This window comes from Glycine soja, chromosome 19, assembly GCF_004193775.1.
Source record: "Glycine soja cultivar W05 chromosome 19, ASM419377v2, whole genome shotgun sequence".
Classification (NCBI taxonomy): domain Eukaryota; kingdom Viridiplantae; phylum Streptophyta; class Magnoliopsida; order Fabales; family Fabaceae; genus Glycine; species Glycine soja.
This window is the reverse complement of record NC_041020.1, coordinates 717,158-786,307: the sequence shown is the minus strand read 5'-3', so window position 1 is coordinate 786,307 and position 69,150 is coordinate 717,158. Positions and strand designations below refer to the sequence as shown.

Here is a 69,150-nt window from a genome sequence, read left to right as displayed (position 1 = left end):
TTTAATCAAATATTTTAGTCTTTTATAATTTAAATTTTAATTAACGCTTTAATATAAAATAAATTATGTTGGAAAAAAAATCCCACACTTATGTCACTTAACCCATGAATCATAGTTAATTTATTAGTTATTATTTCATTATGATCTGGATTCTTGATGTTCCTTTCTTGCCCTGGTTCACACCTCTCTTGACCAATGACCATATGGAACATGTTTACTCTTTGCACATATCACTTCATGCATTTGAATATTGCCAAAGTAAAATCATTTTTTTAGTTTTTTTTTTAAATTTATTTTATTGTGTTGTCAAACAATTGTCTTGCAAGTTTGTATTTTTATATGCGGAGAAATTAAACTACACTAATATGATTTTGATAATTATTATATCATTTTTATAACATGATATAAAATATAATTTTTATAACAGTTGAATTATATATATTATCAAAATTATTTATGTTAAATTTTATCAAAATTAAACAACAAGATAATAAAATGATTCATATTTAAATGTATTTTGAAATTTTTATATTAACTTAATTTTAATTTATATGTACAAGATAACAAGTGATTTTATATTAATGTGAAGTTTTATATATTTAATTTATGTAAAAGAAACTTTGAATCCAACAATGAGTTTTAAGTAAAGATTATTCAATTGAAAATTATAAAATAATATAATAGTTGTCAAAATTATAATATTATAATTTGATTCCTTCTCTTCATAATATATATTTAGATATTTCATTTTTTAGATATTTATTTAGAATGTATTGGAATGTAATAAATAATATAATTTTTTTTACTTTCTTATCCAATAATATATTGTTTTTACTAACAACAATCAATATATTGTTATACATAATAAAATAATTGATTTTTTCATAAGTGTTTTAAAATTCAGGTTTATAATTATTATGTTACAAGAAAAATTACACTAATAATAATTGAAAATTAAATTCATATTTATGATGCGTATATACCAAAATTAAAAAGAAAAGGTGAAAAGTTAAAAATATATAATATAAGGTAAAATATGTTTTTTAGGTCTCTAATTTTTTTTTATCAAAATTAATATTAATCCCTATGTTTTAAATAAAATGATTATTTAAATCGGTATAATTAGTGAATTTCATTTATTTTTATGAAACTTAAAATATTAGGATGAGTGACAAGACTCACCCATTATAAAAAAGAATGCAAAAATCAAAACTGTCATTTTTAAAGTATAAAAAAAATGACAGAAAAATGATGGACTTTATTTTATAATATAATAAATTTTGTTAATTTTTTGTAATGATATTCGTTGAAATTTTCAATTTCAATTTAGTAACGTAACGAGGAAGGTAATATATAAACACAATTATCTTTGTTTTCACACAGCAACCAACCTTTATTTTGTCTCACTACTAATTTTTTCCACGCTTCCTCCGATTTGGTCCAAAGTGTCTTCGACTAGAAAAACATAATTATGAAAACTACGTTTTATAATTTAGTGTTGGCTTAGGGAGAGAGACTATTTAGTATTTAGAATAGAGAGAGATGAGGTTGTTTGAAATAAATGAGTATGCGTTTTGGGGGGCTATTGGAAGTCTTGATCAAGAGCGGTGCGATATAAATTAGGTATGACACATGAAAATGGCAAAATGTGGATGGCACTCTATATTGTTTCTAGATTTGATTTTTTTAAGGCAGAGTATAAATTTTAATGGGTTGGTTGATGAGGGAACTTCCAATAAATACTTGGGGTGATTAAAACAAACAGAAAACTCTTCCCATAATGGACTCTTTTAGTAAGAAAATGTGATGGATTCATTAGGCTATATACATGTGGTAGTGGTTGTGAGTTTCTTTTAGTTAGGAAGAAAATGTGATGGATTACATTTCTGATTAGGCTATAGATTTGTGATTGTGTTTGAGACTCGAGAGTATCCACAAATTTGCCTGCGAAATGTTTTTTTTTCTTCATTACTTAGTTTTTGTGGGGGAGTATTAATTGTTGGAATATTATCAAGTTTAAGGGGTGTTTGTTTTATAGATAATTTTTTTAGTCTCAAAAATATTTTTTTTCATGAGAATGTTATTCTTGGATATTATTAAAAATGTGGTTGGTTAACTATTAAAATTGGTTGGAATTATTTTACATATTTTCTGAAATAATTAAAACATGTGTTTGATTGAATTATTTTTTCCTAGAAATAGACATTATAATTACTAAAATGTTTTTGTTACAAAAACTCCTATTATACCATTGTCTCCTCCCCGTTTCCCATACTCTCACCTCCTAGAATATAAATTATAATTATTCTAAAATGTAGGAATGAATTTGAAGATAAATGAAATTGTGAAAACATTAATTAAGCAGAAATGAAATTTGTTGGATTAGAAAAAATTTAAGCATGTATTATGAAAGAGGAATGAAAGATTAGTGGAGTAGTGGTTACTAAAACGGTATACATGATTTTTTTTTCTCATAAAGAGATATTCATGTCCCATGAGAATAATTTTTCCCTATCTTCTCAGTCAAGACTAAATATTGATAGAATGTAAAATTATGTATTTCATGGGAATAAAATATGCACATGATTAATTTCTTATTATCCAATAACAAATGTGAGATAATATTTTCCAATCCTGTATTCTCATGAATAACTCATTAGTCACTTGAAACAAACTCCCCCTAAGTAATTTTTAAAGTATATAAATTAAGAGTATAATATCTATGTACTAATATTATAAAATAATTTATTATATTATCTTTCAAACATAGATATCCGTTTAAATTACTTTAAGATGATTATTTTAAAAATTAACAAACTTATCATACATGGTGGATTATATATTGGATGATTGTGTAAAAAAATTATACTTTTAATGCATAACCCTTTTCTCATAAATTTAAAGAAGGTATTTATATAAATTATAAAATATATATATATAATTAACTTAGTTGAAACGTTAAATATGTTAACAGAAAAGTGTGACATGTCTATTAGCATTGATTTGGATGATGATGAGACATGTTAATTGAAACAATGCCATTTTAAATGGTTTTATTTTGGTTCATATTTTTATATGGTTCCATTTTGGTACTTTACACTTTTTAAATGATTTCATTATGGTTAGTTAAGTTTGTAAAATTATACATTTTGGTTATAGCAATTATACATGATGTGAGTCTCGCGAATATAGTTAAAGACATTTTACCAAAATTGTTTCGAGTTGGATGTTGTGATATATCTATTGTAACATACTTGATTTTTTATTTCTCTGGCTCTCACACTACGACACTCTACATGGTGACACTTTTAATCGGCATCCATGTTGGTCAGAACTCTTCACCGGTCATAATCCTTCATAAGTAACCCTTTCCGAGACCTCGAAAATTAATTTTGGCTGCTTCCAAGATCAATGATTGACCTAATAAACCAACACAAAACTTTTCAGCATGTTTTGTCCTCATTCACATGCTTTCTGAAAACTTTCTAGAAGGTCACATATCCTACAATTACTCCAAGTCAAGTACACTTAACTATGAAGTTCTTAAGTGATAAACTATCAAAAAGTATCTTATTAGTATAGGTAGTATCAATTAATTATTTTAAGTCATCCTTAATTGTACAGTCACATATCTACACACCCTTTAAATCCCTTTCATTCTAATATGATTCGATCAAGGTATTACATTTACTCTTTATAATTTTTTTAGCATTACTAATTGACTTCATGTGTAGTATGCAGGCCAAAATCATTTTGAAGTTAATTAGAAATATTAGTTATTTAAAGCATACAAAATTAAAATAAAATCATTTAAAATGACATCGTTTCAATTAAGATGTCACATCGTTAACTTAATCGGTGTTAACAAATATGTCATCCTTTACTACTAACATATTTATCGTCTCAACAAAATAGATTAAAATAAAATTCTTTAAAAACATAAAAAATAAAAATAAAATTTTTAAAACTTAAGGTACAAAATGAATAAAAATACTAAAACATAAAAAAACTAAAATATTTAGCCAACGATAAATTATACAAGTCTTTCCGCTCCTTTTTGCTTTTGGGGGAACGAGTAAGCTTTTTTTTTTTAATAGTCTCCTTTTGCTCAGTGCCATTATAAATAAGTATTCCACATTTGAACTCGTTAGATCGACAATTGTAGACACCAAACTTGATCCCTTAAGAGTGTATTTAACATATCGAAATAAATTAACTTCTAACTCATTTAACTAATTTATAATAATATTAAATTTAAATTTAAATTTATTTTACTAACTTATAAATTTAGTTCATCAGATTAAAATGTTTAATAAATAAGCTTATTTTGCTATAAACTATAAGCTACTTAATTTAGCTAGCTTAAATTCGAATTTTTTTTCTTTTATTTTTATATTTAATATTTCAATACGTCTCTTTACTATTTTATTTTTTAATAAATATTTGATCCTCAAAAAGCCAGTAATTAAGAATAAACAATTTAAACTATAATTACTTAATAATATATTTTTTCTTACAAAAACCAAAATAATTTATATAAAAATTTAAATACATATTGTTGGAGGCGACACATATAATGTTTCATATTTATATTCTAATTTAAAAGTTAACTTTTAAACTTTCAACTAATGACTGCTAATTTTATGTTAATTTATAAACTATAAACTAACCTGTAAACTTTAAACTAATTTAGTAGTTAAAATTGTTAAATATAACCTAAAAAGTTAGCAGCCATTTCACTTCTAGAAAGGGTGCTTCACTTCTCAGCCCACAAGAGAACCTCCTCTTTGACTGATATATAGTGGGAGTCTTTGTACGTTAAAAGTTCAAGGTCCGTTATCCTTTTTTTTTTCGTCAAAAGAAAAAAGTGTTTTTGTATCTTTCTTCAAAAAGGAAAAAAAAGTGATTTGTGATATAAATATTTTAAGATTTTTTAAAAGCTATTATTTTAAACTTTTGAGCAGAAAGATTAAAACAATCTTTATAGGTTCTATAAAAACATGATTATTTTAAAAAATATAAACATATTTTAATTAAAATACTTTTTCTCAATAAAGACTTAAACAAATATATCCTTATTTTTCGTATAAAAATAATGAAAGAGAGACTGTTATTCATGCATTTACTTTCTCTTTCTTTTGGCCTTTTTTTCTCCTTCCGTTGACCCTTAAAAAACCAAAAAAATATATAGGTTGAATCCTTAAAAAAAAGAAAATAAAAGGAGGAGAATTAAGAAATAAAAATAAAACTACCTCAGGTTATTTAAATAATAAATAAATAAGTAATTTATCAAAATAGTTAAATTAATTAAATTTAATTAATGATATCATAAATTTAATTTGATTCCATAAATATCAATAAAATATATAATGACACTATTTGTATTTTAAGGAATAGTTTTTTCACTGATAAATGTCTCTTATATTGTTAATATAGACCAATGAAGTATTCATTTACATGAAAAATAACCGATCAAACCGTTGGTTCAGTTTAAAAAATTGTGGATACGAATACGAAATAGAGATATGGTTTTTCTATTAGAGACAATCCCACTAGACAACAAACTCTTCATTCTGAACATTTAATATTATTGCATACACAAAATTTAAATTTGAAATTATTAGTTAAACTAAGTTGTAGCAATCTGCATTGGTCGATACAAGCTTATACATAAAATAGTTGTAAAATTTATGTGTGAAACATCAATATATCCAAAAATGAAGAGTCCTTTCCTCTTGATAAATACCATAGATAGGAGTTAATCAATTTACCTATGTATTTTAATTCTCTTTTTCTGTTTTTGTGTTTCACATCCCATGATTCGCAAACACAAGTTTCGTAATGGTTTATCGTGTAAAATAGCACCTCTCTTTTCTTTTTAGTAATTAATTAATTAATATTTTACGTAGAGATTCTTCAATATTCTGGCACCCCAAATTCTCCGTAACCCAAGAATATTGGGTAAGTGGGAAAGTAGCATGCAATGATGACAAATGAAGTTTCCGCATACCACCATTTTTCTGAAAGCTTGAGTTTGAAAGAGTTTGATTTTAAGTCATTCGTTGATTAATTCTAGATTGAATGTGCCCATATGGTGGACTTTGTCCAGAAGAAATATCAAATCCGGACAACAATGTATGAATATCTTTTTCTCTATCGATGAATGAGAAAGAGTGAGTAATATTAGTTAATTTATTATTAAGCACATGTTGGCATTTCCTTATATACCAGTATAGACTAAGCTCAAAAATCAAAGCCTCTCTTTGGAAGAAACCAGATAATTAAATAATGCAGCTAGCTAGTGCTAGTCCAATAAACTTGAGGGGAGATATTTTATCATTTTCAATGTTTCAATCTTTAGTCATGAATAATGGTTGAATTAATAAAAATTATATTTTATATGAAGTTATTAATGATATAATAGTTGTGTAAATTATTTAAATATAATTTAATTTTTTCTTTTTTTAAGGAGAAATCAAATTACGTTAATTTAACTTTAATTAACTATTACATTATTTAATACTTTTTTATTGAATAATATTTTCTTAAAATATATATTTACTTTATAAATAACTAATCTTGTTAAAAAAATATGACTAGTTATTTTTAATGGAGCTTCACCTTTTAATTATATTTTTTTCTTCTATAAATTAGGGTTGGACAACTGAGACTCTATTGCTTTCAAAAAAAAAAAAAACAAACAAACAAACAAACTGATACTCTATTTAAAGAATATGACTTAGTTTCACTTGAACCGACAAATCTTGTAGCATTGAATTAAACACGGAGGATAAAACGTGAAAAGGGAAATACGTGACATTTTCAGGTTTGGTAAAGCTTGATTTCCTTGTATATCTTTGAAATATTGTTACAATTAATTAAGCACAATACCTATATAGTGTTCTTGAAAGTCAGAAACAATTTATTAAACAGAAATATTACATTTTCAAGCACAAAAAATTTAGAGGTAGATGTGTGATAAGGACTTTACAAGATTTCACAAGAGATTATTTTTTAATTAACTTTATTATTTGACATGTATAATGACATAATATTGTAGATAAGATAAGTACCCACCTAACCATTGCTATAAGTTTTAAAAAAGAAAAAAAAAAGGATTACAGACCTATCTTGCTATCAGTTTTCACATTAATGTTTAAGACTTGGAACTACAACAATGTATCGAACTTTCTATATAGGATTAAGTAAAAGTCATCGCAATTAAGTGTAAACTAGATTGAGCTTGAATATACATTTTTGTATTAGCTAGGACGAAAATTTCAAAGGATACAATTTGAGCGTTATTTATTCTTTAAATTAATTCCAAGGAAACACTCTGAATAAAAATGAAAATCTGAATAGAAAAATACCAATGAAACACTACTATACTACCGTCTTCATTAGAAGTGGGACAAGATTGACATTCTTTTAAACAAAATAATAATAATTATTATTATTATTTTAATTTGAACTGATATTGGGCTCAGCACATTTAGGGTTCACCCAATTCTGCCATTCCTCTTTGTTTTACTTTTTGTTTTCCCATTCAAAAGATTCTGCATATCCTTATCATGAATGAATGTTTAGTCAAACAGTAATTCTTATTGCTACATTCTTGTTATTGATTTGGCAACTAAAAAGTTACAATTTTTATTTTAAAAAAATCTTATATGGGGTCTAAATTAGATTTTCTTCTAGAAAACACTTTTTTTTACAGTTTGTAGAAAACACTTATAATATCATACACTATAAATTTATACAAGATTAATATTTTATAATCAATGATGGACACTCTCCACACGTGCATGCAGCCATTCCCTTACTAATTAGTACTAATGATCACGAAACAATGAACAAGGATAATCACGTTGCAAATTCAACACCCAAATCTTAAAAGTGGAACTTCTTTTTTATATCAGATAAACAATTAGTGCTTAAAGCAAAGCCCAAGTCAGGGCGGTTTACTTGATTACAGCTTAACCTTTTTAGAAGAATGAATGACCTCACTTAAAAATCCATTTTATATATAGTAGGATATAAATTAAATAGGATTCTAAATAGATTTCAAAGTAGCCTAATAGACCTCCACTTAAATATAAGTAATTGAGTCTAAACTTTTAGATAAACTAACAAATATATGATTTCAAAATATTATAGTAAAAATTTAATATAATTAGAATTAGTTACACATATTATTTGTATTCATTAATTTAAATAGGTCAATCTGTTGAGTTTTAATTAAAGTTTTTAAATGGCCTCAAATGTGCCATTTTTAACAATCCTATTTATTATATATACTTAGATAATAAGTTTCCAATTAATGATCAGCAGCCTCCAACTTAATTTGCTCACCATATGAAACTATAGTGGGTTGTGTTTGTGGATAGGTACAAATGATTATTTACATTGGCCACCCCCATGCTTTTCTTAATTTCCTTTATAATATGATGGCTGCATGATGACACCCAACTTTCCATGCAGCCTTCTTCTTGTTTGAAGTCCTACTAACCCACTCTTGCAAGTGTGTTTTGTGTGGTATTGTTAGAAGTAAGAAACATCATCGCTGACATGGATATTCCACTTTTATTTAATTAATTTTATTGATCTCTCTTTCTCTCCTACTTGAGCCTGATAATATGGAAGGGTATTACAATGCATTTACACAATTATACATTCATTTTTCTTTTCCTATTCCATTCTCTAGAAGATATTATTCTCAATATTCCTTTCCTTTTTCCTTTTTGTCATATGCAGCTACATATATAGGGCCTAGCTAGTGCCTTTTATTTAATCTAACAAACCAACAAGACATAATAGTATTTCAAGATCCACACACACACACACGTGCTTCTTCCATTAACAGATACATTGGCTTTACATATACAACAGGTGGCTGCTACGCTCAAATCTTGCCTTCGCTAATTTTATAAACAAATTAACTACAGTGTTGATCTGTGCACTTGTATTAAGCTTCATACATGTACTAAAATAACTTATAAATATAGGAATATTAAATTGATATATTAATTCTATTCATATGATTCATCACTATTATATATATTTTATCCATAACAATCGAAGTAAAATATCATAAATATATAATAATTTAAGCGCATTATTCAACTAACTGTTCTAGATACTACCTAATATAAATATTATATTTAAAAAGCGAGAGAGTGATTTGCTTTGTATAACTCTCGTTGGAGAGAAGAAATTGAACCTATATTATATATTATTATTATTATTGATAATTTAGATAAAATATATTACTGGCAAAGCTGAAAGAAGAAAATAACAAGAAAAAAAGTTATTCCAAATGTTGGCATGTGTGCACGAGCTATAATATTATTTTAACGAGCTTAATTTAATATGTTGTAGTGTAAAAATTTTTTGTACAACTAAAAAAGAAATAAGAGAATTGAGGGTCGATCATTCACATCTATAGAGAAGGAAACATGTGTGCTGATGGCTAGTCAAATTTAGGAGGATTCTTTGATGTTTGAGGAACCACAGGTTTTCCTAAGTCAGTTTGTTTTGGTTGACTGTTCTGGGATTTTAACCCCTCGTTTGATTCAGTTGCAATTTGGGCTTAAGCCCATTCTTTTACAGAAAAAAGGTATAGAATGAGCAGTATGATGAAGAGAGATCGAGAAATAAAAAAGAGTTATAAGAGTTATAAAAATGTGTGTAAAAGTAATATAGTTTACTAATTTGTCCTGTACTTTTTTGTTCTTTGTTTTAAATAGTGATTCTCTAAAAGACAAGACAACACTTTTTAAAGAAAGACTGAAACAGGACAGAGACATGCATGTTTGATGTCTATATCCAAGCACGTATCACTCATAATGTTTTAACTAATTAAGTTATAAAAAAAATAATTGAAGAAAATTAGTAGCTGTAAATAATGAGTTTAGTTAAGTAATTAATGGTGTTGATAACATTTTTCAAAAGATTAATTATAATAAAAAGTAATGGATTTCGTTATTTTTAAATCATCAAAATATAATGGGTGAAACTATGATTTCCTCTTCCTAATCATAGCTAGAGCTTGGATGCAGGAGGATTGAAGTGCAAGTCCAAGTCTCATTCACATTAATCCAAATCCATTTTTAATGGAGACCAGGTGGGAAATTTTTTATACAACAGTTGACATGTGTCCTAACCAGAATATTTTCAACTGAAAAATAAAAAATAAAAGCTATTTATTTACAATGCTCTCAACACTTCAATATGCCACTTCAACCCAGAAAGAAAGCAATTACAATTCCAAGTTGTAAGAATGTTTATGTTTAGAAGTATTTACATTTCACAATTGTCTTTTCTTTAATATCTCTTTGAGATATCCAATGAATATAACTCAGTTGATACCCGACAACACACAACACAACACACACGTTGAATTTGTGAGAAAAAAACCTAATTTGATTTCCACAAAATACATTTTTGGGGAGAGATGAGAAGTCTTAAGTGCGACTAAGTCCTGAATCGAATGATTACAATTTTGTTAATCAAATATCTCTCTCAGATGTACGGAGTACTTTGCCCTGTACTTGGTGTGGTAACTCATCATCGGATAACCCAATTTCAAGCCCTTCTTCTACTTGCTTTCTCCGTATAATATCATGCTTCTAAATTGGTAGAAACCGACTTTTCTGAACAATTTCAAGCCAGCTTGTTCATAGAGCTGCATGTTTAGATTAAAACACGAGAGATCAAACAAATTTCACATAGAGGAAATATCCTTTTACATACAGATGCAATTTTAAAAATTAACATGTACCAATCATTGTAAGCAGCTTGACCAGAGAAAGAAGCTAGCATATGCCTCAAACAGTCAAACCAAAATAGGGTAAATTCAAATGCAATATTTTGTAGAGCAAATAGCATATCTGCATAAAAAATTAAACAAGTTATCAGTATCAATATTTTTTATGGATGAAGTTGCCTAAATTTTTATATGAAAATACATAATACAATTTTAATGCATTCCCAAACTTGTGTAGTACCCTTAAAATGCAAAAACAAAATTATAAGATCTGTTCTGCAGGAGTAACAAATTAACACATGAAGGGTTAAAAAGATTCAGAAAAAGGAAAAAAGTATAAAATAATTTCATAGTCTTCATTTCAGAATATTGAAGTAACTAAAATTGGACGATGAAATCATTTGTGAATGAACTCTAAAATAATAGATGGATGCATGGTTTTACTTACCATCATTGATATTTTCCTGTGACTCCAGTGGCTATGTACCAACAACAAACACTCCAGAAAATGGAATTGAGCTATTGAAAAATCACTTTCCGTTTCAACCTGTAGAAAAAAAATGTTATTTTTAAAAAAAGAAATCAGAAGCCAGGACAGTGTCATTCATTCAGAGACCTAATTCATCATAGTTTCATCATAGTTTCATCATACTAGCAGATAGAAGTACTAGAAAAATGCAGCTGAGAATCATCAATGCCAATATATATGATCAGGTAACACAGTTTTGTCTAAAAACAAGTACATGCAGAAGCATCGCATTTAACAAGCAAGCAATATGCTGCAATGCTGCAACACCTAAGAATAAAATGAATGTTCGGTAACTAATGACTAAAATCAGTGTTTTATAATTCCACTCAATTTCTAAACTTTCAACTCCTTACCTCAGTTGGGTTTTTATTTTAAATATAATAAAGGTTAAATTGTGATTTTGGTTCCATAGTTTCACAACATTGTATTCCTTATGTTCTCTGCAAACACCTCTTCTATCTCCACAATTAAAAATCAAAGAGACTAACGATAGGTTATAATGCCAACTCAAATATTAGCCTCCTGAAGCATGCCAACATCATTTGCCCCATCACCAATAGAAAATGTTGTCTTCCCTGTTCCCAATTTAACCAATCTTGTAACCTGCATATTTTTTTGGCTTATGTGATTCTAATGTTTATGAAGCTCGTTCTTTTTTTTATTTTTTGAGAAATTTCCATAACATAATGTAAGACATGAGTATGAAGTAAGAAGAAAGAAGAGTGTGGGCCAGAAAGCAAATTTACCAAACAAGCTAAAGGAAGATGATGCCACAACAACTCCCAATGATAGAGTACTCTTCACAGAATGGATGCCACGTTCCAGAACTTATGTACTTCACCGCCTTCACTTTTTTCCTTGTGTTCTAAATACGAGAAAAAAATTTGGTTGAAATTCAATTTCAACAGTGGATATTGATGATAGAGACTCTTGCATGCAAAACAGAATAAGAAAAAAGTTTATACATGAAGAATGTAGCCGAGGCGTCTTCCTTTAACAAATATTCATAAATTTACGTGTAACTTGTGCTAATATTGTTTGCTAAATGCTAACCAAAAAGAGTGAAATATTTGCAATAAAAAAATTGTATTTCAAAAGCTGGGAAGATATTCTAGAGAATTGGAACCTAATGAAGAGGTACACATGAGAATTGGTGCATGTGTAATTTCCAACTAGTGGTTCATCTTACTCTTAAATCTTCAGGTTTTCAGTGTGAGCAATCTTTGATGATGAGCTACCTAAACAAGTTCTGGGCAATTACTAATACATCTGAGAGATAGATTGAAGCAAAGGGAGTTGTGAAATGTAAATGCTCCTAAACTGTACTATATACCAACAAATTAGTCCAATCGTTTATTATAAATAATATAATTTCAGGATCACTTTGATATGTCGTCACATTTGTACATTTCTAGATTAAATTGATCCTTTAAAAAATATAGGGACTAAATTATCAATGAATACATAATTCTGGGACTAAATAGATTATTTATCCAATTTCAGAAACACTCAAAACATGATATATTTTATCCAAATGCATCCATTCATGACCCTATCATATACCATGCTGTCATGACATTCTACTTTATTGTCATGTTAGTATTTCTGCTAAATATAGATGTAGTTAAACTAAAATTACATAATTAAAATACGCATCCGTCACAAATTTTATAAATCCCTCACAAAGGTAGCCAATAATTGTGAAGGAATATATTCTGTCTTAAAACTTCTCGTCACTAATTTTGATTTTTCTAGTAGTGTATATTTTTGTTGTTGTTGTTCTAGTAGTGTATATAAAGGTCCTACAGAGGAAATATTCTTTAATAACAGAATTTTTTTAAAGAAATGACAATTTAGTACCTTCAGGCAAAGTTTGGCAGAAACATCCTAATCAAAAGTGCCTACAGTAATTATTGGAAGTAAAGTGAAGAAGACATTGTAAAATGACATGTACCAATCATTGTAAGCAGCTTGACCGGAGAAAGAGGCATATGCCTCAAACCGAAATAGGGTAAATCAAAATGGACTCTTTTTAATTTTTATTGAAAAAAAAATCAACCTGCATAAAAAATGAAACAAGTTATCAGTGCATTTATTTTTTTATTTTTGTGTGGATGAAGAGACCTAAATTTTACCTCAACAGGCATGATGCAATTTATTGCGTTCCCAAACCTGTAGTACTCTTAAAATGCAAACAGAAAATTATTGAATCAATTTTCAGCAGAAAGAACAAATCAACACACCAAAGGTTAAAAAATAAGAGAAAGGAAATTTTTTTTTGAAATATTTCAGTCTTCATTTCAGAATATTGAGGCAACTAAAATTGGATGCATTTGAGGGTGAACACTAAAATTGATGGATGCATGGTTTTACACATCAGATATTGTTTGGTTAATTGTGAACATTGTTTCTTAAGGATAAGGTTTTATGGTTTATATCCCAACAAATATCAGCCTAATGGCAGAAATTAAAGGATTTAATATCTGATATCAGGTTTTATATATCTAAGAAAAGAAGAAAATAAAAGATGAACAATTGATGAAAAAGATGGAGTAGCATAGCACTTCTAACAATTATATTCTGTGGATAACATTACAATAGTAACCTGTGCTGCAAGCATATATGGGTTTGACAACTGGGTCGATTATGTATGATGCAATTTCTCCATAATGTAACATAATCTACCAAGTCCTGCTTGTTTACATATTAAGACCACATGTTAAACAACACAAAAGAGTAGAGAATATTAGTGAGTGGACATGGTAGATGAAGGGTACGCGTTTAGTTAAACAACTTAATTATGTACTTGTTCAATAAGTTATTATTCCATAACATCTTGTGCCACAAATTTGATAACGAAACTTATTAGAATAAGCAAAAAAAAAAAAAAAAATTCGGTAAGCTCTACAAAATACTTCCCTAGTTAAATTAAAAATTCTCTTCATTTATTATGAATTGGAAGAACATAAATCTTTTTAAGGACAGGTAAAAGCACAGCCCAGATAGGTATAATCAAATGTATCCCTATACCTGGCATCGATTCAGCACTGCTAATGCCAACTCCAATATCAACCTCTTGAAGCATGTCAACATCATTTGCTCCATTCAGATAGATAATTTTGTCTTCCCTTGTAACCTGCATATTAATATTTTTTGGGTTGGTGTGATTATAATGTTTATGAAGTTTGAGTTCTTTATCCTCTTTTCAGAAACTTCCATAACATAATGTAAGAAGTATGAAGTAAGAAGGAAAAAAGCAGGAGGTTGGAAAAGAAAACAAATTTACCAACAAGCTAAAGGAAGATGATGCCACTACAACTCCCAATGACAGAGTACTCCTTACAGAAAGGATGCCACATGCCAGAACTTTTGCACTTCACTTCCTTCTCTGTTTTCCTTGTGTCCTAAAAATTAGAAACACATTTGGTTGGAATTGTTGAATATTGATAATAGAAATTCTTGAATATAAAACAAAATATTTAAAAAATTGATTCACGAAGAAACACTTGTCGATTTACGTGTGTTAGTTGTTTTGCTGTTGTTTGCTAATGAATTAAATGCTAACTAGAGAGTGAAATATTTGCAACAAACAAGATGGTATTTCAAAAGCTGCTGAGATATTGCGGAGAATTGGCACCTTATCATGAAGAGAGGTAAACATGAGAATTGGTGCATGTATAATTTGGAACTTGTGGTTCATCTTCTTCCTAAAATTCTCCTATTTTTAATGTGATTAATCTTTCTCCAGTAGATAATCCTTCTCTGGGAAATGATTCAAATTGAGGGCACTCACTATTTTCAAGATCCTTTGAGATGATTATGAGTGTGCTCCATTGAAATCATTTGTAGATTACGAATCCCCTTGAGTTCAAGCGAATGGAGTTTTTGAAACAAATGTAGCGGAAAGTTCGTTAGAGCTTCACAACCACCAACAATCTTCAATTTTACAAGGAAATCATAGCAATGGCTCATGATAATATTCATATTTGCAATCCTTTCGAGCCACAATTCTTTCATGCCGTGTCCTCTAATGGTGAGCCTTCCACAGTCACTAATCCATTGTCGCTTTAAATGAAATCGATTTATGTATTTATATGTTCATACCATATTAAGAAGCGATGCCTTGAATTCTAATGTACCGCATTATCCTTTGAATCTCTATAATGTCAAATATCATTGTAAAATACTTGATTTATTTTCTCCTAAAATACAATTGGATCTATCAAGTAAAATTAAGTAAGTTTGACATTAACATGTTTAAACTTTAGAGGAAATTAGACTCATATCCCATGTGTTTTTTTCAAATTTTGCATGTGACAATTCTCTTTCTTTACCCACCCCACCCGTGCCCACAATTGAAAATATTGTTAGCTGGTTATGACTGTGAGTTTCATATGTCAGCCAATTAAAGATAATTTCATTTGTCATCATTTGGTGGGTAAAGGTTTTAGATTTAGATTCAGCTTCCACTTCACATTTGGTGAGTTCATAGTCTATTTCATCCAAGAGATCCTCTGCATCAAACAAAGCATCTTTGACAGCAAAAAGCCATCCTCTCACACGTGGATCATTGAACTGCTTTTGTTCTGCATCATCAGCCGGAGCATCAATGGATAGCAGCATGATGTTCAACTTGCTGAGCAGCATTTCATCAAGTTTCCTTGGACAAAAGAAGTCAAGAACTTTCGGAGAAGCGAGCCTGTCAAATGCAACCTGAAGGAAAGCAGAAAGAAGAGCACCACCAACAAATTCTGCTGCCATGGTAGGAAAGAGAGTGGATAAACGGAAATCAGAAATTTGAAGTGCAGTTTAAGGATAAATGGATAAATGATTCAGTGCAGCAGGGATGCTATACTGATGGAATGAGTAATAAGCTATTTTACCAATGATGACTTTACTTTAAGGATAGTGGAACATCTTTTTCTTTGATGGTCACTCAACCAATAACTTTTGAGTCTTTCTAAAAGCACAAATATTCTCAGCTTTATTCAATAATGACTCGCTACCGATGATTCCATGTATATACACATTCGCCAAGTTGTAAATAGTGATCATTAGATTATGAATGGATGGTTCAAATTTTGGATACATATTTTAAGTTTGATTTTCATTCAGTGGTTTGGATCAGTTGAATGTGTCAATGTTTGAAATCCTGACTGTAGGAAATGTGTATCCAAAGAGGCTTGATGGCCCCAGTCAAGCAGTGACAACAAACACAAACATTCACAGTTGTATTCCATGAATGAATGTCTGACTATGATTAAGCTGAGGGTAGCTCTTTGGAGTAATTTTCCAAGAAGAATCCTTATAAGTTATAAGATGCTTTGTGTGTGTCGTTTCTTTATTTTTATTAGCTGAGGGTAGCTCTACCTTTAAAAAAAACTTCGTACCCCATTGCCCAGAGGCTCTTCGCTATGCGAAGGTATGGGGGAGGGATGTTGTACGCAGCCTTACCCTTGCATATGCAAAGAAGCTGTTTCCGGATTCGAACCCATGACCAACAAGTCACCAAGGCACAACTTTACCGCTACACCAGGGCTCGCCCTCAGGGTAGCTCTACCTTTAATTTCATTAAATTGATTATGGGAATCGCAAACTTCAACTTCTTGGATGTTCTCTAACTTGATAATTTTTGAAAAAATCTTTTCTTAATCAAATATAGTATATGCATGTAAATTTATTTGATGTATTAATTAGCATGCTTTATTTCACTTAATTGACTATAATGAAATATTTAAGCGAGTTTAGTACGTTTAGTCAGTTACAATTTTTAATATGTTTAATCAAGATTAAGTAATTTGTCCTTCACCAAATGACAATGATCTGAAGAACTATGTTCGTGAAATGGTTAGTTGGTAGCTACATACGTCTTTACATGTCAGGTCATGGTTAATAAAGTCGTGATTGTCTGATGAAAATACATGCTGAGTAAACAAGAACTGGGAGAGTTGAAGTCACAATCCTAAAATTAATCACAAAAAGCATTTCCTTGGAATTCTTTTAATCTTCTTGTTTAGTAGATCAAGTTTAGGGTCGCTATAATCGAATGGCTTCTTACTTCCTGAGACTGTTAAACAATGCATTTAGATAAGTGATATTGATATAGATGGTTTTTAGAAAGCTTCAGACCCTGCAGTTATTAATGGAGACATATAACAACGATCCCTTTATGGATCATGAACTTTAAGTCTTCCGAATAACCTGTTTTATTGTAGTTGCAACAATGATCTTTCTTGAATATAGGCATAGTGTAGAAGTTCTTACTCTTCTGTTACCAGTGACAGATTATCTAGCTAGGAGCTATGTTCAATCTTTGCAGATTGCCAAGATTAGTGGGTGGAGTCAGAATTTGGATTTAAGAATGTTCTGTATTTGTTGGTAGAAGGAGGAAGATGGTCTTGTGACGGTTGTAGAGTAAACTTCTAAAAACTTAAAGAGAATCATATTGTATATCAGTGTGAAGTTTATTGAAGTGTTGTTAGTTTTACTCATAATTTTTGGGCTTTCCTATTATCAGCATCTATGCTTTTTGTGGATGCATTGGCATTAATTTCTTAACACTCTATTGTCACTATCTCATCTAACCAATTTTTAACATGGCTTCTTTCCCTTGATAGTTGAGATACTAAAATTCATTTAAGGGACTAATCTCTCCCAATAAATATTTTTTTATACACGAATTTGAGGGTCAAAGCCCTGACCACACTCTGTTTGTCTTGAAAAGTGTACAAAAAAAGTCACAAAACAAACTATTAATAGTCTTTTAGTTTACATTAATATCATGACCCTCACACACACACAAATATCATGTTTAAAATGTTTTTGGAACTTCCACCAGACAATAATAAAGATCGTATATATCAAATATCTATTGCTTTTTCCGTTCACAAATAGAAAGGCCTTTTTTGGCACAACAATTACACAAGCTTTACATAGCTAATCTACATCAGGTGACTGCTACACAAATCCTGCCTCTTCTATCTTAAAAAAAAATTGGAAACCGAAGGAGGAAAAGTAAAGAATTAAAATTAAAAGCTATTTGCAATTCTCACTACTACTTCAATGCCACTTCCCAACTCAGCAAGAAACTAAATACAATTTCAAGTTTCTAAGAATGGATGTTTAGAAGCATTTACATTTTCACAACTCCCTTTGCTTCAATCTTTCTCTCAGATGTAGTAGTTTGTCCTGGACTTGTTTAGGTAACTCATCATCAGATAAGCCAACTTCATGCCCTTCTACTTGTTTTCTCTGTATAATATCATGGTACATTGGTAGAAACCGACTTTGGAAAGACCTATAGGAGAAATAGGGTAGAAGCACACACACAACAACCAAAAGGGTAACCAGCCAATATAGACCACTTGGAGCACATGCTTCCACAAAAACCCTGTAAGCTGTAGTGGATATGGCTGGAGAGAGGTAACCGTAAACCAACACAAATACATACCAAAATGCAATGCTGCCCCATATAAAAAAATGCTGTATCCAGGTGAAGTAGTTGATGGAAAGTGCCATTTGGCAATTCACAGTCCACACCACACATGTATACATTGTGACCCCAAGTATTTCAAAATCTACCACCTTGCCATCTCTTCGGAAGGCTTGATTCAAGACAGAATTAGTGGTCAAGAAGAAGATCACTAAAGAACTAAGGACTCCATTCAACATCCAGCCAAGAATCCGGGGCCAGCTGAAGAGGATGTCCTCTACTCCCTCTAGATATAGATAGGGATGCTGTAAAAAAGATGGTGTGATTAGCACAGGATCTCAATTTTCTACTTACCATTAATTTAAAATCAAGAGCCACAAAGGAAATCAGTAGACATGTCATCGATACATTAGCATAAGAATTGTAATATTTTATAGATCATACAAATTTCAGATAAATTATAGTATGTCTGGTGACTGATGTCTATGATAATGAATGTTGGGATTTTAAAGGGCCAACACGAGAAAAAGGTGAGTAGTAGAAATGAGCAAATTAAGATGGATGTGTGGCTACACAAGAAAGGACCACCAGAAGCACCAGTTTGAAGATTATATTGCAAGGTTTTTAGTCATGTGAAAAGGGGGAGAAGGAGACCAACAAAGACATTGAGAGAAGTTAAGAGGGATCTAAAGGTAAATAATATCTCTAAAGATCTAGTCCTTAACCGAATCAAATGACGTTATGTGATTCATATAGTTGGTCTCACCTAGTGGGAAAAGGCTTTTGTTGGTGGTGGTATTGACTGGTCTATTTAATGATAAAGAACATGTCTTTTATTCACAAACATGTGTACATGTTTGCGTGCACATTTAGTTTTAGAAACTCTAATATGATAGGAAAGGTGTAGGAAAAGGGGAAGGCTGGCTATAAAGGTTAACTCAAAAGAAGGTAAAGTGGTTGCAAATAGTTTTCTTCCACAAAAACGAGAAAATATTTGTAACAGGGAGTAGGAGGAAGATAGGATAAGCATATTATAGACCTAGTACAAGCTAGTTTTGGTAAACAGTAGAAGTCATGTAGAACTTAAAAACACTTGGATAAGAGGAAATTCAAGGTATTCAGAGTACTTAGGTGAATTTATATCAAATTTAAGTTGATAATGCTTTATGAAGCACTCTACAATTAAAGAAGATGTATTCAGGCAAAGGGAAACTGGAGAAACAAATGTTTAAAAACATTAAAAAGCATCCGAAATCAGTGGTGACGTGTTTTGAGTGATTGGAGGAACCTCACTGAAAGCACACTCCTTTTTCCATTGGCTCTAGAGGCAGAACCAAGACTTTCAAAAAAGAAGCAATAAACATAAAATTTAAGGTGTTGATCATATATTAATTATAAAAAAGGTGTTCACGGTTGAAATGTAACATATTTAATCAAATGGTCACAGGTAAACTGGTAACATGAAGGTCCTATAGAGAAAAATTCAGTGTGTACAGTTCTTATCTTATAAGAAGAATAACTGTATATATCTACCTGCTGGTCCTTAAATATCTTTAATACAGACAGAATTAATTTTAAAAAATGACAATTTAGTACCTTTAGGCAAAGTTTGGCAGAAACATCCTGATCAAAAACACCTAGAGCGATTACTGGAAGTGAAGTGAAGAAGACATTGTAAAATGACATGTACCAATCATTGTAAGCAGCTTGACCAGAGAAAGAAGCATATGCCTCAAACCAAAATAGGGTAAATCCAAATGCAATGTTTTTATAGAAAAAATAGCATATCTGCATAACAAATAAAACAAGTTATCAGTGACAATTTTTTTTGTGGATGAAGTTGCCTAAATTTTTATCTGAACAGGCATGGTACAATTTAATGCATTCCCAAACACATGTAGTACTCTTAAAATGAAAACAGAAAATTATAAGATCATTTTCATCAGGAGTAACCAATCAACTCATAAGGGTTAAAAAATATGAGAAAAAAGAAAAAAAAAATCAACTATTTCATGGTCTTCATTTCAGAATATTAAGGGAACTAAAATTGGACCATGAAAGCATTTGAGTTGGTGAACACTAAATCTTTAGTGGCAAGACTTTGAAAAATATATGGATGCATGCTTTTACCATCATTGATATACGCCGATAACACCAGTGGCCATGTACCAACAACAAACGCTCCAGAAACCGGAATTGAGCTATTGCAAAATCACTTGCCATTACAGCCTGTAGACAACATTTTTTTCAAAAAAAAAAACAATCAGAAACTTAAACACAGTCATTCGAACTTAATTCATCATTAGTTTATCAATACATACACTGGCATATACTTGGCTACATGCAGAAAGAAAAGGGTACAAGAAAAATGCAGCAGAGAATCATCAATGCCCATATGATCAGGTAACACAATTATGTCCAAAAAAGTACAGAAGCTACATACATTAAACAAGTAAAATACTGCAATGCTGCAACTCTTAAAATAAAATGAATGCTCTGTAACTAATGGAAAAAACGTTATGTAATTCCACTCAATTTCTAGAATTTCAACTTATTAACCTCTGTTGGGTTTTATTTTAGATATCATAAAAGAAAAGGGAAGGAATTGTATAGAAAGACGGCTTAATTCCGTCACCCATAACCCGCCTTAATTGTTAATAATTCTAACAAATTACACATATAGCATTGTTTCAACTTAATAACCAATTAGACTAGCTTAATCCACATATAGCATTGTTAATAATTCTAACAAATTACACATTAGACCATGATATTACCAATTGTTGGAAAGTCACCGTAATTGTGGTTACCCCTAACCCGTCTTAATTGTGGCCAATTAGATTTGATTACAAGTGTCTTAGAAAGGGCTACCTATGAAGGGGCTGACAGAAAAGCTGACTGAAATGTCGTAATGCGAAACGACCAGGACGTAAACTCTCAGGGGTTGAGATCTCACATTGACTAGAGATATAGTCAATGTAGTCCTTATAAAGTTTGAGCAATCCTCACCTTCCAAATTGATTCTGTAAGGACAAGTTAGGCCCAAAACATAAGATGATATTAAAGTCTATCCTAGATCCATTCTAAGGCCACTGGCATTGCCATGCTCCAGGATCATAGCCTTCACCGTGATGGGTTGTGTGGAAAAGTCTTTTTAAATGCGGTCACCCCTAACCTGTCTTAATTGCAGCTTATCGGAGTTAGTTGCCAAGTGTCTCGGAAAGGACTACCAACAACGTTGCCTCTTTGGGGCTTGAGAACTCACATCAACTTCCAGTCCTTATAAAATCTGGGCAATCCTCGCATTAAATTTGGTTTTGAAGGGAAGAGTTAAGCCAAAAATCTAAGAATAATATTCCCCAACATTCCTCCTCAAGGTAACGCATAGATGTAAGTATAACATTTGTTTCAGAGATCATAAAACTGCTCAACCAAAAGGCTGAGTAATAAGATCATCACTCCACTGATCACCAAACCCAATATAGCAAACTACAATCAACTTTCTTCTCACAAGGTTCAATATTCCAAGTTTAGGCACAATCTACATAGAAGTTTGATTCTCATTAAACGTCTTCATGGGTTTTGTCACTTGAACACGATTATTAATATTATGAATACAGTTTCTTAAAATTATGTATTTATCCCAACAAAAATCAGCCTGACAGAAGCAGTTAATGGCTTTAATATCTGATACATATTACAGTTTTATCTAAGAAAGAGAAACAACTAATGAAAAAGATGGATTAGCATAGTCACTTTTAACAGTTCTATTATGTACATAATAATATTAATAATAACCTATATTGCATGCATATGGGTTTAACAACTTGGATGATTTTGTATAATCCAATTTCTCCATAATTTAACATAATCTACCAAATGCATGTTCACATATTAAAACCACATGTTAAGAGAGCACAAAGTTATGAACAGATGGACATGGTTAGATTAAGGGTAAATTCAGGTAAAAAGCTTAACTAAATAGTTATTCAATAAGTTATTATCTCAATAGAGCTTATGCCATGAATTTGAAACATAAAACTTATTGGAATAAGCTAAAAAGAGCTTATTTTGATAAGCTTCACTAAGAAGCTTATTGAAGTAAACTAGAAGAGCTTATAAGCTATTTCCTTAAACTCAAACTCCCTACAAGCTCTTCCAAATGCCTCCTAAGGACAGGTAAAAGCACATCTCAAATAGGTATAATCAAATTTATCTTTAGACCTGCATCCCTTCAGCACCACTAATGCCAACTCCAATATCAGCCTCCTGAAGCATGCCAACATCGTTTGCCCCATCGCCGATAGATAATATTGTCTTCCCTGTTCCCAATTTCACCAATTTTGTAACCTGCATATTTTTTTTGGCTGATGTGATTAAAATGTTTTCACACCAAAGCAATGATGGCAATACAAGGAACTTCCATTTTTTATATGACAGAAATTCAAATTGCACAACCATAGTACTCACACGAGCTTTTTGTTTGGGTGAAGATCGGCAACATATGACAGAAGCACAATTAATTGCCAGCTCAAAGAAGGCCCTTTCCAAATTCTTGTTAAGAGAATAATCCAAGGACTTCCCATCAATTATCAAGCCAAACCCAGTTGTATTAGAACTCTCTTTCGCAGACTTGATTTGCGAGATTCCTTCTCTAATTTGCTTCTTAATGCTTTCAATAGAGGCCTAAGCAATTGTTGTATCAAAGGTCTATAATTCTGAGAGAAATTAAATGACAAAAAACTTCCAAGATCATGTACCTTTGATAGAGCTTCCTTGTCCCCTTGTTTTTCCAATGATAGGATATCTGGTGAATCCAGAGTGATCACTATCTGTTTCATGTCTTGTCTTAGTAAACTACATGCATACCTGTAAAAACAAAAGGCAAAAAAGACCAACTTAAATTGTATGCTACTTCCTTAGAAAAATAATCTAGATCAAGCCTTTTTAACGTACCCTATGTTGACCGCAGTTTCCATCTTGTCTCCAGTTAATACCCATAACTTGATTTTTGCCTGGGCGAGCTTTTCAATGCATTCAGGAACCTGTACTTTCAAGTAAACATAATAAACTTTATTAACTAATCAAGAACATAACTAGAGGTGTTAGTAACTGATTTTTCGGGGGTCAATTTTCCCCACATTTAGTGGTCTATTTTCTGAAACTGGAGTTCATTTTTTTGTCAAAAACTTTCATTTTATCATCACAATGTATGGAAATCAATACTTGGGGTGAAGTTGTAAAATGTACACTATAATATAGGCAAAAACTTATATAATTGAAGTATAAAAATTAAAAGGTTTATACTTACCCCCTTTTGCAGTCTATCCTCAACTGCGGTAGCACCAAGAAGAATCAAATCCCTTTCCATCTTATCAGCAGCTGCATCCACCAGCGCATCTCGGTCTTCTGTTACAGTAGTTTTGATCTTTGAAAATTCATTGTCCCACAACTTATATTCTTCTTCATCAAGTTCACGGTATGTGATTACAAGGGTTCTTAAACCAGCCTCAGAATATCTTTTGATATGATCCCTGGTTTCAGCCTCAAACTGTCTTCCATGTTGCGAGAGCCTTTCAAACATTACACTGAATATATGCATGGAAATGCACAATTTGACATCACTTCATGTAACTTGCTACTAATAATGCGTTATTTAAAAAGCATATGGATATTATTTGAAACCTGTCAGCACCCTTGCATAGGAGCAATAATTGATTTTCCTCATTCCTCACTATCACTGACATTCTTTTGCGGGAACTGCTGAACTCTAAGACATGCAGAAGCTGGTACACTCTACTCATAAAAAATTAACCCAACGAACAATAAATTAAACACAAATTTTCAAATGAATGAAACTGTGCCAAAATTACAATATGGATATATAAAGTCAAAGCATTTTAAATCACTTTCTCTCAGTACGGACCAAAGATATCAAACAGGTTCAAACCTACAAACTAAATATATACCACAATCACAGTATTTTATCCAAATAAATTATAAAATTTCAAGTTGAATTTTCTCTTATTGAGAGTTCAAGATGATTTTCATATAGTTTGCAATTCTTTTGACATTTATTTGCTTCACTTTTTTAAGTGCATGATCTTTATTATCCTCCTTTTTCAGCCCATATTCTTCACAACATGAAAGGCTTTAAGCAAATAATTTTCTTCCTCTCAATTTTTCAACCTAAAACCAGATTTAAGAACACAGTCTACACAGACACTTTCTGAAAATCCTTTCCTTCACAGTTTATTCGCAAAAGGAAAATTTCCTCCTAACTATAATCTACATCATCCAAGAAATTACAATAAACCCCTAGTTGTACTTTTTCTTTTATGGGTCTTATATACAATGAAAGTTGAATATATATATATATATATATATATATATGAAGATGTGAAAGGAAGAGTAACTGAGTAAATCATAACTTCGAAATTCCTATTATAGTTTTCATTTAGTGAGATCAAACTTTGTTGACTACATAAGCTGAACTACTCTATTAAATAAGAATTCTATCTCACATCTGAGATTCTGAGGTGACAATTTTGGCCACCAAAATTACGGGGAGTGTATCAGCAGATAGGGCGGATATGTATAACTATAACAAAAACATGGTAAAAAGAGCTAGCCAACCTGTCAACCTTTTTTCCACTTTCATAATTCAATTCATGCAATGATATGCTTGTTTGTGTCCTTGCAAAAAACTCAAAACCAAGCTCCCTTGCAGCTATGACAAAAGCCGCTTCATCTGGTGACTCAGCTTCATAGGAAATTTCTCTTGACTCTTTATCTACATCTGGAATAGCTGTGTGACAAATAGCTAAAACTCGAAAGAATCTCTGAATGAAGTCTGTATATGGTTCATTAACCCATTGCCCGTTCATTATCCGCTCATCTCTAAAGTTAAAGCCCTTAATTGGATGCCGAGAGTCCACAAAGTCATTACTCTGACCCAACAAATCAGATGATCCCCCATCAACTTCAGATTCCACATCTTTTCCTCTCCTAGCAAGTGCCTTCTCCACTTCTGTCATACCACGGCCATACGGAATGCCCCCTATTGAACATTTGACAAACTCCATCGAGTTACATGTCAAAGTACCAGTTTTATCACTCAATATTGTATCAACCTGACCAAGTTCTTCATTCAAATTAGATGTACGTGCACGAGCTGGCCTATCTGTTTCTTCATAATACATTTCCTGGTCATGGTTGATGAAAATACTCTGCAGAACTTTCACAAGTTCTATGGACACATAAAGTGATATTGGAATTAGATATCCATACAACATGAGAGCAGTCAAAAAATGAAGAACAGCAGCAAGTGTTGCCCTTCTAGGATCATAAAACACCGTTGTGTTGTCTGGACGAAGATACCATCTTCTATACCTGCCAGAACTAATATCCCTTTTGGTCTCAACACCAAAAAAGACAGAACCAATAAAGGATATCAAAACCAAGGTACTGAAGAGGATGTAGATTATCTTATCCATTTTTCTCTCAATTTTGCTTCTCTTGGACGGAGGATCAGTGGAGTTCTGCATGACTTTTGTATCATGGCCAGTAAAGATAACAACGCCATAGATATAATCAGTGTTTTTCAGCTTAGAATCTCTTAACAGGATCTGCTGCAAGGAAAGAGGATATTCTTTACCATCATATTGTAAAGTTCCAATAAATGAGTACAGATTTTCATTAGGATCCTCACATTTAACCACAGCCTTAAACTTTTGGAGAGATTTTTCATCTTGAAGATGAATTGACACCTCCAAGGCATGCTTTAATTTTAGATTAGTTTCTCCATCAAGATTCATAGTCTCGACATAACAAACCCCATCATCATAGCTTGATGAAAGCAGAAGAAGATCAGCAGGAAAGTATTCATCCTTATACACTTTAATGATATCACCAACACGGAGTTTCTTCCATCTAGTCTCCACAAATGTATAATTTCTACCATATACCTGAACCTTTCGGTTGTTTGCCTCTATATCCTGAAGAATTAAAAGAATTTTAGCCAGGAAAACTTCTACTCCCCAAATGATATATAGGATGTCAATGGGGAAAAAGAAAAGAAAAATAAAACTTTCCATAACCAAAAGATTTAAAAGAAATGAATCCAAAAGAGTGACTCTTAACAGAACACAAAAGTCAAGTACATCCAAAGCAAGTGGCTAACAGAAAAAAGAATATGCCAATAAAAAGAAAACAAGTTACATAGGCATAAAGCAGCACTTAATTACATGACAGAATAATATGGAACAGTATCATTTCCTAGAATCGTCTTTTCAAGAATTAAGGAAGATGACAAATTTCTGACACAAATTGGAATGCAATTGAATTATATTATATTAGATGTGTTCAAAGAGAAAAAAGAGAGTTTTACAATAGCCATTCCACTTTCCAGAAACAAAAGAGCATTCAAATATACATATATGTCAATAAGATCATAATAATTTTCTAATCTTACTTAGAGCATTGGAAGACAGTGAAGATTCTCAACCGACACCTTGATCATCAGCAGTAGTAACTAGCAAGGGGAAAACTACTCCCATTTTTTTTATTCTTTCATAATTTTTTTCAAAACCACAAACAAATGCAAGCTTACTCATAACAGCATAATGCCAATTGAGTATGGTCCAATTTTATTGGACTTGTACATAAACATGGACCTTTATAGAAAGCACCACCAGGGGGAAGGGGCAATTCGTACTTTTTGTAGGCATGATTTGGGCCACAACATCAAGGTTTTATAATCAGCCGCATTTGTCCACAATTTACTCGCAATATCAACAAACGCGACGAAATCACAACGCGACCACAACTGATATTTAAAACCTTTATAACATTCAAAATTTGAAAGGAAAAAAAAATACAAAACACAACAATACCTGTTTTCTCCTCCTCCAATCTTCCACAGCTTCCTTGGCCATAGTAGCTCCAATCACAACCAGCAAAGGAGCAACAATACTCAGAGCAGTAAAAGGTGCCAATGGACTAAATGAAACACACGCAACAACAAGAAAGTAGATATTTGCAACCCTCCTGAACTGCTCAAACAAAGACTTGGGGATGAAATTAAAAGCTGTATACTTGGTTGTTGAAACATAATTTCCTCCATAATTCAACTGAACTGCTTCAGGGTTATCTGGATCATTGCAGTGGACAACCCTTGAGTACCCCTTCTGCCCAATTTGGGAATGACCATCTCTGAATGGATATTTCAAACAAGAAAAACTGTACAATTTGCTGAAACGTATCCTCCTTTTGCTCCCTTCAGGCATTTTCCAAATGGGGTGTGTCTAATGTGTCTGCTTCACTTCACTTACAAAATCCAACTAATCCTCTAATTCTCCAAGGGATCAAAGAAGCACCCATCATTCATAACTCCCTCAAGCACAGTTTTTTTTTATCCTCAGCATCAACACCCTCACCTACTCTGAGAAGAAGAATGAAAGCAGCAAAGTACAAGGCCAGAAAATTTTTTATTAAAGGAAAAATAATAAAAATTAGGCCAACCCCTTCACCTAATAATGGCCACACTCAATTAATATGAAAAGAACCCCCCAACATGGCAAGTCCAAGATAAAAATAAAAAATGAAAAAGAAAATAATAATAATAATAAAAACACTTGATTTGCTTTGATCCGTTTAAATTTCCCAATTCAAAAAAGAACACAAAGCCTCAACTGCACCACAATCACAGCCAAAAATGAGCTACAAAGTGTTCTTGAACATTTGAAAACCCCCTTAAAGTAGAGTTTTTGTTCTGGAATTCCTTGCTCTCAATGGAAGCTGCAGATGTCTCTTCTTTGCAAGTTCAACCGAATTTTAGAGAGAGAAACAGAGAAGGAGAGAGAGGATCAAAAAGCAAGAGCTTGGTATGAGTAGCAGTTAACTTTGCCGCTTCTAAAAGCAAACAAATGAGAGAGACAGAGAAACATTGATAGAACCGACTACTGAGCAGGTCATTACTGCTAATAATATTTACTGCCTTCACTTCAATTCACTTCTTCACCTTTCATTCATTTCGTTCAAAAGAAAAATAATGAAAAGTACACGAAAGAAAAACAGATAGAGACCAAAACAGAAAAACGGGTGAATACTCAAAATAATAATACTAACACCAACAACTATAGTATAATACTAACACCAACAACTACTGTTTGTCCATCTGACAACTATTAATCGAATAATTTAATATTTGAATCTGATTAATCTATAAATATAAAATAAATCATATTAAAAATAAAATATTCACCTTATGTAATTTATTATCTCCAATAAAAATTTATCATTATTTTAACAAATCAACATCATATCAATATCGTGTTAAAGAAAATAATAATAATAACAATAGTATAATAGTATACCCTTTGTTGTTGTTTGCATGACATGAAGACTAGGACTTTTAGTTGGTGCAATCCACAAAACACTTTAACGTTTTTGTTTGTTGCTTTGTTACACGTGTTGTTACATTGACAACAACAAAGCCTGATACCGATAGATACTCCTTCCCTTGTCCTAGCTAATAAGCCAGATGCGGCTCCCTTTTCCATCTGTCACAAACACTCACTTGGGTTAATATTTTAGTATTCATTTAATTACCATTTTTTTTCTTGTCATCTTATTATCGTTATTATGTAAATTTGATCCTTATTCCTTTAAGCAAATTTAGATTCTTTCTGTTTTTAATTATCTAATTTTCATATATATGGTACTTGAGATTTAATATTTAACAAAAGAGTCTTATTAACTAATGTTTTAAAGAATTAAAAGAAAAAAAATATTTATTATGAACAGCCTAAAAAAACATTAAAAAAATTATAAATATTATAATTTTATGCATTTCAATAAAAAAAATACTCTTTTTATTCCGTTAATTAATGACTTAAACACATTGATTTATATTTGTCTTAACAAAAATACGGATGTAATTTTTCATTATATTATCACATCCATAACCACTTTCATATTGACCTAGGTTTTTTTTTTTTACTAAATTGACATGTAAACATTTTCATTAAATATTAATATCAATTTAATATATAATTTGAAAAAAAATAACTAAATTAGTAAGTAGTCAAATTTGAAAAATAAATAAATGTCTAAATTTGTGAAATAATATAATAATAAGATTAAAAGTGCAATTAGATTTATTTTTTCTGAATATGTTTGTCCTCATCTTTTACTACATTTTTGGAGGCAAATGGGTAGTGCTGTCCATGTTGAACCACATGAACTTTTCTTAAGAGTAACGAAAATTTGGTATAGTTAATTAAAACGTACCAAGAATAAACTAACATGTTGATCAATTAGTTCATGATAAATTGTTAGTGTATGAATTCTTAATTTTTTTTGTTTTGATTTTGGTTGAGGTTTAGGTTAAAAGTAGAAGACAAATACATTTGTTTGTAGTAGTTTAGAGGTAGACGCATGTTGATATACCCAACCGTAAGAAACAAGAAAAGGAGTCACATCGATCCCACCCATTAAAAGAAAGAAAGAAAAAACTCGAAATGGACATGCAAGGTGATAACGTAAGAAAAAAAAAACTCGAAATGGACATGCAAGGTGATAACGTTTGGATATGAATAGAAAGTTCCAAATGTTACCATGACAAGTATTTAGTATGAGAGCATGTGACCATGCACAACTTCACAAGTGTCTTGCATGTGCCTATGCATCTTCTTCCATTAAATGTGTGTATAGGGAGAATGAAACCATGTCATTTGCTGCTTCCAACTCCTACATATATAATAGGTTAATAAATAAAATTCATTTGCTTCTCTCTAAGAATATTGCTATTTTCTTGCTAGATTTCAGACGACTTTGACCCTAATATAAAACTATATATATTATTTTCTAAGAATTTTACACTGATTCATTGCCAGGATAAAAAATTACACTATTAATCAATTAAAAATTATCATTAATATAAATTTTAAAATAATTATTGTAATAATTAATAAAATTGTTATGCTATAATAATTTGTTATTATCTGTTCATTTTCTCATCTTTTTTAATTAGTGTAAGCTTTTGAGAGAGAAAATATTTTAAAAAGTACTAGTATGACGTCAATATCACCTAGCTAGCAATTATTTTGCTTTAACTTTTTCCGTAGATTTTGTGGCAGATCTTTTCCATTTGATTATACGTTTTAAAAGTTATTTTGCATTTTTTTAATTAATAAATATTTTTCTGTTCTTGTGTCTTTTCTCTTTATTTTTCAGAAGAATTTTCAAAAAGTGGTTTTTTTGTATTTTTTGATGAAATTTGCCAGACTTTAGTATTTTGTTAATTTTATAATTAATAATTAAAAAGATAAGGAATTTCTTTTGCGTGGCCCCACATCGCGGTCCTATATGACAACAAGTCTCTTCCCCTACTCAACTTAAGTGTTGCATTCATGATCATGAAGAAAAATTGTGTGTGAAACAAGCTATAAATATTATTAATTAGACATTTGAAGCAGTTTTAGGGTAAAAATGCATAAATTATAATTGCTCAATCATAAATGTTTAAACTTATACGCTCTTCCATGAATCCATGATATCATTTTTTGAATATATATTTTGTATGTTAATTAAGAGTTTAATTTCTAGGTATTATTAATTAAGAGTTTAGTATAATTTTTAAGATAATGATTATAAAAACGAACAGTTTTATTGTACATTACGATTTTTTATTAAACAATAGTATAAAATTATTTTTTATTGCATGTGCAGATTACTTTATCATTGATTAAGAATTTATAATAAACAATAATGTTTGATGAAAAAAAAAATAAGAATAAAGATAATCACTCCTTGTGCGTAGACATGTGGTCCTCTCCTAAAATTGAGGGCAACTTGGCAGTTGGCACCTTTGAAGAGTTGGGAAATCCCAAACATAGCACGACACATGCCATGAGGCCATCTTGGCCAGCTTCATCTCCCAATCACTAATGCTTGTCCTTCTACATACTAAATGTGCTAAAGAAATTTAGATATAGATGTTATCATATATATATATATATATATATATATATATATGTGATGTATAATTTTTTCAATATTATTTAATTATAGATTATCATTTGAATTACTTTCAAATAATTATTTTAAAAATTAATAAACTTATCATACATAAAATAAATTATGATAAAATAATTGTGTAAAATTATATAATACTTTTCTCATATATATATATATATATATAAAAATAAAAGGTTTGCTTACATACTCTCACGTCTCAAGTTAGAGTTAACAACCTACATCAAATTATTTGAATCAAAAACTTAATTATTTCTTTTATCATAATAAATTTATTTAAGAATAATATAGTAATTTAATATTTATATTTTTAAACTCATTTATTTCTCTCCCCCACTCATTTTCACGTAATTTAATGTTTATATATTTTTTAAAATTAAAATTAAAAAAAATTAGAAAGAGGAGAGAGAATGAGTAGAGAATAAAAATAAATGAGTTTTAAAATATAAATATTAAATTATTATATTTTCCTAAACTAAATTTATCATAAAAATAATTTAATATAAATTACTAAAATATTAGTTTTTTAGCAAAGCTCTATATATATAAAGAATAGGGTATATATCATCAAAGATCTGGAATGAAGAGGCTCCCTACCCATTTGTTCATTAGCTAGACAAGACATTTTGCCATCTTAGTATTTGTCATTCTTAGTTTTGTTGGGTTGTTTTGTTTTGTTCTACTACTGTGTTATTCCCACGAAATAAAAAAGTTCCGTGAGCGAATGAAAGTTAAATTTGTGATTAAAAACTTATTTAAAACAGAAAAAACAAGTTTTATTTTGTGAAATAATAATCAAATTTTAACATATATTTTTAATATACTTTATACTATTAAATTAATTTTTTTGTGAATTACATTTCATAAAATAAATTTATCATTTTCAATTAAACTCTTAAAATTATAAATTTAAAAATATAAAAAGTGTATAGTGGAATTCTGTTACATATGATCGGAAAACCATTTGATTCACATATGACGGCAACAATTGCAGATAGCAATAAAAGCAACCGTATGACAAGGGTTATTATTAATTGTGAGAATAACTATAATAAAGATTAATAGTAATGATAGCAAGTACCACAAAAATAATTAAAAAGAACAATTATATATGCAACAGGTAAGGATACGGTCCCTTAAAAAAAACAGGTAAGGAAAAAATTTATAATTCTAAGGGTGAAGGGGGCTTAAGGGTGAATGGAAAAATGAGGAAAAAAAATTAAGGGTTTGAATATTTTATTGATATTTTTAATAAAATTAATAAATTAATATTTATCTATAAAAAAATTACAAAAGGTAAAGATTACGAAACTAGAATAATTAGCTTTAGTTTATTGGTGCTAGCCAGCTAGCAACATGAACTAAAACAAATTTGCCTAACGCTTCTTGCACACTACATGATAGTCTCTTTTGATGTGTTTGGTGTTGTTGTCACATAAAAGATGTAAAGTTAGTTTTAACATGTTTGGATCAGTCTTGCTTCGATATTATTTCTTACTCTAAATAATGATCAAAGGATTCATGTCAAGATGGGAAATATCCTACTTGAGTATGAGTTCCTAAGTTTTTCCAAAATAATGCTTAGTATAGGTGAAAAAAAAAAGAAAAAAGATGAAAAAGAAGATTTGTATGAAAATAAAGGTGAAAAGGTATAAACGAGGTTGCAAATGAAAGCAGTAAAGAAAAGTGATAATGTAAAAAGATAAAAGGCAGAAAGATAAAATATTGGTGTTTGATTGATTGCGTCTTTAAAATTTGAATTACAAGATCTCTATTTACAAGCTATAATTTTTTTCCTTGATGACTTTTTAGAACATGATTTGAGAGTCATACAGTTAACTAGGTGTGAGGTCATTTTATTAGTTTTACACTGATTTGACTCATTTTGACAATTGAATTCGGTGGTTAGTATGAGTTGAATTTGACTAACATTTTGGTTAAATGCTATTAAAATTTAGACATGTTCTTTTTTTCTACAAACTGATGAGTTATTTCAAATGTTCATGACAATCCCTTCCTATTTTTTAGGAACATTATCATTTATCAATTTTAATCATTACAAATCTTTTGAATATCAACAAAAGGTAAAAAAAAAAAAACATCATTTTATCTTTTTATTAAATGAAATCAGATCATTTTAACTAATTTTTTAAGCTTAAAGTTAGTTGAATTTGGTCAATTCGGCTAACAGTATAAATAATTGACTTTATCCAAAATTAATACTAAAGTTAGAGAACACATGAAAGGGCATAATTATTATACAATGAAGCTAATATTTGGGTTTTGTTGTTGTTAAGTAAAAGAGTTTGTCAATGAGTTTTTTTTTAAGCAAATGAGTCTCTTAAAGTGTTTTGTAGGCGAATGCAAGTTGTGGTTTTTAATCATAAGTGACGAGACACTCTAGAGGCCTATATCTAGAACACTATACAATGCATACTTTATTTGCCAAATATGGATTCCAAGCTTTGACCGAGTAATCCCAAGTCTAAGGAAACACTTGAGATTCCATAAGTCTCTATTGTTAAATTAGTGATCTAAAAATTGTTTAAGTTTTTGAACCATAAAAGATATTGACAAATGATCCCTGTCAAAATCCTAACAATCTGTATTATCCTTGCTCTGGTAAAAATTTCAATGGTAACCCTTAAATGAGTTTTCTTTTATTGGTTGAAAAATATTACAAACTACAAAATCACTATTGAAGTTTATTAAATAAGAAGTAAGACTTATAATTTTTTTATGATTTTTAATAGATTTTAATCAAGGTAATATACTCAAAAGATTATTAAAATGTGTGTTTAAAATTTCTTGTCATGACACAATTACCATGCACGGGGCAGAGTGATGAAACGTTTCTTTTCTCTTGAGAAACAATTTCAAATTTATGGATGACAACATAAAAAATTTGTTCTTCCTCTAAATGGAGATTATATGCAATCCAACCCATATTTTAAAGAAAGAAAAACCATGAAGAAAAAGAAAAAAAAAATATGTAATACTTTAATGTTTTTAGTGTTTTTTTCCAATTAGAATTATAATTTCATCGTGATAGCCTATACTAACCTTTAATGCACCTTTTATTACACAAACTGTTGACTCTAATTAGAAAACCACTCTCAAATACTTAAAATGAATTGTATCTTTTATTTGAAGAAGAAAAAAAGGGTAACATTACAACTCAAAAAGACTATATGCATTAATTGGTTGGTAGAGATTAAATAAATATAAATAATAAGAAAGAGAAATAAGTGGAGAAAAAAAATAAGAAAGTCTCGTTATTTAATAAGAAAGAAATACATAAAATTTTAAAAGTGGCGCAACACATTACTTTTTATTTTCTTATCTCACATTTAAAGGAGAAAGAAGGATTTTTTTATAATTTTTTTCCTAAAATACTTGTATTTTTATTTATAATTTTCAATCTTTTACAAGGATACATGATTATTTATTTAACACAAAGTTATTTACTTTATTAAAAAAACATTTATTTTCTTTCTCTTTATTTTGATTTATACTTCTCTCTTGTTAAACAATTATAAAAGTTTGCTTTTTCTCTTACTATTTTCTTTTTGCTTAAATTTGTTTACTTTTATTTTCTCTTTTCTGGTTTTCTTTGATAAAATAATAAATATGATGAAGGTACTATGCCGTGTACAATGTGGTGAGTAGGGGAGCCACGTGTGCATGGACCCCACATAGCAGGTAGGGCAAAAAAACAGAATAGTAGTAAAACGTGTCCAATCCAATGTCACTGAATATATATATATATATAATATCAGTGTAATTTAAGTATCGAATATAATTTTATTATTTTATGATGTCATCTTTTTTATTTAAAAGTATTAATTAGATTTCTATATAAAAAAATAATTGAATATTTTTTTTGTAAACACTTATGACTTAACTATAAATTAGATAGAAAATACTTAACTAACACTCTTCTGTCTATCTTTTTTTTTTGTTACGTCACATTGCTTATAATATTTATAATTTTTCTCTTTTATTTCTCTCTAGATGTCTAATGATATATTAGGTGTTTAAGAATAATTTTAAAAAATTATTAGAAAGACATGTATAAAAATTAAACTCATCAAAAATTCACTATATACACGTGTAAGAGAAATTTGTTAATTGCTTGGATATATATATATATATATATATATATATATATATATATATATATATAATTTATATATATGCATGATTGTTGATAAAATACTCCAAAGGAACACTTGTTTAATTCTTTTGAAAGACGAGGAGATTGATAAAACCTTGGAACACACATTCTCATGTGCATGATGTCTTGCTTGATTCTATGAGTCACGCTAGCTATGTGATATTCGTTCATGGAATTAGGAGGAACTTTCTGTAGCGTGTACTCTAGAGTTTTCGAAGATTTAAATTTGTTAATCTTTTGTACTCTCGCGTATATAATTTACCACGAGTTATCCCTCTCTTTGTGCACTTGTTCAAGGGAAAGTATATATTTCCCTCTCTATCTTTTCAATTATACAAGATGCACATGCATGCAAGTGTCGGCAAGAGAGAAAAAAATCTTCTTTTTTTTTGTAATTATTTGAGAGATGGGAATGAAAAAGAATGAAATGTGAAATGCAATTAATAGCATGATAAAAAGAAAAGACATTATAAGATAGCATTATATAATACAGTTCTGCCAAAAATAACTAAAGTTGGCCATGGAAATTAGAGAATTTGGCTATGGCTAGGAAGTCAATGATCGTGGCCACAGATGGATTAATTATTGGGTGGTTCTAATGTTTAGGAATGTGGCAAAAGTTAGGTACTTGGGTTTTTTTTTTTTTTTTTGTGGATGAGGAAGATGCAAAAATTCTATCCTTATTTTCCAAGATCTTATTACACTAGTTATTGCATAATATGACACTCAACCAACCCTTCAAACTACATGTTGGATAATGAAAAAATTCCATGTATTGTATTCAATAATAAAGAAGATGTTAAATAATTGTTTTAGACTAAAGTGTGTTACACACTATCCTAATTTGTTGGGTGGGTGTAGAAAAGTTCCATATCGTTATGTAGTATACGTACGTGATACACATGATTCAGTGATTTCTGACATAGTTGAGAAACATATGCATTGTATGGCTATCTAGTCAGATTGGGAAGTTTGAAAATTCCTAGGAATGAAGGTTAAGTCAACTGATGGAAGACTCTTACACTTAATAAACGAGTCCCCTTCGTGTGCTACGCACGCATGCAAGTGCAACAATCATTTTGAGATGTACGGGTGAATGGAATGGAAGAAAGAATAGGAAAAAAAGGTAAGGGGAAAAAGAAAAAAAAAACAATTTACAGATATGATATTTAAATGATGTAACGAGAAATAGAGATGGAAAGAAAAATTGACAATAAAGGAGATGAAAGAGGGTGTAGATGTATGTTAATAATAACTTTAATGATTACTAAACCCTTAGAGCAATTTTCTGGGAAATATTATTATTTTTTAATTTAGGTTTAATTATACTTTTTTGTTACTCTATTATCATTGAAATTAGAATTTGATTTCTTTATTTTCATCATGAATTCAACCCTATTATTTTAATTATATAATTTTGATTCATTCATTAACGTGACATTCAATATTTTAACAAAAATGTTATGTGATAATGAAATAAAGTGTCATGTTAGTATTTTTTATTAAATATTAGTAGATGTTAAAGTTAATAAACTAAAATTACACATTTAAAATAAAAAAATAGAAAGACAAAAAACACTATTAAACTTTTCATTAACAAAGATATTACAGTGGGTTATTAATTTATCATTATCATACACTAAAATTCTCTTTCATTCCATTATCATTTCAATTTTCTTTATTTTTTTTCACTTCATTTTAGTCATATACATTCAGTAGTTTCCTTCTCTCTTTCTTTGATTTTCTTTTCATCTTTCTTTCTTCCACACATACATTTAAAAAAAATATTAGAAGCATATTCTCTAATATAATACTCTTTTAAACACACATTCTCTCATTAATTAAAATTTATTAAAAATAATAAAATTTTATAAATCTTATCTCTTATTTAATATATAAATATATATATAGGAGTAAACATTTTTTATGGCTTTATAATTTTTAATAAATTTTAATTAACTGAGAAAGAGAATTTACTAAAAAGAATAGGTTAAAAAATAGGTTGTTAACAGTCTTTTACATCCAAAATGGGAGTGTAAGTTGAGCATTTTCCTATTACAGTAGAGGAGTTTTTTTTTATGACATTACAGTAGATAGTTGTTGTGCTGTTAAAAGTTGGAAAGTGTCACTTGTAAGCAATTATTTCTCGTAAAAGAAACAGTTCCTTATCAAGGAAAAGTTGACCCAATTAAAACTGGTTAACAAATGGAATGGTTGTACCAATATATACCGCACTTAGTTCAATTATCCATGTTATATATCGATTTGAATTTAAAATTATACAATAAAATTTCAATACAATCTCATTGAAAACAATATTCTTCAATATTCTTTTAGGGTGTGTTTGGTTTGCATTTTCATTTTCTATTTTTATTTTCTGAAAATTATTTTCATTTTCAAAAGATTTAAATTTTGAAAATATGTTTGGTTTGATTTCTTATTTTCTGTTTTCAGAAAATAAAAATAATGATATATGGACTTCTTATTTTTTTGTATTTTTAGATTTGGTTAAAATTATATTCTTTGTCATCGCATTTTTATTTTATCCAAAATGAAATTCATATTTTCAACTGAAAACACAAAAAACAAGATTTTATTATTTTTATTTTCTGATTGTTTCCTGTTTTCATTTTCACTGAAAATGTTTTCAAAAATCCAATCAAATACATTTTCATCATCATTTTTTCTGTTTTCAGTGAAAATGAAAATAAAAAACAATCAAACCAAACACCCCTAGTAATTAGTACCCTTGAGAATTTTTCCTTCTTGAGAGCTACTATTCATTACTCTATTGATTGTGACAAAATGCAACTAGTTTTGGACGCACTCCAAACGTATAATGCACTCCACTAGTTAATGTGACCTCTTAATTCCATTTGATCTAAAAAGTCTTGTGCAGTGGCTTTCAAATAGTTCCAAGCATGGAAATTTTCTTTGGATGATACCAAAGCTGTAGTGACAAGATTTTCGACCAACAAGATTGAGCGTGGCTAAGATGTGTATTAATCAATGACTCGATTTAAAGCGTAAATCCCAAGGCTTTGTTTGTAGCAAAAAAAAAAAGGCTTTTGATGTTGTTAAAGAAATTGGCTTCGTGCTTTTAAGGATTGATGTTGTTAAAATCATGCTTTCAACAAGTTATTTTATGCTTTTACTTTCCAATCATGCGGTGACTGAAGTTTGAATAAAAGATTTACAATTTAATTTGAAACTTAGGTAACACTCACGTTCAAAAATTGTTTACAATTTAAATAAGCTTTAAGCTTGTGTTAAGTGATATTGCTTTGTGTGTGCAGTAAGAGTATTTCTAATCTAAAAATTCATCAAAGTTTTTCTTCTATTTTTTTTAATAATATCTCATATTTTTTTATAATGTCACATCATTTTCTTACCTTAAACAACTCATTTAAATTTATACTCCAATCAAGAAAGTCACTAAAGTTTCTCGTATAAATCCTACAATATATCTATTTTATATAACATATACAATTAAATAAATATTATAAAGCAAAAAAGTTGTACCATGGACCCACCAAATACAAGAGCACCGAGTGCTATGAAGAGAAACCCGAACAAACTATAGAATCTCTACGAGTTTCTCTCCAATGGTAGTTTTTTGTTTCTCGGGTTGTTTTTCCTTCCCAGGAGAACACCCATTTGAGTTGCTATAAGCTTCTTGGGCATTGCTTTGCCCACCCAAAAAATTGCTGGTACACTCATTATAGGATGAGTAATTCTAATATTATCTTTTTGTAAAATTGATATGGATTGTGAATTGTAAGTGGCCCATATGATTTAAAAAAAAATCAAAAATATATTTTAAGAATTAATTTAAAATTAATGACCAATACAATAATTGAGCCTATTAATTTCGTGTTTTTAGCACGACACTCTAACTAATTAAGTTAATAGGTCAATTACTTTATAAAATAATTAATGTCAATACTAAAATTTCTAATGTATATGTAAATTTAGATAATAAATTTTGTGATAATAAATTTTGATCTAATAATTAATTCTTTTACATATATAAATTGTAAATAAAAATAGGTTTAATAAAAATTTATATATGTAAAAAAATACATTATTAGATCAAAATTAATTATAATAAGATCAAAAAATACATTAGTAGATTTATGTTAATAATGTATTTTTTTACATATATAAATTTTTATTAAACGTATTTTTATTTACAATTTATATATGTAAATAAATTAATTATTAGATCAAAATTAATTATCACAGAATTTATTATATAAATTTACATGTGCATTAAATATACATTAGAAATTTTAGTGTTATATATAACAACATTGATTATTTTATAACATAATTGGTTTATTAACTCAGTTGGTTAGAGTGTTGTGTTAATAACGTGAAAGTCACATGTTCGATTAGTAATGGGCTTACAAATTCACAAAATTGTCCATTTTGTGTCGGGTGTACCAGCAATTTTTTGGGTGCACAAAGTAATGCCCAAAAAGCTTATAGCAACTCAAATGAGAGTTCTCTTTTGAAATATGGATTCCGTAGTGGGCTTACAAATTTGTAATTCGTATCAACTTTATAGAAAGTCAATATTAGAATTGTTTACCTTATGTTGGGTGCACCAACAATTTTCTGGGGTGCGCAAAGCAATGTCCAAGCTTCTTTTCTGAAAAAAGGCCAAAGGCCCAAACAACCAAGACAAAAGAAACTATGTCCATAGAATACTAAGAAGTACAAAAAGAGGTATTGCTATTGACACTATCATCCATGTGAGTGCCTTTTAGCTATATTTCCAAATTATCCTTTGGATGAAAACATAACGAAAAGATGTTTATGTTATATAAATTGGGGTGAAAAATCAAAATCCAATGGAAATATGGTTTTATTATACTAGTGTGCAACGAAATTGTATTTTCATAGTAATTCGATTTTTTCACCCCTATTTACGTAACAGAAACACGTTTCCGTTACATACTTGAAAATTTATGAAACGGAATTGTGTTTCTATTTTTTTTTTCATTTGTGCTATATAAACAACACAAACAACATAATAACAAAAAATTGGTAGCCTCAAAACTGCGCAATATCATTACATAGCACCACCCCAACCAAAATCAAAGCAAAACAACACACTTGCAAAAACTAAAATTATGATTACTGATCCTATTTTTCTTCATACATGATTAACAATGATAATTTTATACATTAATATTTAAAAATTATAAAAATTAAAATCCATGTGGGAATATGTCCTTAAAAATAAATAAAATATCTATTTAGTCGAACAAATATTAAATTTCACAAACTCCGAATCTAAAATAACATGTAATTCATGCAAGATAGTCTTACTAAATTCCCAAATTATTAAATATGCCAGAAAAAAAATTATATTATTAGATTTGCCAAAGAGGAAAACCTTGATAGTGGTTTCATCTACATTTCTTATAAGTCCTTAAAATTTAACCTCGTAGAATTACCCAGGGAATTGTTATCCATGCTAAGTATGGTAACATAAAATATAATGATCTTTTGTCCTATTACAATGTACATCCATGCTAAGTATGGTAACAAAAAATATAATGATCTTTTGTCCTATTACAATGAACAACAATGAGCATTATCTAAATATAGGAATGAAGTTGATAAATTAAAGCTATCATATCATAAAACATGATTTTTTTCATTGCTTATACCTTTAACATTTATTACTTTCTAAATTCACCAAAGAAAAATGATTAAAATATGGAATTAATATGACCCTTAATTCATTTTCTTAACTGTGATATTGAGTGAATATAACATTCTAAACACTGGTTTTTTTTTGTTTTTTTTTCATAATCACACAAATAAGGTTGTATCTCCAACAATATAATAGCAAACCATAGATATGGTTCTTTTACTACCTTAATAATGACCAACAAATGAAAAAAATACTTGTTATTAGCCATTAAGTCATTCAAGACAAATCTTTTTTTTTTATAAGAGATCTTTCACCTTTAAATCTCATGAATATCCATAACATTTGTCAATTTGTATTAGGGACATAAATTTGTATATAAAACGTCAAATTATGATCAATTTCACTAATGATCTACACTAAATAACTCAATGTATATGAAGCTTTAGGGAAGAAGCTTCGCCATTGACCATATTAAATGTCTTTTCATTTTCTATTATTCATGACAAATTGTTTCCATATGTTGTTAGGGTTTGAGTAAGCTTGCTAAAATAAGAGAAAAATTGATCAGTCTATATTTTTTTATTCCTGTTTTTCTAAAAATTTTACATCGAGCAAATTTTTTTGACCTAGCCAAACAAAGACTATATATAGCCTTTGTTATTGTTCCAAATAAAATCTTCACAATTAAGTTACTTTTATTGCATACAAATTGAGGAAATCAAGTAAGTATGCGGTAAGTAGAAAGAAAGGAAGATTATCATTGTCCAACATAAGTCTATCTATCTATTTTAGGAGTTTGTATTGATTGTATTTTTTCCATGGTGGAATTAAAATGATAGTTGTAAACTTTAGCTCTATGGACAATAATATTAAGATATTTAGCAAGATAGAATGTAGAATTAATGATATATATGAATTTAAATTTCTCTTTTTTATTATTTCAAATTTTGCTAAATTCTAACATTTTAGCTTTTAAACTAATCATAACTGTTTTAAAAAAACTAATCACAACTAAAATTATCAAAAATAGATATACCAATAAATTCCAGATGTCTTAGACTTAGCAAATAATACCATGTCTCTAGAAAGCAAGTGATAATAAATATTATAATAGTTTTTGGAACACTTAATTAAGTTTCCATGCATATAACAAAAAAAGTGAGGTAGTGGAATATCACATGGTCTAAGACATTTGAAGAGAATAAAACTAAGGAGATGGTTGTGATTCCAAACAATAGATAAGATAAAGTTACACAAAATAGTTGGAGATTAAGTAACATATCTAATAATACTAGGATCAACTTTATGGTGGGACTTTGGGTAATATGTATGAGATTTTAGGTTCAATCTTATTGTTGTCATCATATATAAAAAAGTGACAAATTTAGAATCCTAAGTCAATGAAGACATTTAATTTAAAAAATATGAATTAATTATAACTATTATCATACATACAAAATAAAGACACAAAATTATAAAATTTTAATATATCTTATCAAAGAAATTGAGTACCTTACAATTGTCCTTCACATGATTTTATGGAGTACCTTATAATTGTCCTTCACATGATCTCATGTTTTAAAGTTGTTCAATAATAAACTCAAATAAATTAAAAATAAAGTGACAAATTAGGGACAATGAATTTAAGTATATAAAATAAAGGGGACGAATATACAAATTTTATATATATACTTATAATTTTATTAAAGTCAACCGATGTAAGCACTACCCTCTCAATTCAACGTAGGTTCGTCACTAATAATTTTCATTGTTATTGATAAAAAAATGCTCAATATATATTTTAGTTCTTAAAAAAATATTTTTTTAGATATTTTATTTGTATAAGTAATTGTTCTTTTAAATTGTAGTGTCTTTATTTTTGTGTTCTTTTGATACAATGTTGTTTATGTTAAATATAAGAAGTAAAAATGAATATTGCTTTGTATAATCAAAGCAAAACATAGTATGATTTTAAAAAATGGAAAAAATGTATTTAAATATGGTTGAAAATCCAAACCCCCTCACAATATTTATCATTGACATTGTTGTAGGTTTTTTTCAATATAAATATCATCATCCTTCCTCTTAGATTTATGCATGCAATCAATAATTCTTACAATATAATGACATTATAAATGGTACCTCTATTAAGGAGCTACTTTTTTTGAGTTTAGATCACATGTATCCTCTTGTTCAATCAAGATAGAATTATTATGAGTGACAAAATTTTTCGTCTAAATATTTAATGTAATGACATGACCCCATGTTAAGTTGAAACAATTCCATGTCAAATAATTCACATACTCAATAATCTATTTAGGAAGTTACTTTGAAAGTAACCAATGATATTTTCAATTAAAAGTAATCTATAAATCATAATCTAGTGGGATATCATTGTTATAAAACTTTGTCCAACTATTGTAATACAATTTTTTAAAAAATGTATTTAAAAGAAAAAAAATCTTTAAATAGTCAAATTGTGTCGAAACAAAGACTCCTTATATATGACTTAGTCTACTTAAATGTATTTATTGAATGTGTAATTGTATTTAGTCTTCATAACTTTTTTAGACTCGTACTCTTAGCTAAACATAAAGCCTAAAAATAGTGTAGGTGAGATAGAGACATATGATGCCAATATGTCATATGAATTTTACACTCGACACCAAAGTTCATGCCTTAACAATTGCTAATACGGTCAATTGACAATTTAGTACTGACCAGTTATATTTTTTTTTTTGAAAAAGAACATTATTAATGATTTGTGTAAAACTCTTAATTCTATTAATGAATCTGAAAGTCTACATAAAAATGACTTGTTACACATTTTTAATATAAGGATACTTACAATATTCAATTCAATTTAATGTGTTTAGATATGAATTTTCGAGGATATCTTCTTAATATAATCACTCTTATTCCTTGTTCTTATTAGAATTATTTCTATTAATTTATTATACTGATTTAGTTTTTTTTACACAAATATCTTTTTATAGAAGATAATTCTATTTAATAAACTATGTGGAATAGTTATATTTTAAATTATTTAACATAATTATATTTAAGGCTCAAATTTAAGACTAATAATTATGCTGATTAATTTAATAGTACCAATTGATTCATGCATTTAATTTAAAACTCAAATTTAAGATTAATAATTATACTTGATCAACTTGATATTGCCAATTAATTCACATGTTTGTTTTTTATTATATATTTAAAGCTCACTAATAATTAGACGGAACAACTTGATAGTACCAATCAATGTACTCATTTAGTATATTTTTTTGTTACATGTACGCATTTAAGTATGTTAGTAGTATTTTCTTAATTAAATTAAATCAAAAGAAACACGAAAATTTGCTGATATAACCAAAAAAAGCCCCGATAAATTCACCTACTTTAATTGAAATCTCCTGGCGGGTCCCACTACAGCATTTATTGTTCTATTTATTTTCTCTCAATATTTGTTTTTCCTATTAATAATTAAAGTTGAAATATATATATATATATATATATATATATATATATATATAGTTATTCCTTCCCCAAAAAAAATTAATTATTCCTATGCTAGGAGGCTAGTATGAGAACCAATCTGGCTCATAATTATTATTATTATTACTTGTATTTTGATTTTCCAGATTATTTTTTTGCAGTATAAATGAACCGTGTCCCGAAAATAAGAGAGAGCAGTGAGTAGTAGTGAGATTGAATTGAGGTTGAAGTGTGTTGTGTTGTGGCAAAGCTCAGAAAAAGAGAGAGAGATTGAAGAAGCGATTTTTTTATATGAAATTTTGAAGAGTGAATGAAAAATCTCAATCCCATGGATGAGCAATTGAATTTGAGCTGAATCGGCGTCGTTTCGATTTCTCTCAGTCACACACTACTGACTCGGCCAGATTCAAGTAAACGCTTCTTCTCAGCAAACCCTAGGTTCGTCAATTTCTCTCTCTCTCTCTCTCTCCCTCCCTTTAATTCTCAATTTCAGTGTTCTCAATCTGTCTTTCTTATGTTCAGTGTTTCGTTTTCCGATCGTTGACGAAACGGAAAATCTCTTCTTCTTTTCTTCGTTCCCCCCTTTCGTGATGGCGATGTGAGTGTTGTTTGTTCTTTTGCTTTAATCCGTGAATTGTGCGTTTGTGGATTTTGTTGATGCAATGCATTTGGGTTGTTTTTGTTTGCTGAATTTGGTGGCTTTTTTTGCAGTTAAAGCGCTGATAAATGCTGAAATTTTTTGAAAGATGTTTTTTTTTTGCTTTCATAATTGGAGTTTTGCTTTATCAGTGAATTGCGGTAGTGGATTGTTTTTGTTTGCTGAATTTCGTGTTTTTTTTTGTTTTTGTTTTTGCAGTTAAAGCGCTGATTAATGTTGAAAATCTTTGAAAGATGTATTTTTTTTTTTTTTGGCTTTCATAATTGGAGATTAGATTTGGAGGTTTATTTGGCACTTTGTATTTTTTTGGTTTATGCATCGTTTCCCATCACTGGGTTCTGCATACTAGTTAATGCAACAGTCGTCGATTATTGCCACTATCGTTTATTGATTTTTTTGGTGGATAGAGATTTGAGCATAGAGGAATAGATTTTTGCATGGAAATGAAGTTCGTGCATAGATATATAATAGCAGCCCTTGATTGGGTAAATAATGAAAAACACAGAAAGAAGGTGGATTTTTTCGTAGCTTGAAGTTTATTGTAGTAGTCATAATTTGCATAGAGGAAGAGGGTATACTTAGATGTGTCATTAGATCGCTTGAAATGTATGGGATAAAAAAGACTTATTTGGGAAGAAGTCTGTAACTTATGCCCTGATATCATTTGTTTCCATGTGGGAGGAGGATTTATAAGAAATTTACTTGGGAAGGGGGGATTTGTAGTAGAATTTTATATGCTGCCAGGAAAGGAAATCCATTGCAGCACTAGAGGATGTATAAGAAATCTGTATCTAATTTTTTGGCTCGAGCAGATTCCATTAGGAGAAGGCTTTATAATAAATCTTGTGTTGTAGGTTGGAATTGGCCTATGCATTGGTGGTGTTTTATGTTGGCCATTGGAGATGTAATTAAGCAACAAGCATAACTGATGTGTGGTTGAACTGTAGAAGGTTTATTTCTAGGGACTGGTACTGACTTTCAAAGGATGGATTAAACAAATTTTTGTTGCGAATGAGTGATGGACAGACAGCTGGATTATTTGGTTTTTGCCCAAACAGCCCCAGTGCAAACCTTCTGTTGGCACGTGACAACATCTTTTTCTACTGGCGACATCAGACAGCCTCGCCGGTCGTCGGTTTGTTCAAATCCGATCTCTCTTTGTCCTAAAGATCTCTAATGCGCAAGTTCTGTTATGTGTTTTTCGGTTCCTGTCTCTCAACAATGGCTATCACTAGCCTATCTCTATCCCACATGCACTAGCCTCGTCTTTGTCCTAGATGCCTTGGCCTTGTCTTTTTCCTAGTTGCACTGGCCCTTGTCTATGTTCTAGTTGCACTGGCCCTTGTCTATGTCCTAGATGCACTGGCCCTTGTCTTTGTCCCAGATATGCTGGCCCCGTTTATGTCCCAGGTGCACTAGTCCCGACGATTGTCCCAGATGCATTAGTCTTGCCTTCGATTTGAATAATTATAGGTCTTCCACAAAAGAAATTGAAATTGACTGTCACTTTATGCGAGAGAAGATAATTTATGGAGAAGTCACTACCAAATATTTTTACCAAGTCACTTAGAGGGCCTAGTACATCCTGCATTTGGTCCAAGCTGGATGCATATGATGTATATGCTCCAGCTTGTGGGGAAGTGTTGAGATATGATTTTGATATGTGCTAAGCTATCATTCTGATATGATTGCTTCCTTATTTATGTTATTGATTTGGTTTCCTAGCTAAATTTTTATGTAATTGATTTAGCTTGATTATTATCCCTACAATTAAGGGGTTAGATTATTACTGTAATTAAACATTGATTACTATATATAAAAGCCAAGGGGACATTCTCTTTAGGCATTTAGAATATACAATTCAGATATTCAAGTCTTCCATTTATTTATTGGTTTTTAGTTGGACAGAAATTTGATAATAGAGGAATAAATTTAACTTGGAAATAAAGTTCGTGCATAGATAATAACAGCTCTTGTTAAATAATGACAAACATGGGAAGAAGGTGGGACTTTTTGTACATCAAAGTTTATTGTAATAATCATGGCTTGCAGAGTGGAAGTGGGTATTCTTGGATGTGTTATTAGATCTATCAAAGTTTATGGGATCTAAAAGACTTAGCTTTTCAAGGCTTGACTACTTGAGTGCTAACGGTTAAGCACACTGAAGTACTGTTTATTTGGGAAGAAGAAATCTGTACCTTATGCGCTGATATAATTTGTTCCCCTGTAGGAGGAGGATTTTGAAAGGGAAGGGGGGATTTGTAGTAGAATTTTATTTTATATGCTGCTAGGAAATCCAAAAGCGGACATTAGAGCCATTACCCACCTTCAAAAAAGTGGTTCAGTTTGGTTTTTCCTCAAAACAGTTTGCTTTTATAAATTTTGTTTGGTTTAAAAACAGTTCAGTTTGGTTCGGTGTTTTTTGCTCACCCCTAAGATAGACACTTATGAGAAAGGCATGAATCGTGATTCCAAGATTTGTAGGGATTAGGGAAGAAAGGATCGAGCAAGGAGTGTTAGTCACTTAGTCCAAGGCTCCAAGCTAAACAATGTGTTCAACTACTCCATTTTGATAAGTACGAGGAAAAATGAGCCTATGGATGACACCTATTTAACTAAGGTAGTTTGAAAATGGCCAAAACTCACCACCCTAGTCAGTTTGAACATCCTTTTAAATTGTTTCTCAATCATGAATTAAAATTGTTTAAAAGTAGTCAGTTTCAGATATTTAGCACAAGGTAAGTGGGCCTGTGTGTTATTGTTATCTATGCCTCGAGCTGAAACATCTCTTGCTTGGGACGAGTGTTAGAGATGTATCATAAAACCATTCACGTGTCTTACCAATAGCTTAAGCTTTTAAGATTGCTGGTTCATGAATCATAAACATATATGTATGTATGTGTATATAATTGATATCATCTTTTTGTGTTAATATTGCACGATTTATGGATCTCTCTTCTAATTCTTTTCGGTAATATTTTTTTTTTTTTTTGATTTGTAGGGATTTAGATTTTATTGAGTAGTAAATTTGTCTTTTGTGACCTTTGCTGCAGATATTGGAGATTGATGTGATGACATCTTCACCTACCTATCTGCATGCAGTGCTGAATTGATACCTCTGGTTTTTATCTCATGCTATTTTAGTTGTGTAACATGTAACAGTGCCTGTTTAATTTGTTACACCTTGCCGAATAATAAGTAAATCAATATACTCAAAAGTTAAAGTTTGGTGATATTAATTAGCATTGATTGAGAGCATTTGTCAGTTACATTATGGGTGGAGTTGAAAGGAACATTTTGGTAGGGTAAAAAAGTATCTTTGTAAAGTTGGATGCACTTTCTAGTTTGGTTTGAGAAAAGGGGATATGCTACCAACCTGGAAGTATTATAGCATTGATTTCACCACTTCAGTATGTGATCTATTTTTTTTCAGTGGTGCATTTAATAATAAACATATTGATGTTATGATATAAGAAGAAAAATGGAGCATGTTTTGGAGAAAAGATTTCCTCTTAATTCAGAAGATTACAAGTTATATGAAGAAGTTGGTGAAGGCGTTAGTGCCTCCGTATACAGGGCTCTCTGTGTTCCACTCAATGAGATAGTTGCCATCAAGGTTCTCGATCTAGAGAAGTGCAATAATGATTTGGTATGTAGATTATATATTGTTTCCATATTTTACAGTACTTCTCCTTTTCACTTAAATGGAGCATGCTTGGATTCAATGACTTGTGAAATTATAAAAAAAGGACAATTTCAATCATTATTATTCATTACATTGTTTGGTGCTAATTTATGCATTTGTGTCTTCTCAGTTGTTCACTTTTTTAGTCTGTTGAATAAATACGTGGGTTCCATTATTTGCTTTAATACAAGGATAATTTCAATGATTCAATCTCTAATTCATTGTCTATTCATCCTTGTGACTGTATTCCGTAGCTGTCATATTGGATACATTCTTATTGATAGCTCTGCAAATTATGCAGGATGGCATTCGAAGAGAGGTGCAGACCATGAACTTGATTGATCATCCGAATGTTTTACGGGCACATTGTTCTTTTACTGCTGGACACAATCTATGGGTTGTGATGCCATACATGGCAGGGGGGTCTTGCCTTCATATAATGAAATCTAACTATCCTGAGGGTTTTGAAGAGCCTGTTATTGCTACTTTATTGCATGAAGTTCTCAAAGCTCTTGTCTATCTTCATGCTCATGGTCACATACATAGAGATGTAAAGGTATTGTGCATCAACTATCTGACCTCTTATTTTTTAAAAGCTATGCACCCTTTTGACATTGAAAATTGAGAATCTTACAGCTAGATTTCTTAATCATAAACTAAATGGAATTGATTGATTGAATCTGAGATTCTGGTAGAGCTCCATTTTCTGCTTTTGTGGTGCTTGTAAAGCTGTAGCTGAATCCAAGAACTATTTCTTTTTACATGCATGAATTTTTTCTTTCCCCTTTCTCCATGTTTTTGGTTTTCTGGTCTTCTCATTTTCCTCCTCTTTTAATTATTTTTAACCATGCAGTCTGGGAATATTCTGCTTGATTCTAATGGTGCGGTTAAACTAGCTGACTTTGGAGTGTCAGCATGTATGTTTGATGCTGGAGATAGGCAACGTTCAAGAAACACTTTTGTTGGAACACCTTGCTGGTACTACCATCCTAATAATCCTCCTTTATTGTAGTTTTTCGTCTGGCTACCATTGTATGTATGAATTCTGAAGCTATGAGTTGTTTTTATTTTCCACAGGATGGCTCCTGAAGTTATGCAGCAATTACATGGATATGATTTTAAGTAAGTGTCTTCTATTCTTCCCTTCCCTCTTAGGTGTAATTTTATCATCATCATCATTGTTTTGTGCACTGATATCTTAGTTTTTGCTGAGTTCTATATTTTAATTTTCTCTATTAACAGAGCAGATATATGGTCATTTGGTATAACGGCACTTGAACTTGCTCATGGTCATGCCCCATTTTCCAAGTATCCACCTATGAAAGTAATTTTCTTGTCTTCTAATATTTGTATTTAACTACTGACAGAGAATGTCTCTATTTATTTCTGTGAGCTCAGGGTTGAATTTTTCCCTTATTTTTTCGGATGCAGGTTTTGCTTATGACTTTACAAAATGCCCCTCCTGGTCTTGATTATGAAAGAGACAAGAGATTTTCAAAGGTTTGTGGTGTTTACTAAACACTTTGAAGCATCTATTACTTATTTGATTTTCATCTAAACTTTTCCTTTTCTCTTTGCAGGCTTTCAAAGAGTTGGTTGCCACCTGCTTAGTAAAAGATCCAAAAAAGCGTCCAAGTTCAGAAAAGCTTTTAAAACACCACTTCTTTAAACAAGCACGTGCCAGCAAATATCTAGCTCGCACCATTTTAGAAGGCCTTGCTCCTTTAGGAGATCGTTTTAGATTGCTGAAGGTTTGCTGTTCGTTTGCAAATTCTTTTGTTCTGTGTAAAAATTGTTTGGGTTTTGATATTGTTCCTCTTGCTTGTGTTCCAGGCTAAACAGGCAGATTTATTGGTGCAGAACAAGGCTCTTTACGAGGATAAGGATCAATTATCTCAGGTAGGTTCATTTTAAGTTCTGCATAGTAAATGCTTGCTTTTGCCATGGTCTATGCAAGGTGATGACTTTTGAGTGTGGTTTCTCATTATGTAACTTTACTGTATTCATGTGTCTGTGTTGTATTACATTCCATACCATTTTGTAAACATTTAATATAATTAAGAATTAAGAATGTACTACATTTGAGCAACTATTTCATTTACAGAAAGAATATATTCGAGGAATTAGTGCCTGGAATTTTAACCTGGAGGATTTGAAAAGTCAAGCTGCTCTTGTAAGTATTTTTACCTTCCTACTACCTACTTCGTCTTATTTATTTATTTTACTTAGGTCGAAAAGTTAGGCATTACTATCTTTCTTGTACACATTTTTTGTTGTCTACAGATTCAAGATGATGACATACCTAATGCAGAAGAGTCACAAAGGGATAAGAAGCAAAAAGACAGATTGGACGACTTCAAAGTTTCTGCAGAGAGGCTATCACCTGGAGCAGCTAATCATTCAGATGATGCACCAACGCAGGACAAGGAGGTACTGTTATTGTCCGAAAATGATCTTATGTTTTCTTTACCTTGTGTTCTTTGCGAACTATATACTTTTTTTTAAAGTATATTGGCAGGATTTTTACATCATGTTCTATTTCAGGATGGATTCAACAATCTTCCGGATTTGGAGAGCTCACTTGCTTCATTTCCTAGTAAACCTCTTCAAGCACTTAAGTACGGTTATCTTTTCCATTCTTTCTTTTCTTCTTAATTTTTATTTTTAAGTGTTAGTATTGTGTTTGGGTTATGATATCATTTATGTTTCCAGTTATATGGAAGCTTATATTTCAAACTATTGGTTGTATTGTTAGTAATCGGGTTGTTTATTTATTATTTATAATAAAGCACTTATAAGTTATAACATACAAAAATGACTTTTGTTATCTCTCATATCATCATTAAAATTCAGTATATGATGTATGTGGAAGTTTATGCAGCTTTCTTTCAGATTCATTTCTCCATTCTTTTATAGAAAATATAGAATATAGAATGCTATACATTTTTTTAGTTTTTTTGTCTTGTAAATAAATAAAGACAAATTTTGGATGTTGTAAATGGGATGTGCTTAATTGAATTATGAACTTTTTTTTTTGTTGACTAAATTAAGTTCTGCCTGGCTTTTTTCTAAAATTATGTACTAGTTTAGCGAATAGCAATGCAGTTTTCATTAGAGAATATTTTTATCTTATTCATATGTAAATTATGCAGAGGATGCTTTGATATGTGTGAGGATGACGTCAACAACAGCAGTCCAAGAAATTTGGATCATGATGGAAGAATTGACAATGAAAGTTCTGGGACAAGTACTTCATTACAACAAAATGCTACCAGTCATCAAAAAAAGTTTCCAAGTGGTTCTTTACTACCTGATAATTTTCTTTTTCCCAAAAAGATTGTTACTGATGGGGACAGGTAATTTTTATTCTTACAGCAACTTTTTTGTAATTTTTCTTTCCAATTTTTTTTCTGGATGTTACTAGAAGTTCTCAGACCCTTTCTTGAAATGAATTCTTTTATTAAAAGATTTGAGCATGCTGAAGCAAATGCCTAATATTTTTAACTTCGCATGCTGTGCAATGTCTCAGACATTTTTTATTTGTGCCCGCCTTTTTCACTCTTATTTCTTTTTTTTTTTTTAACTAATTGTGCCATTGCATTAGAAAATGAAACATTATTACTGAGAATTTATGAAATTTTGGCATCTGTTGAAAACTTGGTTTGAAAATGATCTGAGACTGAGAGAATTGTGATTTTTTTTCCCTGGTAGATGTTCTTGTTGCTTTACTACTGTTGCATATTTGGCTTGCAGTATTAATGTGCTATCAAATGTTTTTGTTTATCTTAAAAGGGATTATCTACAAACAAAGTATTCTTCAGACAGGAATCACAGTGGTCCGTTGCAATATCGGCAGAAGAGAGACACCAACAACCTTCCATTGGGTATGTGTATTTTTCTTGTTAAATTGATTGGTATTTTGATAGTCTTTACCATTTTGTTCCTCCTGTGTCAGCTAGATTTTTACTTTATCTCAATAAATGCATTGGGAAATGTCTCATACTTATATTTTTTTAATGTTTTTTCTATATGCAGTTGATGACACATCGGATGGAGCATTTGTCCAGTTTAGGGGGCGGTTTAAGGTCACGCCGGCAGATCTCAGTCCAATGGTATGTATCAAATTCCTCTCCACTAGTATCCTTGAACCCGTTTTCTTTGTAGAGGTTAGCAAAGCAGTTTCTTGGACATTTTTTATTAGTTGGTGAAAGTAATGTGGGACCTACTAAATCATGCGAGTCATACCTTCCTATTTAGTGGGATCCACATGAATTCACCTTATAACGAAGAGTCTGTGGAAAGAAGTGTGTATCGACATTTTTCTACTGTCTATGGTGAATCATCAAATGGTACAATCATATATCTGAGTTCTGCATCTTCCTATTAATTTATGGTTAGATTTTGCTAGTCTCATTATATGCAGACTATACTATGTATTAAAAATTGTACTTCCTCTTTGCTTGAATGTTTGTCTTAATTAATATTGATTATCGAGGATGGAACTTAGGTGATATATGTTTTAGGCAATGGCTATGTAACCATTGCCATTTCTTTTACTCATTTAGGGTCCTTCAAACAGCACATCTGGCCCACTTGTTAGTCCTACCAGTCCACCAAATCCAAATTTCCTGTCTGTAGCTATTCTTCCATCACTGCAGTGCATCTTGCAACAGAACGGTTTGCAGAGGGTATGTTTCTGTAGCATTTCTTAGTTTTCTTTTTTCTAACTCTGACAGGCCTAAGGCATAACCGTATTTCCAATGGGTTTTTCCAGGAAGAGATTATTAAATTAATAAAATATGCAGAGCAATCTTCTGGTATTCCCTCTCTGTGTGTGTGTGTGTGTATTTGTTGTCCCTTAAATCTGGCAATTCAGTTTGTTTAATTTTAATTTCTTCACTTGTTATAGGCAAGAATACAGAATCAATGGAGGCAGGGATAGTTGATATTTTGCAGGTAAACTACTATGACAAAAAAAATTCTCTTATCATACTCTTCCTTTAATGATGAGATATGTTGATTGGTGTAATTTGTTAATGTTGTAGATCACAACTTTAGATGTAGTGACATAATTATGTTATCTAGAAAGGAGTTTGGTTGCATTTTCTCTACTCCAAACCCTTCCCATTGACATCCCAATTTTTGAACTTATCCTCATTCTATGGTAAACCTTCATTGGAGACTCATGATATAAGGCCCATAGAAAATGTTAAAGGAATTTGATACATTGATCTTTGGAACAATGGTTGGCACAATATGGGTATTGAATTAAAATTTAAGTTGTAGCTTCATGACAAACAATGAAAAATAGTCTTTTAGAAAGAAAAAAAGAGATCAATGGGAGGAGGGAGTTTGAGAAATATTTTGATTGCTCGTGCAGGAGTTTGTTACTTTGCTTGCTGTTTGTTAAATGGTCTCATATTTGTGCCACTTTCAGGCACCACCTGCAACAACTAGGGAGCGAGAGCTGCATTTTCAGGTGATTCAACTCCAGCAGAGGTATATGCAACTGAGTTTCTGATTCGATAATCTTCAAATTAAATTCCACATACATCTTATTTTCAACTCTTATGTCAGCAATGGAATCCTTTTTGAGGAATTGCAAAAACAAAAGATGAAAAATGTTCAGGTATGTTTTAATCTTGATCTTTCATACTTAACCATTTTTTGATTTCGAATTGTTTTCTTGGTATTGTGCTCTTGTTTCAATCTCAAGAAATGTAAAGGACCTTTTGAACTTGTTCCTTCTTTTCTCTTTAGCATAATGTGCATTTTTTTTCCTTATTACTTTTTAATAGATTCATGCAAATTATTACTCATTGCCTATGCAAGGCAGATTCTAAATTGACAGTTTATCTACTTTAATCGTTATCTACTCATAACAATGACTTTCCTTAGTTTATGAGGACATTAGTGTGCATTGTTGTCTCATCATTATTGACCCCAGGGAATAACATTTCCAGTATAATTTCCTTAGAATTGTGATTCCAATTTAAAGTGAGGCTAAAAATTGTAATTCAAAAGGTAAAAGTTAGAAATTGGGAAATGTTAGTTTTATTTATATAAGAATTTCATGGAATTGGACCTTAGAATTGGAAAAAGGATTTCCAAACATCATAATTGTAATTTCAAGGTCCAGTTTCAATTCCAAGCTCCAATTTCATGACCCAAATCAACACTGAGTATAACTTGTACCAGTCCATTAACTGGCTAGAAAAATAGGGTGGAGCTTACAAAGAAAGTTGTGTGCTATTTACTAAGATGTTTCTATATCATTTGTAATTCTTCAATCCATCATTTAGGGTATCTCACCTTAAGTTTGGTTTGCAGTTGGAAAAACAGTTGAGCAGTATGATTAACAAAGTGGAAAAGTGAACAAGACATGAATGTTGTCATGATTTGACTGATATTGAACAACACCCGACAGATGTTCAGATACAACACCCGACAGATGTTCAGTGGTAATATTCAATGATGGTTTGAGACATACTTGAGGGATGGGAACGGCTCATTGCGACGTACACTAATCTTTGATATGCTATTCCTTGAGTTACATGTAAAATGTAATTTATTGAGATAATGAGATCATGTAATTTAAACTCATCTTTCTCTCTTATATCCTACCTAAAAATTACCCTTCAGACTTCATATTAATGCAATAACTACATAGCTTAGCTTAGTGATGCTGCAAGCCTGTCTTCTGTGTTTCAATAAATTCATATCACCCGGCAACCAAATCCTTCACATACATAGAATGTTGACTGGAATGGCTAGTGTTGAAGTGTATTTAACGGTTGATGCAAATTCTGACAATAAATTTCCCCAGTGTATTGTATTTATTCATCTCATGGTTGAAATTTATGATTTTTTTGAATGTTGGCCCAAATGTTTTCCCCTTGGAGTTGGCATGTGCTGCCGGCGCTTAATTAGATGGTTATTCTTTTCATCGGTTATCTTAAGGGGAAATGGAATTATTTTCAGAGTTGTCTAGCTACAAAGTAAAAATGGATCTGGTTAATCATAACAAAATGGACTAGTTTCACTATCTAGATTTGTGATTTGTAATAAGCTAGACAACTGGGTCCTGTGTTTATGAGTAAATAATAAAAAAAAAAAGAATAATCGAAATGCTAGCAGTACCCTCTCTTACATTGAAATTAGTTGAAATTTATGGAAAAGAGAAATCCTAACAACATACTATCTATTACTAGTTATAATTTATAGAAAATTATACATTTTTTTGGCTCTTACATCATTTAATGACTCTGATTATAACCAACGAGTGTGCATTAGGATGAGAATGTGTTGCTAGCATTCTTTTTAATAAAATCAAATGTGTTGGAAAGTGTATCACCAAGCATGTTGCTAGAATTTCTCACTTGTAAAACATGTTAGCTAGAATTTCTTATTGCTAGAAAAAGGTTTATATAACAGAAGATAGATGAGCTACTGTGGATCTCATGCATGCATTCTCATGAAACAATAACGAAGGTAAGAAGAATATAAGGTTAATTGTGGGACTCATGCACAAGTTTTGAAGTCGCTGAATTGGAGGAGTGAGTTGGATAAATGATAAAAAAGTAGATGGGGACATGTCTACTTAAAATCCATGTAATGGACTATTTATTTTCAGTTTTTTGTGTTGTTTGATTGACCATGATTCCGTCTCCAAGACTAGAGAAAGGAAGGAAACAAATGTGCCTATTAGTTGGTTTTCTAATGTAATCTCAATCTCCGCAGATCATTGACTTACATGGATTATCGTTGATGAGTGAGGGTTGGTTGGTCTCAAACAACAACTAGTTTCGTCTCTTGTTTTTGTTTCTTGGCAAATAGATTTTAATTGCGTAGATGACGGCAATGCGAAATAGATCATCTTTTGGACATGTGGAGCAGCAAAATCAGACAAAGCTAAAGTCTAAGTATAAGAGGAAACAAACAAACTAGACAATATCAAAGAAAGTTAGTGTTGATGTGTAAATGCTAATTATGCCAATCGCCAGCCTTTTCCAATGGTCAAATATGTTATAAAAAAACATAATAAGATACTCATTGGCCTATGAATATCTTATGTTTGAATATAAATATTTTTGTGCTCTATCTGAATTAAACTTTCACCTATATCTAAAATTCTCATTAAAAAATAATACTTCTTCCAGACTTAAATATAACAAAAAAATGCCCAAGTTTAGTCCACTTAAATATAAATAAATTTTAATTAATTTAACCTATTTATAATCATTATTCTAATAAGGGTGAGGAAATTATAGCATTAGTTAAAGAGGAAAGACGTTTAAGTAAATGTGTAAATGAGACATTTCCTTTATATGTTGTTATAGAATAATGTCCTGAAGTTAATTCAAGTGCATCATCTTCAATAGATATGATTAAGAAATATAGTTCTTTTTATATGAAATCAACAAAATTAAATCAACTTAACTAACATCCTAAACCAATGTTGAAATTATGTATTTTTTCTTAAATTTGAGTATGGAAGGAGTATAGATAATTGAAATGTAATTTAATTTCTTATTAAAATGAGTTTAATTGTTATGCATTGTTAGTCTAAAAAAATTGTTTAAAAAAAGTTAGTGTAAAAATTTATATTATCAACTAATTATAAGTCATTGTTATTATTAGTATGATTTTTAATATAACTATTGTAAAAACCAATCAAGTTACCATACACAATATGCTGTTATTAAATAATAATATAAAAATCTTTTATATACACTGTTTACTCTTAAACTATAATATCAAAGGTACTGCATTTTTTTTTGTCAACCTATATCACTATTTAATTTTTGTTATTTACTACTCATTTGATCATTCACTCACGAGCACATAGTTATTTGAAGCATTCCTCATTCAGCTTCTGCTTAGTTCTCCATGTGGGTCACTGTGCCAACAGAACATGTTTTTTTATTTTCCAAGACAAAATCGTCAATTGAAATTGCTAGAGATCCAAATTATGGGACACGTTGAATAGAGATTTATCGTTTAACATTATTTTGCTCTGATATCGAATCTTAAATTCCTCATGATACAAACATTGTGACAAATAATGCATGACACAGCAGAGAAAATTAAGCAGCTGATGTGTTTATGACCAATCTTTAATTTTGTTAGTATCCCTTGATATATGTAATTAAAATAAGTTGCTGATTGCAACATATTAGGAGAATCATTGTCATTTTAAATTTAGCCAAAGTCTAGGAGTTTGTTTCCCTAATTTTAGCCTCACTAGTCATGTATAAAACCAACACTTTATCTATGTATTCCTCAGTTCAGTATACAATAAAAACACAGATTGAGTTCTGGTAGCCTTTTTCATATTTCAAATATTCATTTATTTGTTTTATGGTATCTAGAGAAAAATGTTGCTCGATTGCAGTTGCTGGAAAATGAACTTGCATCCACAGTGCAAGGTAATCTTACAATTGCTGAATACTTCTTAAAGATTAAAAATCTTTGTGTGAAAATTTTTGAGCTAGTTCCGAGTGAGAAAATCAGTGAAGCAAGGTGAAGGAGATACATCATCAGGGGTTTGAAAAAGTAGTATTCTCCATTTATCATGTTCATTCAAGGATGGACCAATCAACCATCATTGGAGGAGCTACAAAATTTTCTCACAAATCAAGAAGCTCTTCTGCAGGAATCTTCATCGTCACCTGCACAAGAGGCTGAATCTGTTCTCCTCTTCAAAGGGAAGACACATAGCCAAGACAACGAGGAGGCAGAATTGAAGAGAAAGAGTGTCAAATGTTACAGATGTGGCAGACCGGGTCATATAAGAAGAAATTGCAGAACTAGACTCTCTAAAGTGAATGCAGCATATGAAGAAAATGAAGATGACTCGTTTGAGTCATTTAGATGGGATCAATGCTTCACCATCGAGGATAGAAGGGCTGGACAGAAGGAGATACTCGTAAATTACATAGATTACCAAAAGGAATGGATCTTAGACTCTGGCTGCTCACATCATGTAACAGGGAACACTCAAACTTTCTCTGAAATGCATCATCACAATGGAGATAGAGTCATAGTCACTGCTGATAACACAACACATCCCGTGGTGAAGGAGGGAACCGTAAAGATCAATGCTGGCAACAACAAAGTTCAGCTGAGTGATGTCTATCATGTTCCTGGTTTGAAGAAAAATCTCATTTCTGTCTCACAAATCACCAGCTCAGGAAAGTATGTTCTTTTTGGCCCTAATAGCATCAAAATCTTGAATGATGTGAGAAATATTGATGCTGACATCATATTGGAAGGAAAAAGGAAGGATTCTTTGTTTGTTTTATTTGCAGGAGAGGCATATTTCAAAAGAACCAGCCAAGTTGATAGTCCTACTTTGTGGCATGCCAGACTTGGACATGTAGGCTATCAAATGCTACAAATTATAGCATTTAATAAGCTTATTGATGGGCTTCCAGAATTGAAACAGGTGAAGGAGGAAGTTGTTTGCCAAGGATGTCAGTTTGGCAAGGCTCACAAGCTGCCATTTAAAAGTTCCAACAGACAAAGAACCATTCCTTTCGAACTTATACACATAGATCTAATGGGGTCGACAAAAACACCTAGTTACAGTGGGTGTAAATATGCTATGGTGATAGTATATGATTACACTCGATATACTTGGGTGTATTTCCTAAAGGAGAAAAGTGAAGCTGCACAGAAGTTTGTTATTTTCTCTGACATGGTGGAGAAGGAGTTTGATGCAAAAATCAAATGCTTGAGGAGTGACAATGGAGGTGAGTTCAACTCAACTAATTTCACGGCTTTTTTTCATGACAAAGGGATCCAGAGGCAATTTACTTGTCGAGATACACCGCAGCAGAATGCAATGGCTGAAAGGAAATTAGCTCATCTAACTTCAGTGAGCTTGTCATGGATACATGACAAAAATCTGCCTCGTGAGTTATGGGCAGAAGCAATTCAATGTGCTTGTCATGTAATCAACAAGTTGCCTCCATGGCCAGGCAAAGAGAAATCTCCATTTGAGCTACTCTATGGGGAAAAACCAGCAGTGGATTATTTTCGAGTCTTTGGAGCCATCTGCTATGTACATATTCCAAAGACAATAAGAAGCAAATTAGATCCAAAAGCCAAGAAATGCATCTTTGTTGGCTATGACCCTTATAGAAAAGGGTGGAAATGTATGGATCCAATTACTAAGAAATTTGTTACATCTCGAAATGTAGTATTTGATGAGATTTCTTCTTGGAAAGCTAAAGAAAAGGTTGTCTCAACTGATGAGTTCAGAGGAGAAGTGCAACCAGTTGCAGATGTAGATGAGCAACCAGTTACTAACGTAGAGCAACAAGGAGAGGAAAGCATTGAGTCAGCTGAAATAGATGCAGAAGAAGTAAGAAGGTCTGATAGAAGAAAACAACCTCCATTATATTTAAAAGATTATGAAACAAGAGTAATTCAATGCTCTGTAACTCATGTTTTCTTCACTGGCACTCAAGAAGAAAAAGAACCAAGTAGTTACGAAGAAGCTAAAGATAATGATAATTGGCAGCAAGCAATGAGGGAGGAAATTGATGCACTATTGAAGAATGAAACTTGGGATCTAGTCCCCCAGCCAGCTGGTTGCCAACCCGTTTCATGTAAGTGGGTGTACAGATTAAAAAGAAAAATTGATGGTTCCACAGAAATATTTAAAGCTAGATTGGTGGCAAGGGGATTTTCTCAACATCAAGGACTGGACTATGAAGAAACATTTAGTCCAGTAGCAAAGATGGCTACTGTGAGAACCTTGATTTCCTTGGCTGCTAAAATGAATTGGAGGTTGTGGCAACTTGATGTTAAAAATGCATTTTTGTATGGTGAGTTAGATAGAGATATTTTCATGATGCAACCTGAAGGTTTTGTTTCAAATGATCATCCTAGCTATGTGTGTAAATTGAAAAAGGCTCTCTATGGCCTCAAACAAGCTCCAAGAGCTTGGTATGGGAAGATTTCACAATACTTTATGTTTGGCGGTTTCAAAATTTCAGATGCAGATTCAAGTCTCTTCATCAAAAATAATTCAGGTGCATATATTGTAATCCTTTTATATGTTGATGATATGATTATAACTGGAAGTGATGAAGAACAGATTGCACAACTGAGAAAGGAGCTTGCTATTCGTTTTGAAATGAAGAATTTAGGGGAAGCTAAATACTTTTTGGGGTTGGAGATTGAGAAGCTCATGGATGGATACTTTGTTTCTCAGTCAAGGTATGCTAAAAATCTGTTAAATCAATATCAGATGAATGAAGCAAAGAAGGCTTCCACTCCCATGGAAATTCACCTGAAGCTACTAAAGGAAGACGGAAAATCACTGGAGAACCCACACCTGTACAGAAAGTTGTCTGGAAGCTTAATTTACTTAACCATTACTAGACCTGATCTCGCATACTCTGTTAGTGTTATCTCACAATTTGTCCAAAAACCTCGAGTGCCTCATTGGATAGCTACAAAACGTATTCTGAGATATGTGAAGAAGACAGAAGAATTTGGGCTGAAGTATGGAAGAAACAAAGAACTGAAGTTGATTGGCTTCACAGATGCAGATTGGGCTGGTGACACAAATGATAGGAGATCAACCTCAGGCCATTGTTTCTTGTTTGGTTCAGCAGCAATTACATGGTGTAGCAGAAAACTAGGTATTGTAGCTCTTTCAAGCATGGAAGCAGAATACATGGCAGCCACTCTTGCAGCACAAGAAAGCATTTGGATAAAGAGCTTAGTTGGAGATATGTTACACAAAGTAGATTACACAATGGAGCTCTTTTGTGATAATGAAAGTGCCATTAAATTATCATCAAATCCAGTTTTTCATAGGCGCACCAAACATATAGAAGTGCATTACCATTTTGTTAGAGAAAAGGTGATGAATAAGGAGATTGACTTGAGGAAGATTCATACAAAGGAACAACTGACTGATATTTTTACAAAGGCTCTGGAGAAACCCTTGTTTGAGAAGTTCAGAGGACAACTTGAAATCATGAAAAAGGAGCATGCATTAAAGGGGGGTGTGACAAATAATGCATGACACAGCAGAGAAAATTAAGTAGCTGATGTGTTTATGACCAATCTTTAATTTTGTTAGTATCCCTTGATATATGCAATTAAAATAAGTTGCTGATTGCAACATATTAGGAGAATCATTGTCATTTTAAATTTAGCCAAAGTCTAGGAGTTTGTTTCCCTAATTTTAGCATCACTAGTCATGTATAAAACCAACACTCTATCTATGTATTCCTCAGTTCAATATACAATAAAAACACAGATTGGGTTCTGGTAGCCTTTTTCATATTTCAAATATTCATTTATTTGTTTTAAACATAACCTCAATAGTTTGTTCCTGTCACACCTCTAGCTCAATTTATTGTGGGTGAGGGAGGTGGATGTTCGGTAAAACTGCTAGTTTATCCCTTGTTTCATTTTTTTTCTTAAGTCATATACAATGAGTGTTTTTTAATTCATTGAGTTAAAGATTAATTTTACTTGCATGATTATCGTTGACTTAAGAAAATTTTACACACAATAAGAATTAAACACAAATAAATCATTTTCACTTTTATAAACAATGAAATTTTACATCCTTTGATGAATTTTTGGATTCCTTTGTTTCTAAAGCGTTCGTTTAATTTAGTGTCATCCGTTCATAATAAATATCTTATTAGATATTTTTTTTACATAAGATATTTTTTGTACATAGAATAAAGAAAATTAGTAACTAGATACAAGAGTAAAAAAAAGTGAAATAATTTATAAAATTAATGTTATTATCATAAATTTATTTACAATTTTTGCTGCCCATTATTAATATTAACAGGAATATAAATTAAAAAAATAATTAATATTATATTAAAAAACCAAAATAACGTTTATTTTAAAATTTATTTTTTCTTATACACAACACTTGTTATAAGACATAAGGAGTATTAAATTCATTGGAACTAATAGTGCATATCACTTGAAGCATAAAATAGAACGCATAACTAGAAGAGTAATGTTATATCATCTTTTACTCTATAGAAAATATTAAATAAAAATAAATGCATTTAACATATTGAAAACATAAAAAAATTATATTAAATATTTTTGAATAAAATATGCATTTGATCCTTCCTTATATTTTTCATCAAACTTGATTTTAGTACTTATACTTTAAAACATTCAATTTGATCTTCATACTTTAAAATTTTTGTCGTTGAAGAAAAAATTAGTGAATTTAGTCTCAATACTTAAAAAAATCTAACACATTTTTTTAATTTGATTAAAATTTATTGAAAACTATAAAATCATAAAAAATAATTCTTAAATATGATGTAAGTTCTATAAAATTTTGATATTTTTAATAAATTTTAACCAATAAAATTGTGTAAGAGAAAGTACTCCTAGGATTTCTACTGTATGCTTATTTTTTTGGTGTACTTTTCATTGTATGATTTGTTCCTAGGAATAGCTCTGAAAAACAAAAACAATTACTAATTTAGGCAAATTCAATACTCTTAAATTAAGCAATTTCTATAATCCTGATGAATTAGTTAGCGGACCTTATAAGTATATAAAAAAAAAACTAAGAAACTTAGTAGATGTTATAGAAAAATTTATAAATTATGCATAACTACAATACAGATGGTGGTACCCATGCTCATTTGGATCTAAGTCCTCTCTAGTTGCTACGTGGTGAAACAAGAGAGTATTTTTCCTTCTCAATTTTAAGTATAATTATGTTATACTGATTACTGAATTTATACTTTGTTTTAAATTAGGCAAAATTATGCTATGCACAGAGCATTAAACACCTGTTTTTCCTTCTGAAATTTAGGGTTAGTAATTGTGGAAAGGAGATTAAAGATGATAGCAGCATGGATTGTTTTAACATAATAATTACTAATATTTTTCATAAACTGTGTATTAAAAGATCTAAATCAGAAAAAAAAGATCAAAATTATGCTATGCACCGAGCAAAAAAGATCTAAATCAGTACTAAAATGATCCACAAGAGAAAGCAAATATAGCAGCATCAAGAATTTTAAGACAGATGAGCACAAAGGTCTCTCCCTGTCATCCTGTGTTTGAATTATCCAATAATATATAATATATACAATATTGCACCTTATAGCTAGATATTAATTTTTTCAGATATTATTGTTTAGTCTACAGTAGAATTTTCCTTCCCAATATCATCATCAACACAATTTTCTTATCTTTGGAATTCGTTGAATTTAATCCCATTTGCTGGACCATCTATTCATTAATTTTCACTTTTCAGTCACTACCAGATTAGTAACAATCTTCCAGAACATTATTTTTGTCATTTCTACGATATCAATTATAAACTATTTGGTGTTAATAATAATACTCCCTCCGTTTTTTTATAAACAAACAAAACTGGTTTCATATTATTAAGAAAACTAATTAATTTTATTAAATTATATTATTTTTTTATTAAAAATTAACATTTTTAAAATTATCTTTTGTTGGAACTTAATATTAGGCATAAACTTCTTATTAAATAAAACGTATTTTTAATGTAGTTTTAAATGAAGTAAAATCAATCAAAATTTTACATATAAAAGAGAAAAAAGTTGTAGCTTTTTTTGCTTATAAAAAAATAGAGGGAGAGCAATAAAAACAAAACACTATGTTTTTTTTTTTTTGAAAAGAAAAATAAAACACTATTTAGTGTTGCTGTAACTTTCTACTTTACTAATAACGCAGTTGAACATGGTTCTCATGCTAAAGCACAATAACTTTGTAAAGGGCATGCATGTGCATTGACTTAGAGATAGCTTCCAAAACTCGTTTAAACTTTCCAACTTCGTTTCGTAATTTTTTTTAACTTGGAATATTTTGCTGCAGAAAATTAGATATTATTTGTTTGAAGGGCTCAATTTCTCTTAAATCTTAACCCATATTCTTCTTACATGCAGATTCGCAGAATTAAAGATTAATCTCTTGATTACAAGCTTAAAAAACATGATTATCTACTAAATGTATCATATGTGAACGATTGACTAAAGTTGGTTAGAAAATCACACGATGGAAAAGTTGCTTTTATATTTTCAACGTCGTTTTCAAAAGGGTGAAGTCTTCGACCATTCTTATTTCTTAGTTAGAATGTCGTACCTTACGGGCCAATTAAAAATTACCTGCATGTGCTCGTGTTGCTAGCTAGTGGATTATAAAGAATTTGATCAATTTTTTTTATATAAATTTTGATTGTGTCATTTGATAAGAGTTGTATTCTTTTTAATTATATTATTAATATTTTAAATTCTCAAGACTAATATCTATTATATTTTTTTTTACTATTTCTTAAGATTTATTTTTCTTCACTTTTCTCATTATATTACGTATTACATTTATTATTATTGATCTTTCCATATATATTCTTCTCTCTTGAAACATATATACTTAAAAAAAGTTAAAAATTTTTTGTTTTCTAGATTTTATTTTGGATTAAATTTTACTTTAATGGTCAGCCACTGATAATTATGTTTATTCATTTTATAATAATAATAATAATAATTCATATTCAAATGATAAAAAATGCAATCTAAGAATTAATAAAGTATTTATCTTACATTAAAATTAGTATTAATCAGATGAAAATATTAATATTTATTTTATATTGTCATTAAATATATAAAATAGATATATTAGTTTTAATTTTTTTTTATAGAAATATAGTTAAAAATATAAAATTAAATAAATAATTGATATATTTTAACTATAAACTTATAATAAATGTTTATTTGTATTGTTATCTTTAATATTATTACTAAAAATTTCAATAAAAATATTTTAATAATATTTGAAATTTAATTAAATTCTATAATAATTATTTTAAAAGTTATATTGTTATACACATTTTTTATTTACTTTTATGTCATATTATTTAATTACTTTTTAATATCTTTATAATTATTTTATTTTAATAAAGTTTACATATATTTTATATTAAAAATAATATTGCTCATGCGGATAAAAATACTATTAAAAATGAAAGTTTTTAGATAAATATTTAATACAATTATATATTTAAAACTTAAAAAAATAATAAAATAAAACGATTTTATACTAATTCCTTCCCACATTCAATGCATCTTTATAATCTTTATAGTTGTCTGCACTCATTGAGTGTGAGCCAATCTTCTTCCTTGTTATAATCATTATTATAGTCAAGTCCCTATGATACCCTGTGTTCCACCTATTCAACCCATCAAAATATAATATAAATAGTATGACATAAGGAAATTAATTTTTTTTTATATAAAAGTTGACATAAGAAAGAATAGATAAAAAAAAAACTCATAATCAATTGTAATTTATTTTAACTATGTTAAAAATAAAGGCAAAATTTTATAACAATGCATATTTGCCAAGTATAATTGTTCAAAATTATTAAACTAATTTAACAAATTCTATTATTGTTTTTTATTATTATTTTAACAAATTTTTAGTTTTAAATTATTCATATTCAATAAAGGTGTCCAAGTACTAATATTATGTTCATTGGAGTAAAACTGAGTTTTGTATTTTTTCAGCAAGATCTTAAATACATAATTAAAAAGAATTTTTATTTTATTAAAAATGACCCAGTAGGTTCTTTCCATGAATAAAAAGCAAAAGAAAACAAGAATAAGTCAAAACTTAGGTCTTAAAGTTAAAATCATCATATTAATTAAAGGGGATTTCAAGTTGCAAATAATTAAGTATGGACCTTCAATATGTTATAAAGTTATATATCACTGCTTCTGGCCCTGCCAGTTTGGTAGGTTTAATTTGCACTCTGCACGTGATTTCATCTCTCTGCTGTCAATCGCAGCTAACCTAAGAAAGAAACACACATAGAATAGATGTTTCCAGTAGAAAAAAAACGCCAAATTAGCATTTATAGCTTGTATCTAAAATAGGCCCACAAATAGATATTTTAAGCAACATTTCATTTTTTCTTCTTCATCATAACATTAATGTATGATATATTGATGTTCACTTAATTTTCATAAGAAAATATAACCGGTCACTTATAATAAAATTTGTTTTTTTAATTATGTTTTTCTATCCACAAAATCGAATCTAAAACTTAAAAAATTCAAATTCAATATCAATTAGAGCACGTTGATACATCCAATGAAATTTAAATTTTGATCACTTTTAACAAGTTTCTTTATATTAGCAAAAGGGGATCACTATTAAAATTCAAAACACCACTGTGATGTTGACGTTGATGTTTGATATATGATTAGGATACATTTGATTTATAACTAATCTATTCTTTTTCTATAATATAGTTTAAATGTTCAAAAATATTTATTTCTTACAAATTTTAATTGTAACATAATTTATATAATCAAAAGTGTTTATTTACTATAAGCTTTACATTATACAAGTTAAAATACTAATTTATTGACATCCCGATAGGATTTTCTTAGATATAAAATTCGTTATAAAGAAATGTTGTAATTAATCTTACATTCTTACTTATCAAACAACTCTTTAGATTGAAAGAGAATGGTACGCATGCAGCAGCTGTCAGGCAACAACGTAGCAATGTCATAGCCATACGTTAAATATGTCTCAAATCTTATCCATACAATCAAAACATGTTCTAAATGATGAGGTTTTGAAAATATGGTCCCTAAAAAATTATCCATTATTATAAATAATTTCTGCTATTAATGTTCTATGTTAAATGATAAAGTGTTATAAAACAAGATAGATTAAATGTTTTATGTAACGTGAGTTTTATTATATTTAAATAAATAATTAAAATATTATATTATTAAAATACAAAAAAAATAAAATAAATAATTTTAATATTAAGTTCCAACAAAAGATAATTTTAAAAATGTTAATTTTTAATAAAAAAAATAATATAATTTAATAAAATTAATTAGTTTTCTTAATAATATGAAACCAGTTTTGTTTGTTTATAAAAAAAACGGAGGGAGTATTATTATTAACACCAAATAGTTTATAATTGATATCGTAGAAATGACAAAAATAATGTTCTGGAAGATTGTTACTAATCTGGTAGTGACTGAAAAGTGAAAATCAATGAATATATAGATGGTCCAGCAAATGGGATTAAATTCAACGAATTCCAAAGATAAGAAAATTGTGTTGATGATGATATTGGGAAGGAAAATTCTACTGTAGACTAAACAATAATATCTGAAAAAATTAATATCTAGCTATAAGGTGCAATATTGTATATATTATATATTATTGGATAATTCAAACACAGGATGACAGGGAGAGACCTTTGTGCTCATCTGTCTTAAAATTCTTGATGCTGCTATATTTGCTTTCTCTTGTGGATCATTTTAGTACTGATTTAGATCTTTTTTGCTCTGTGCATAGCATAATTTTGATCTTTTTTTTCTGATTTAGATCTTTTAATACACAGTTTATGAAAAATATTAGTAATTATTATGTTAAAACAATCCATGCTGCTATCATCTTTAATCTCCTTTCCACAATTACTAACCCTAAATTTCAGAAGGAAAAACAGGTGTTTAATGCTCTGTGCATAGCATAATTTTGCCTAATTTAAAACAAAGTATAAATTCAGTAATCAGTATAACATAATTATACTTAAAATTGAGAAGGAAAAATACTCTCTTGTTTCACCACGTAGCAACTAGAGAGGACTTAGATCCAAATGAGCATGGGTACCACCATCTGTA

At 30.1% G+C, this 69,150-nt stretch overlaps 2 protein-coding genes across 8 annotated transcripts; one reads left to right on the top strand and one right to left on the bottom strand.

Annotated features, from left to right (window-relative positions):
• Positions 1-18,123: 18,123 nt before the first annotated feature.
• On the bottom strand, positions 18,124-28,805 carry LOC114400024 (probable phospholipid-transporting ATPase 8). Of its 2 annotated transcripts, XM_028362268.1 has the most exons (11): positions 27,621-28,803; positions 25,363-26,723; positions 24,412-24,522; positions 24,038-24,314; positions 23,683-23,771; positions 23,487-23,595; positions 23,197-23,412; positions 22,951-23,076; positions 20,857-20,955; positions 20,323-20,514; positions 18,124-19,031 (listed from the first exon to the last, which is right to left on the bottom strand). In XM_028362268.1, exons 1-11 carry the CDS (start codon positions 28,011-28,013, stop codon positions 18,435-18,437), a joined length of 3,570 nt encoding a protein of 1,189 aa, XP_028218069.1. In that variant the 5' UTR covers positions 28,014-28,803; the 3' UTR covers positions 18,124-18,434. The 2 variants fall into 2 exon arrangements, with proteins under 2 accessions (XP_028218069.1, XP_028218070.1); XM_028362269.1 differs by lacking the exon at positions 20,323-20,514 and having other exon boundaries at positions 27,621-28,805.
• Positions 28,806-45,196: 16,391 nt separating this feature from the next.
• On the top strand, positions 45,197-56,324 carry LOC114398227 (serine/threonine-protein kinase BLUS1-like). Of its 6 annotated transcripts, none has more exons than XM_028360401.1 (22): positions 45,199-45,545; positions 46,620-46,900; positions 48,819-49,414; positions 49,752-50,006; positions 50,304-50,428; positions 50,528-50,572; positions 50,693-50,774; positions 50,882-50,950; positions 51,031-51,201; positions 51,284-51,349; positions 51,555-51,623; positions 51,734-51,880; positions 51,995-52,068; positions 52,603-52,806; positions 53,243-53,334; positions 53,486-53,562; positions 54,016-54,138; positions 54,225-54,267; positions 54,360-54,406; positions 54,888-54,949; positions 55,028-55,079; positions 55,781-56,324. In XM_028360401.1, the coding sequence occupies exons 3-22, from the start codon at positions 49,247-49,249 to the stop codon at positions 55,823-55,825; spliced, it is 2,016 nt and encodes a 671-aa protein (XP_028216202.1). In that variant the 5' UTR covers positions 45,199-45,545; positions 46,620-46,900; positions 48,819-49,246; the 3' UTR covers positions 55,826-56,324. The 6 variants fall into 6 exon arrangements, 5 of the variants coding, with proteins under 5 accessions (XP_028216204.1, XP_028216202.1, XP_028216201.1 ...); XM_028360400.1 differs by lacking the exon at positions 46,620-46,900 and adding an exon at positions 45,630-45,705; XM_028360402.1 differs by lacking the exon at positions 46,620-46,900 and having other exon boundaries at positions 49,199-49,414.
• The last annotated feature ends 12,826 nt before the right edge of the window (positions 56,325-69,150 follow it).

Excerpts from the sequence above, each read along its gene's own strand:
- LOC114400024 (XM_028362268.1), bottom strand. The coding sequence starts at position 28,013 with ATGCCTGAAGGGAGCAAAAGGAGGATACGTTTCAGCAAATTGTACAGT. Across the intron at positions 24,315-24,411 it reads CTATGCAAGGGTGCTGACAG|TGTAATGTTTGAAAGGCTCT; the intron begins GTTTCAAATAAT and ends GCATATATTCAG. Across the intron at positions 20,956-22,950 it reads GTGGTGCTGAAGGGATGCAG|GCTGTAATGGCAAGTGATTT; the intron begins GTCTAAAGATAA and ends TGTTGTCTACAG.
- LOC114398227 (XM_028360402.1), top strand. The coding sequence starts at position 49,247 with ATGGAGCATGTTTTGGAGAAAAGATTTCCTCTTAATTCAGAAGATTAC. Across the intron at positions 52,069-52,602 it reads AAACCTCTTCAAGCACTTAA|AGGATGCTTTGATATGTGTG; the intron begins GTACGGTTATCT and ends TAAATTATGCAG. Across the intron at positions 54,407-54,887 it reads GGATAGTTGATATTTTGCAG|GCACCACCTGCAACAACTAG; the intron begins GTAAACTACTAT and ends TGCCACTTTCAG.